At 24.6% G+C, this 61,886-nt stretch overlaps 3 protein-coding genes across 3 annotated transcripts in view; all 3 read left to right on the top strand.

The window, feature by feature from the left end:
- Positions 1-4,302: 4,302 nt before the first annotated feature.
- LOC145838440 (NADH dehydrogenase [ubiquinone] 1 alpha subcomplex assembly factor 3-like) lies at positions 4,303-14,384 on the top strand. The gene is made up of 5 exons (XM_082946032.1): positions 4,303-4,402; positions 6,993-7,092; positions 9,375-9,570; positions 13,108-13,174; positions 13,779-14,384. Exons 2-5 carry the CDS (start codon positions 7,013-7,015, stop codon positions 14,021-14,023), a joined length of 588 nt encoding a protein of 195 aa, XP_082802158.1. The 5' UTR covers positions 4,303-4,402; positions 6,993-7,012; the 3' UTR covers positions 14,024-14,384.
- Positions 14,385-26,631: 12,247 nt separating this feature from the next.
- LOC145838242 (sodium/iodide cotransporter-like) lies at positions 26,632-36,646 on the top strand. The gene is made up of 13 exons (XM_082945806.1): positions 26,632-26,756; positions 27,061-27,164; positions 28,471-28,659; positions 30,567-30,632; positions 30,914-31,033; positions 31,297-31,451; positions 31,934-32,074; positions 32,616-32,834; positions 33,719-33,831; positions 34,687-34,844; positions 35,240-35,394; positions 35,759-35,856; positions 36,214-36,646. Exons 1-13 carry the CDS (start codon positions 26,708-26,710, stop codon positions 36,339-36,341), a joined length of 1,695 nt encoding a protein of 564 aa, XP_082801932.1. The 5' UTR covers positions 26,632-26,707; the 3' UTR covers positions 36,342-36,646.
- Positions 36,647-50,583: 13,937 nt separating this feature from the next.
- The window catches only part of LOC145838930 (sodium-coupled monocarboxylate transporter 1-like), a 13,919-nt gene continuing 2,616 nt past the window's right edge, over positions 50,584-61,886 (top strand). Inside the window, exons 1-9 of the mRNA XM_082946549.1 lie at positions 50,584-50,632; positions 51,019-51,122; positions 52,684-52,872; positions 54,524-54,589; positions 54,854-54,973; positions 55,223-55,377; positions 55,720-55,860; positions 56,617-56,835; positions 57,555-57,667. Of these exons, the coding sequence (XP_082802675.1) occupies positions 50,584-50,632; positions 51,019-51,122; positions 52,684-52,872; positions 54,524-54,589; positions 54,854-54,973; positions 55,223-55,377; positions 55,720-55,860; positions 56,617-56,835; positions 57,555-57,667 (1,156 nt within the window). The remainder of the gene's footprint in view (positions 50,633-51,018; positions 51,123-52,683; positions 52,873-54,523; positions 54,590-54,853; positions 54,974-55,222; positions 55,378-55,719; positions 55,861-56,616; positions 56,836-57,554; positions 57,668-61,886) is intronic.

Genomic DNA, 61,886 nt, shown 5'->3' with positions numbered 1-61,886 from the left:
TTTAATAGCAGATCATTCACGTAAAAAGGTAATTTTAAAAAGACCATTACTTTTTAAGTACATAATATATACAAATTTTGTTTAAATGGGTTATTTTGTTAACATTTAAAAAGGATTTTACAAAATTTGACAAGATTTCAAGTAAAAACATAGAAGTTATGAACCCTAGAAAAAAAGTGTTAAGTTCTTAAATATATGCTTTTTGTTACAGCGCTAAGTTTAATAGCAGATCATTCACGTAAAAAAGGTAATTTTAAAAAGACCATAACTTTTTGAGTACAATATATATACAAATTTAGTTTAAATGGGTTGTTTTGTTACCATTTAAAAAGGATTTTACAAAGTTTGACAAGATTTCAAGTAAAAACATAGAAGTTACGAACCCTAGAAACAAATTGTTAAGTTCTGAAATATATGCTTTTTGTTACAGCGCTAAGTTTAATAGCAGATCATTCACGTAAAAAGGTAATTTTAAAAAGACCATTACTTTTTAAGTACATAATATATACAAATTTTGTTTAAATGGGTTGTTTTGTTAACATTTAAAAAGGATTTTACAAAGTTTGACAAGATTTCAAGTAAAAACATAGAAGTTATGAACCCTAGAAAAAAAGTGTTAAGTTCTTAAATATATGCTTTTTGTTACAGCGCTAAGTTTAATAGCAGATCATTCACATAAAAAAGGTAATTTTAAAAAGACCATAACTTTTTAAGTGCATGATATATACAAATTTTGTTTAAATGGGTTATTTTGTTAACATTTAAGAACGATTTTACAAAGTTTGACAAGATTTCAAGTAAAAACATAGAAGTTATGAACCCTAGAAACAAAGTGTTAAGTTCTTAAATATATGCTTTTTGTTACAGCGCTAAGTTTAATAGCAGATCATTCACGTAAAAAGGTAATTTTAAAAAGACCATAACTTTTTAAGTACATGATATTTACAAATTTAGTTTAAATGGGTTGTTTTGTTAACATTTAAAAAGGATTTTACAAAGTTTGACAAGATTTCAAGTAAAAACATAGAAGTTATGAACCCTAGAAACAAATTGTTAAGTTATTAGATATATGCTTATTGTTACAGCGAAGTTTAATAGCAGATCATTCACGTAAAAAAGGTCATTTTAAAAAGACCATATCTTTTTAAGTACATGATATTTACAAATTTTGTTTAAATGGGTTGTTTTGTTAACATTTAAAAACAATTTTACAAAGTTTGACAAGATTTCAAGTAAAAACATAGAAGTGATGAACCCTAGAAACAAAGTGTTAAGTTCTTAAATATATGCTTTTTGTTACAGCGCTAAGTTTAATAGCAGGTCATTCACGTAAAATGGTAATTTTAAAAAGACTATAACTTTTTAAGTACAACATATGAAAACATTTTGTTTCTTTGGTAAAGTTAGGTAACATTTAAGAACGATTTTACATAGTTTAACAAGATTTCAAGTATAACTGTGGAAGTTATGATAATGGCAAGGACAGTGTTTAGTTCTTAAACAAATTCTTTTTAATACAGCACTAAGTTTTAAACGCAGATTATTCATGTAACAAAGGTAATTTTAATAACATATTTTCCAAAATCGCTTTATAAATTATTCAAAATACTTTAAATAAAATATGCCCGTGATTAAATTTTAATTAAATTCGTCGAATTTAAATTTAAGGTTGTCAACGGCTGTACTGATTAGATAATGTAATTTAAGTTTATGTAACAGTTATATATATTTTTTTAAAAGTTTTAATGTTTACTTAAAATAGTTGTTAAGTTATTTAGAAACTAAATTATGTGTTCAGTTATACAAGATATAAAGAGATTTAAAACCTTAACTTATAAAAGTTAGGTAATAAACGTTTATATCAAACAAAGTATACAAATATATGTTGCTTAATTTATAATAAATGGCGTATGGAAACATATTATTTTTATTATTTTTACTTTGATATAACTAACCTATTAAATTTTAGAAAAAAAATAATTTATTATCTTAAAATAGTAATTTGTATAAAGTTCTTACTTTTTAAACTCTACATGCAATAACAGTTTTATGCTCTAAAACATATACTTTTACAGATATCGCGAAGTTTTAATGTTAGATTTTTCATGTATAAGAGGTACTTTGTAAAATACTTTACTTTTTTTAAAACTATTTTTAAATTCATCAATAGTGTATGACTCGATTGCCTCATATGCAAGGTTCTTAAAACAATTACTCGCGAAGTTTTAATAATAGAAATTTAATGTATAAAAGGTACTTTGTAAAATACTTTACTTTTTTTATTACTATTTTTAAAATCGTCAATTTTAGTTTAATAAATAATAACCATCAACAGTATTTTTTTTTAATAAGGATTAAAAGCTTAAGTTTTTTTGTTTAGAATTTTTTAAAAATTGTTATGATTTAATTTTTTAGTTCGAGTTTTAAATTAGTTAAAACTGAGTTTTTTTATTTATGTTTTTTGCTTTTATTTTTTCATCAGTTTGTAAGCCTTTTTATTGTTACTTTAGCTTTTTATTAATTTTTTTGAATCTTAGCCAGAAAAAAATCTTAGCCAAGTTTTACTTTAGCCAACATTAGCCGCGATGAAGTTATTCAAGCAGAACGTTTTCAGACTTTTTTTAAATCTTAGCCAGGAAAAAATCTTAGCCAATTAAGATCTCAATCTTATTTTATAAGATTGAAAGTTTATTAATACTTATGTCTGGCAGCTTATGACAGCTAAAAACTAGTTTTTACTATATTAAAATGATTTTTAGAAATGGTTAAAAATTTGCTAAAAATAAATTCATAAAAAGACCTATGTAAAACAAGACTTTGTTGAAACTAAAATTTTAATTAAGCATCTATTAGAAATCTATTGAACTCAAAAAATTTAACTTTTTTATCTCTAATAATATTTGGAGCTTTAAAAATTTGGGTAAATACTCAAGATGATGTCACACCAATATCAAGCTGAAATTATAACATATTTGATGTTATATTTTGTTACTTCATTCTGCTTAAAACGCAATTACTCAACGGATGGTCTTAAAAAGTTTTAATGGAGAGATTTAGGTCGTCATTAGTAGTTGTACGAATTTTCATCTCCATACTTTGTGTGACTTTGTCACACAAACTTTATGGTCAACTATCCTTTTATAAGAGATCTATCCTTGATTAGAGATCCATTATTCTATGTCTTTTTTAACCGTAATTTTAGGGTAAAAAATTATACTTTATAAATACATAAATAAAATTAAACATATTAATTAAAAACTAATAGAACTAAAATATTTAATTGCTTTTATTTTACAATATAAAGCGATTAAATCAATACAATAGTTTATAATGATTAGGATATTGTAAAATTAAATCAATTGAAAATTTTAGTTTACAAATAATAAATAAATTTAATTCTTACTATGCACTTATATAGCTTGTTTTAAACAAAGTACCCTATTAGAATAAACATATTATGCTCAAAACATTGATTTTTAGCCTAAAATTATGGTTAAAAAAGACATTGAATGTACTATAATTTCAGCTTAATATCAATATATCATCCTAGGTAATTACATTAAATTGTAAAAAGTTTGTGGTACTAAAACTAATATGACGCTATACACAGCAAAACAGTTTAGAAAAAAATACAGAAACTTATGATTTTTTGAACTTGAGGCCTGCTGGCCTAAGGGTCCTAATGATTGCTATAAAAACTCTCTGATTTGAAAGTTGCAAAATCAAAACCCTCTTCAACATATATACAAAAAAAAAAACTTTGACAGAACTTATTTTCTGGCTGTTTTCTAGTATTATTATGTAATTTTTGAAATAAATCTTTTTAAGGAAATAACTGTTTAACTGAAATAACTGTTTTAAACTATAGTATTTAGGTATGAGGACAGTTATGGTAGAAAACCAAAACCTTGTTTTTGACAAAACTACTGCCCACACAGTTAAGAAAACTAGTGCTCTACAATCTATTATTTTACCTTATTGAACATTAAAGTGCTTTCTTGCTTAGCTGGTTACTCGCTTATCCGGCCGGTTTCAATGTCAAGAAGTGTTTTTCAATTCTGCTAAAATCATTGTTTTACTATAAATACATAATTACTTAAATTTTTATAACTAGAAAAGCAGTTTTATAATTCTAATGTTATCAGACGTCATAATTCTTTAATTTTGACTTTAATGTTGTAATTAACAGATATTGCAACCAGTAAATAAAAATGTGTTTTTTTATTTATTTAGAAGCTTTTCTGATTTTGCTTAATAAGTTACAAACTTTTGACACAGTTAACATACATGGTTTGAAAAATGGATATGACAGGAAAATGGCAAAAAATAATGTGCTGAAATCTGTTACAATGAACAAACTCAGCAAGTTGACTTTGAACAAATAAATTTTAAATTTATTAAAGTTTAATTTTGTTAATTTTTTCTATGTTTTTATTGTTTTTTTGGTGTATAGAATAGGAAAATATAAATTAATGAAAAAATTAGTGTGTGTTTTATTGTTTCATAGCATAATATGAAAGAGGTAAATTGATAGAAAAAAGCAATATTTTGCTTTTATTGGGCCAAAGGCTTATCTGGCCATAATTACAAATAAAGCTTGCCCAACATGGCCTGATAAGTGAGGAGGCATTGTTTATCCATTCATTAATTATGATAATTCATAAATGTAAATGGACCGCAGTTTTAGTTTTAGTAAGTTTTTATTTTTAATTGGTAATAGTCACATTTAGCTACTTATAGGGGTCTAGCCTGGCCTATTTAAAATGTATTTTAGTTTAGAGTCTAAAATTTTTAACTAATAAAATCTTTATGTCCTAATATCATTTCTATCATTGTTTTTAAATTTATTTAAATAAAATATCAATTTAGTTCTTTTCATTACCACCTAACTCTTTAACAATGAAATAAGCAATCTATCAGACAATTTATGTTTGAAAAAAAATTACACAATGCACAACAATAAAAGATCAACTACAAACACAATGATGCAATAAAACAATTAATAATATTTGATATCCAATTCTTCTTCTAGTTTGGTTTCATAAAGTGTTGTTTTTTTTCTCTATCTTCCAATCTTTTTAATTTTGTAGATAGCCATTTCACGTTGTTATTTAAAAGCAACTCTCACTGACATCATTAAAAAACAAAGGTCAAAAAACAGATGTGGATCCACTTTGTACACTTTTTATATAATAAACTTCTACTTATTTAGTTAATATTTTCTTTTAAGTTGTTAAAAATAATCTTTATATATTCAATACATTGCACAGCACATATTTAAAGTTTCAGTTATTTGTTAAGTTAACTAAAATACTAACAAAACATATATTATTGTCTTCATTTTTAACAGCGCAAGTTTTTCTTTTAAAATCCTTAAATACTTTGATAAGCTATCTAAAGTTTTCTTGGTTGCAACTTTTTGAAACAAAAAAGTTACAATCAGTTACAACCAGTAAGTGTTTTAAAAGTTAAAAAATAAGAAAAAGCCAAGATTGAAAAGCTTTGCCATTTAAACAAAATAATCTACAAATTAAAAAAAATGTTTTAGTAAATAGTTTTTGATTTCTTTTAAAAGTTTCTTTGCAAATTTCAATATAGGGATAAAACAATTATAAGAGAAACATTTTTATAATCACATGTCAAACCAAAGACCTAAATTATAAAGAATTGACATGTTAGTAAAACACTCTAATGTTTGTACACATAAAAATATTTATACTTAAAAAAACTACTTATTGAATTGTCAATTTACTAAATCTAAGAAACACTCCAGTCTTAGTACATAAGCTAATGTATACACTCCATGATGTTTTTGTTTGAAAGAAAAACAAAACCTAAACTTTAAAGAAAAACTGCTAGAACTACTATCTGTTTTGTTTCACATTTTTAAACTTAAGCAGTGAAGATAATAAATGGTTTTAAAGCGATATCCAGGAACTTAAAAACAATACTAAAAATTTTTTTTTTTTGAAAAAGTCAGTTTAAAATATAGTTTTCTTTCGCAAGCCAAATTCCATTTAAATAAAAAACATGCTTGCGGGTCGCAGATTTACACTTTGAGGCCCTGATTGCCGACCCCTGATTTAGAATGACAGTGCAGTTTCAAAATGTACTAGAATGGTTCAGTTGTTGACATTTTAATTTTGTTTATAATTAAAAAATATTTGAAATATATTTGAATCAGTTTTTCTTTTTTACTCCTAAAATAATGTTATATAAGACCATTCAAAATATTCAAAAAAACACTTATTTGTGACATTTATTTGCTTTACAATAAAAAAAAAGCTTTTTCCCAAAATCATATATTCTATTGAACTTATGTTGTCATTAAAGTATATAGACTAAGTCTCTTTAATACTGATATGTTAAAAAAAGCAGAAATAATAATATACCATAAAAACTTAATCTGAACAATGTAGGAATAACATTGTCATTAATTTTGAAGAGATAAGTGTTAAAATTACATTAAGTAATAACTGCTATGCTCTTACTGGGCATCTAATGCTAATGTTTTGAAAATAAATCTGAAACAGCACATAAAATTAAGGATAATACCAAGTCTTCATGTAAAATTTAAAAACTAACTTTCATAAAAATATTGGTGCATAGAAAGATAAGAATAGTTAAACTTTGTTTTTATCAGTAACAAATTATAGTAAAACTCATTTGTTTGTAAATCAAGACAATACCAATACACTGATCTATGTCAAGTGTTAGACATACCTATAGTTTGAAATGAGTTATTAATTGAAATTATGACATTTTAAAGTTATTTGTAATTACTAATGTTAAGTTTTTTGATTCTATAGTTTGTAACAACTAGAAAAAAAAATGCTATGTTAAAATTCTATATTTATGATAAATAAGTAAGTTCTAAGATATTTAAATGTTTTTTGATACTATTTTTGAATAGTACTAATACATGATTTTAAAAATTTTTAACATTATTTAAGATTCAAATGCTTATCTTTTTATGAATAAAATTTCAACAGGTTTATAAAACAGCGTAAATATGGTTATTTCATGTAAATTAGGTGGAAAGCTTCAAAATATTAGTATTATGAATTTTACAATGAGAACTTTTTACAATAGGTAATGTTGGCATATTTTTTATTGTGCTTTAAAATTTAACATGGTCACACTAAGGTCCACTAATATGAATTTATTGACTAGTTTGTAATTTTTAAGTTCATTATTTACAATAATAATGTTTGTTTTATTTAATTTTATGTTTTGTTTTAATGTATTAGAATTTGTTTTAAAAATCATGCTTTTTTTTAACTTTAAGGTTTATTAAATTTTAATTTAATTTTTTATTAAACACAATTAACGAAATTAAACAGTTTTGATTTATTAAAAGTAATAATAACAAAAATTTGTATGAAAATTAAAACATAAACAAGTATTTTAGTAAAAAAACATTTCTGAATCAAAACAAAATAGACAATTTTAATTATGTATACAAGAAGACTTATAAACAAATGTTAAAGAGCATTGGAGAAATGGTTATTATTATTTTATAGAATCATTTTTTACAGAAATAGTTAAGGTATCAGTTACTTTCACTGTTTTTAAAATTCAAAACAGTTTTTGAGATATAAGAAATCAAAATTCAAGAGTTTCATAGGTCCCTTTTAAAAGGCACATACTAAAAAGGCAAAAAAGGCTATTTATATATCTCCTACTATTTTTCTGAAATCTATTTAAATTTATATAAATTATATAAAATTATATTCAGTCTAATTTTTATAAAACTTGAAAAATTTGAGGAAGAAATTTTCAAATTTCAACAAAGTAAAACAGTTTTTTGTTTTGTATTCATCAAGTTTAAATTCTTTAACTATAAAAAGCTTTCTGAAAGTTGTTTCTAAATATTGCTACAAACATCTAATATAAAATTGAGTTGTTTATGTTAAAAATGTAGGAGGAAATATATGTCTAGAAATTTTTATTTTCTCTATTTTAAATTCATTCTTATCAAGAATCTATTGTACTCTTTGACTCTAATCGGCTAAAAAGATAGTTTTAATATTTTAAGGCTGTAAAAAGCAACTTGTAGCAGCTCAGTTAAAACTCTAGAAAAAAATTAAATAAAGTTTTACTCTTCTCATGCCTTTAAACTTGTTTGTAACTTAACGAAAACCTTTTCATGATTTTAAGTATTTGTAACAAATAATGTAATAGTATAACGCACATGAAAAACTTCTAAAGTTTAATTTATTATTTTTATTTGCGTTTCAACTTTACATACTTTATAACTTGTTTTTGTTGTTTGTATAGTATTATTAAATTTTACACTAATACTACTTTATTGTATACTAAACTTTATTCATGAGTCTTGTATTGTATATAGTTTTATTTTAAATAGTTGAAAATAAAGTTTTTGAGTAATTAAATAGAAATAAAAAAATGAAAAATACATACTAAAAGTAATGCTCTAAATTATTTTTATTAACATCTTATTATACAAAAAACAACTTTTATGAATAATGATTAATTTTACACCTTAATAATAATGTTTTGTATGTAGTTCGAACTTTTTATTTTATTTGCACAATTTTTAATTAAAAATTAATTGATATTATTGAACATTAAGTAATCTTAAGTTGGAAACCTTTATCAATTACATTTTTTCTAAGGAAAAATGACAAAAGATAGTTATTTTTTATTTTAATAACACTTGTTCTTATAAACATTATATAGCTAAATAAATTTATTATAAATAAGCATGAAATAGTTTAAACCAATTTTAACTTACCTGTGTGTGACTGTGTTCTTGATAAAAATTCAACTGATCATGTAATCATATAAATGATTACAAAACTATAAAAAGTAACACAGATTAATATCAAATATGTATTTAAGGTATAATTTAATAAATAGCTCTTTTTTATTTAAAACAATTATTTATTAGCAATGAACAATCTGAAACAAAAACGAGTATAAAAACAAATACACTAAATAAGCTACATGTTTTAAATCGTACAATGTACATATAAGGTCGTTTAGGTTACCAAGTAAATCTTTAAATTAATTTTTAATAGGTTAATATATTTAAAAATTTGAAAATTATTAGAAACTATTATGCAAAAGAACTTATTATTACTACTAGTGCGAGCTCATTTAAAACAGTTTTTTTACAAATTATGGTTTAATTTGACTTAAAAATAATTAAAGCCTTTATTGTTATTAGTAAATATAAAGTAAAATAAGTTTTGATAGTGTTGTTGTTCAGTTTATATTAGATAAAAACTAGTTTTAAATTAATATCATTTAATGTATATTTTTTTAGTATTTGATAACAGCATTAATCTCAATCTTTAAATTTAAGTTAAAAAAAAAGTACAGTTTTAAAGTAAGTTTATTTTTTTTAGGAGTCAACATCTTTCAAAGCTAGATTTTAATGATCTTCAAGAATCTGCGTCTTCTGTTAATATAGACATTGCCTCTAGATCTGAAGAGAAACATCCACTCATGCTGATGGGATGTGTGAACAATGGATTCAGGTTTTCTAACATGACTGTAAAAGGACCAGTTGCAATAGTTGACAAGTTAGCTCTTCGTTGGAATGCAAGTAGCTTTTACAACTTTTAATTTTCCTTTTTTAGTTTTTTATAAGTATTCATATGTACCAACTATCATAGAACTTAAGTTTTATGATATAAAAGGATAAGAAATAGTTTAAAATATAGTTATTGGAACATAAGTGACCAGTAAATATACAATAAGTTACACAAGACACACAATTTCAAAAACACTAAGTATATTTCGATCAATTCTCTGCAGTAGAGTACAATGCTAACAAATAATAAGATTTTATACACTTATATAGTAACCTAGTAATCAAAAATCATAAAGGAATTAAGAGATTAATAAAAGACAAAAGCAATTAGTAACAGTTAAAATCAAATAAGTCCATTTAAGTTATAATTGATCTACAGTAAAACTAAACATAAATAAAATGAAAACAATCCTTATATAATGTTAAGAAAATAAAGAAACAGTATAGTCAAAATCTTTTTGCTTACATAAAACAGGTTTCCTAAACATAATAAAAAAGGCTTCTAATTTAATCAAATCGAAAACATTACTACAAATTTTAATAATTTTAATCCTATCTATATTATAATTGTTTGCACAAGTTGGATTATTAACTAAATATTCTGAAATAGATGAACTTTTAGATGGGTTTAAAACCTTTACCGGTATATCATCTTTCTATTCTGCAGGCAAAAACTCTCTACACATTTTGGTATGTGTTCTTTTATTCTCTTCCTTAGATGTCTGGTTGTTAATCCAATATAACTTGCTGTACAACAGCAACTGTACTGGTAGATTACCATACTTTTATTTAATTTCGATACTGGATCCTTACCACCTGGTGTTATTAGTTGTTTAAAGGTAAAAACAACTCTAGGGTTCGCTGCATAATAAGTATTTCTTACTAATAAGATAATCTTTAAAATATAGTATTAATCTTTAACTTTTTTAATCAATAAAGATCAAGTAATGATAAAAATAGGTTTCAACATAAATAGTAATGCTCTACTATGACCGTTGACTAATAACTGTATTATATAAAAAAAAAGAAGTTTCTAGTGTTTTCAATTCAAATGTAGTTGATAAAATTTAAGAAAATTATTTAAAAATCAATTTAACAAACTGTTCAAAACTGCTTACTAAAATTTTTTCAATTGTTGAAAGGAATTTTATTGAGTTTGAAAACCATTTGCAACATAAGATTTCGCATCATATTTTCAAAAATATATTTTCAATTTTTCTTAAGCCTCTTTAAGAAATTTGATTTTAAGTAAAACTATATTTAAACTAAGTTATAAATGTTTGAATTTCAATTGGTTATTGCATAGTTATATAAGGTAATGATTTCAAAGCTATTTAAACGAAAATGAAAAAGAAAATAAGCTAGTAAATTGTCAGTAGTGCTGTTTTCCCATTTGATGCTATGTTTATGTTTAACTTTTGCCTTTTTTGTTCTACTAGTACAAATTCTAAGCTATAGTGCTCACCTCTTTATAAATTTAAAGTTATTCTTAATGTTTGAGTTCTTGCTTGGTTAATATTCACATAAGTCTTCGAAAATAGCTTTGTTCTTGTATTTTCTTTTATGATCATCAATTCTTCAAAATATTTTACAAGGTATACTTACAGATGACCTTAGCAGCAAAAGTTGTAAACATTTATTTTTGACGTTAAAGTTACTCAGTATATGTTGTGATGATTGGTATGTTTAATTTGTTTTCAATCATTTGTATGTTGTTTTTGTTTGGAAGTTAAATTGTTGATTTTATCGTGAATTTGTATAACTTGTTCTAATATTATTTTCTAAAAGTTTTTTTAGTAATTTTTTTTTTGAAATCTGCATAGTTTGTACAAGATTTAATGTCTGTCCAAAATTCAACAAATAAAACTTTATGCTTTTTGAAAAATACTAATGTTGGCTTTCTATTTAAAAATTTGTGTAGAGTCTGTTTGAAATCAACTTTACTTCTGTATTTGAATATGGTAAATTAGTTTTGTCAGATACTTGTAAAGAAAAAATGTTAAGTTTGAATGCAGTGTATTCATCTAGTGATCGAAACTGTGTAAATTGGAGTTTCTCAAATACATTTTCATTTACTGACCTTGGTAGAAATATAAAAAATGCACTTTCTTCTTTATTGGATGCCTCTTAAATCATTATTTACCCAATTGCTTTTTCGTGCTCTGCTAGTTATTGTCCCTTGATAACCAAAATTACCCCAAGGAACGACATTGCTAACTTTGGAAAACCTTGGTTTAAATTAGGGCTGGGCAACGTTTTTCAATCAACGGGCCGGATCCAGAAAATTTTAGTCTTTTGCGGGCCGGAGCAGTTCAAACAAGTGATTTACTGGATCCAGATTCCTGATCTAACCGAATAATGGCTTTCCGACATATGACATATGAATAACGACATAATAATGACAGGTCCGAATCCGACTGGATACTAATTTTAAGTCGAGATCTTTATTCGGTCGGATTCTAATTTAAATAAAAGTTTTGGTTCCGGCCGGAATCTAATATTATAGATGCAGCTGATCGCTTTTTTGAATCCTTCAAATTCACAAAATTTCTCAACTCTGAAAACTTTAGATGTAGATTGAGACATGTTAGATGTTTAAATAATGTCTACAAAATAGAATTGACATTGTAATTGACGAAGGTACGTATGTAAAATATCGTACTTAAAAAAACATTTTGCTTGGGGTAATTTAACAAAATATATTCCATATAAATTAGAACAACACAAAGTATTAGGACAAAATGATGTAATTATTAGTACACATTAATTTATTTAGTATTTTTTTTAAATGTTTTCAAAGTTAGACTATTACAGTTTTGTTTTGTAAAAGTATAATACAAAGTTTAATAAAAATTTTGTAATACTGATCCTTTGCGGGCCTGTCACTTTAATCGCGGGCCGGTCATTTTCACTCTGCGGGCCGGATCCGGCCCGTGGGCCGTACGTTGCCCACCCCTAGTATAAATCATAACTATTTACTATGAGCACCAACATGTCTTCAAAATATCTAAAGTAAAAAATAGTTTTTAGTTTTTTTTAAATCTTAGTAGTAGTAAAACCTTCATTTGATGATGAAGTTATTTTGCTAAAAAAGTGGCAAATAGACTACTCATTCCAACGCCATCAATTTGTTAATAGACTTTTCGTTATACAGAAAGACACGAAATTATACTGAAAAACTCTATACTTTTTTCATTATACAAACTTAAATGTTATTTAATTTTTAGTTTGCTATTTTGGAGCTTTTGCAATTTTAGGTATTATTTTTATCCTAAACTATTTTTGAAATATATTCAGGCTTTATTTAAAAGAATTTATGAGTTTTTATTTTATTTGAACTCGCAAAAGTGTTGGTATGCTTTATGTCTAGAATAGATATTTTGTTAACAAACTTTTGAAGCTTTAAATATTGCAAAACATTGGTTTTATGTTGCAAACAATTTGAAAAAATCTTTTCATTTAGTGATTAATTTTCTTTATAGAATCTTCCAGTTTTTATTAAATTGAATCGACAAAGCACGTAATAAAATATGATTTAATTTTAGGTCGAAAAAGCTGAAGATATAACAGAAGAAAGTTTTGCTTTATTTAAAATGGTATATCCAAAAGTAGGTTAGTTTGCTTAAACTACTTATTAATGGTCTATTTTAATAAATTTAGTTATTTTTCTTACATCTCAGTTTTATTGACTTAGAGATTGTTTTTATCTTAAAACTTAGATTTTCAATTTAAATATTAATACCTTTTGTATAGTTATTATATTTTATGTGTTCAATTTTAGTTAACAGTATTTGAAAGTTTTTGTTTTCTTTTAATCACAAAATTATGCTATCCACTCTTTTTACTTCAAAAAGTAGCAACCCTGTTACATGTACTCTTGACAATAAAATTTACAATAATTTTATTATGCAAACTGTTATTTCATTCCTTCAGTCTAACAAAAACATATACAATTATTATCAAACTTTATAGTAATTTAGTTATAATTTCATAACTTTATGAAATATTATGACAACTTTTAACAAAAGTCTTAGATTTAAACAAATATTTTTACTATTGTAGTAAAATTTGAGACTTAGTTCTTAATGATTTTTTAAGAATACCTTAGTTTTTATTTTGAAAATTCATATATACAATTTTGTTTTTTGTTGGTCTGATTTAAAAAGTCAGCAAGCTTTATAGTAAACTCAAATACATCAAACTACATTCATCTCAGACCTGATAGTTGTCGGCACCGGAGAAAAGGCCAAATTCGTCTCTCCGCACGTGAGAGAGTCACTGAAGCGTGACGGGATCAGCTTGGAGGTTCAGTCGACGAAGAACGCGTGCGGAACTTTCAACGTTCTCCTGCAGCAGAAAGCCAGCAGCGTGGCAGCGGCCCTCATACCGTTCACCATGGCCGACCAGTACGCTCCAAAACTGAAGCAAATAAAAAACACCCGTCCCGAGCGCTTGACTTAGTTGAATTCATGTGTAGGTTAAATTGATGTTTTCAGAGTCATACAGTTTTCAAAGTGTTTCAAAATGTATGAATATGTTGCTTTTCAAGTTTATATATTTTTTAGGATTGTAAGAAACTTAACTTTTTATAAAAGTATAAAAATTTATTTAGAAATAAGTAAAGGATATTATTTGTGTATGTTATTATGATGCCATGAACTAATAATAAGTTATTAAAACTCACAATAAAATCTTAAAATAACTGGTCTATTTATATAGTTAGTTTTTTAAACTTAAATAAAAAAAAAAAAAAAGATTCTCTTAAAATTTAACGTTTGCACTTTTTCAAAACTTTAGATAATTATATTTATACTATTATATTCTAGGCTAGTTAAAAAAAAGTTTAAAAAGTTGCTATCTTTTCTACTAAAATAAATTACGCTGTATTCTAATGAGTTAAATTATAAAAAACTAAATTTTTATAACGTTTCAAATGCTTTAGAAGTTTTTTTTATGCTATATGCTGTTTATTTATAAAAAAAAATAATAATAAATTACATTTTGAAATTATTAACTGTTTAATGTAAACTATTACTAAGTTTTATGGATTTTGAAAATTACTGAGACGTTGAACCAAAATAATAAAGTATCAATTAAATTTATTCAATTTTTATTTTAAAAAATTAAAAAAAAAATTAGATGTATGACTTTTTATTTTATTTTTAATCTAATCATTTTTCTAAAGTTTGTGCTTGTTAATAGCTATTTCTAAATATTTATTAAGTATTTGATATTACTTTAGTATTATTTTTTTATTTCATTTAAACGTTTTTACAGAATCAAAATAAAATGATATCTACTATTTCTATTTTGCTATAAAAAACTACACTTTATAAAAATAAATGTACGTAAAAAAATTTATAATACCATATACATTATAAACTTTAAGAGCATATAAAGCTGTTGATATAGAATATTAATGAGAAGCAACTCATACAAAATGTCTAGGCATGTTATAATACATTGATTTTGTTTTGGTAACGTAGTCAATTAACTTGAGTTATTAAACAGTAATGTTTTGATTTTAGTGTGACATGTATAAAAAAGTATGAATAAAATATAATAATACTTACGTGCAAAAATATTAAATAGTATATTTTTCAGGGCTGTGTAAACAAGTAAACTGTTTTAAATTGTTCTAAAAATTCCTTAAGATAAAGTACATCAGGCACTAAGCTCTTTATAAGTAGCTGAAAATTTACAATCCAATCATGGTTACATGAATACAACACTCACTGTGCTAGGTTTTACTCTAAATTTTATTGAAATAGTTTGAATTTGTCAAAATAAAGACCTATTCTGTAAAATGCATAACATTTCAAAAAAGTACCAGTCTCTTTAAAGCTTTACAAATATCCTTTTTTTTTTTTTTTCTAGATGATCTTCATCTAGAACTAGTAGAACTCTAGCTTATCTAGTATTTTGAATGTCAGTGCTAATGATTTTTGGGTACTGAAGTTATTAAATAAATGAATTAAAACATACAACTTTATATGTTGATGTATATTCTAGTTTAAAACCACGGAAACTTCTTTTTTATCTTAAATTTACTTAAAAACTGAAAGCGGAATAATAAGTTATGTTTAAAAACATATAGAATAAAACCGAAATTGTAGATAAAAACACCCTTATTTAATTAATTCATAGCTCTAACACAGATAAGGTAAATAAAACTGTCAAAGTATTCATGTATGTTTGTTTCCAAAACTTAAACACAGGTACAAAAAAAAAAGAAAAAAAATAGTCAATCAATTTGATAGTCATTTATTAAACCCTATTTATAAGGAGTCAAACCGTTTTTAACTGGAAATGGAGAATGAAGTTTCGAAGAATATATATACTTCTAAACTTTTCTAAATATTAATTTTTATAAGAATTATTATTAAACTATATTTATAATTAATTAATAATTCAAGAACAATAGTTCTCAGAATAAAAGTATTAGTTCTCGAAAATATTATGCTATATGCTTTTTTGAATTAAAAAACAGTTTAATTCTAAAATAAAGCAAGTGAAATTTATATCTTAAATAGTTTAATTTTGCAAAAGCTTGTAAAAGTTTTTTTGCACACCAGATTTTTTGAACGATTTTCTGTTGTCGTTAAATAAACAATACTACATATGAAGTTGATGTCAAATATAAAGTTTTGATTATAAAACGAGCAATTTATATTGAAATTATAAAGATAGTTTCTATAGAGTGTTTTCAAAAAACTTTATTTCTGCGTTAACTTTTTTTTTTATAAATTTACACTGTTTTGAGGATTAAATAACATATACTTGTACTTGGAGCTGAACTACTGGTACTTGAAGCGAGCAAAAAGTACCTTAAGTTTTGGAAGTGTAAACAAAAAAAGACATAAAAAAGTACATATACTTTTAATTTGTCAATAAAAAAGAACACATTATGATATGATTGCTAATTTTTTTTTGAAAATATTTAAAATGCTTTTCCTAAACTATGAAAAACCAATAAAATACTTTTATCTTAAAGCAGTGTTTTGTTTTAACCGTAGATATAGCTGCACACTAGTGTATAGGATCAAATAGCTGAGAAAACAACTAACAATGAAAGCTAAAAGAGAAAAAAATGCGGGAAAAGTTTAACAGGCTTGAAAGTAAATATAGGTAAAAAATGCAGTTTAATTTTGATTATGGTAATTAGAAACAACACTTATTAGTTGATTTAGAACAGGGGTCGGCAAACTGCGGCCCGCGAAGGGTAAATCTGCGGCCCGCGAGCAAGTTATTTTTTTGAATGGAATGCGGCCCGCGAAAGAAAATTTTGTGGCCCGCTGAGCAAAAATATATTTCAAGTAAATTTTTTTTCGGTAATTCGATTTAATTTGTTTAGTTTGGTTTTAAGTCTCTGTAAAACATTTAAAAATAATTAGAAGAAGTTACTACTTTAATTTAAAAATGTGAAAAAGACAGATTAGCATTCTAACAGGATATTTTTCTGAGTTTCATAATAACTTCTATTTTACAACAGCAAGTAATTATCTGAAAAAAGAGTGCTTGAGTTTAATAAGTTAGTTATATTATACCTATTTATCAAATAAACTAAATGCAAATGTTTTCCATTTTGTACAAAAGCAATGCACAGTAATTAAATAAAGTGTCATTTCTTAATAGCTTAGATATTCTTTCCAATACTTTTTTTACCTAAGTTTCTTTTATATATTTTTTATTTGTAAATTTTATGTTTTAGTGTAAAAACATTTAAAATAACATAGTAATAAGAAAAAAAAAGGTTTATTTAAGTTTTGTTTTGACACATTTTAATTTTTTAGAAGTTTTCTTTGCACTTAAACTAACTTATATGCACACCAACTTAAAAAAATGCTCATATTTTAAACCACTTTTTATAAAATACTTTAGTTAGTTTAAGTTTAGTTTATGCATAATTTTCTAAGTTTGTTTTTTCTACATGTAATATCTAAATTTGTACAGACACAATTAAAACAATATATATGACATAAACTAATATAGTTTTTGTTAGGTATAAATTTTCATTTTTCAAACATTGATTTTGTCAAACTAAGTTAACATTTATGCTTTGCATATCAATACACACATTTGCCGTTTTTTGGAGCTACCTATTTAATATAAACTAGACTTAGGGATAGTTTATAATCATTGACACACTCTCAGACTATCACTATTTGAAGACTTCAAATCTCAGGCCAACTAAATCATTTTATAAGTTTTTGGCTAGAATTGTTTTTTGTATACAAAATATCAGGAATGTTTTTGTTAATTCAGGCTGGCTTTTTTGCTTAAAAGAGTTGCAAATTAAACTAATGATGTAAGTTTTGCTCAACCCAAAGTGTTAGTTTCAGTTATAATATATGTTATAATATATCAAGTTCAAGCTTTGAACTTGAAAATTTATGCTAAAAAATTTTGGAAAAAAACTTGAATTTGAGAATTTTTGAAAAAGTCTGGAGTTTCAAACAATTTTTACATGTAAAGTAGTGAAATTTCGATTTGACACAAAAAATTTAGCAAATAAACATTTCTTTATTAAAAAATATACTAAAGTAGCTTAACAGTGTTTTTTTAATATTGATATACTTTATAAGACACTTTTTAAACTTTAATTAAACTTTATACTAAAAATAAAAGAAGGAATTGTACTTCTAAAAACTTTTGGTGCATTGCACCTTTACTTGTAAAATTTCACCGATTGTTGTGCTTCGTGTTTGCACTAAATGAAGAAATTATACTAAAGTGTCAAAGTTAAAAAAACATCTCTAATAAAAATTCTCAGATGAGCAATAGTTTTTCTATCAGTGCTCTCATCTTAACATATTGATTAAAGTCATAATTTGATTTATGCGACTTTATAACCTCAATGCATTTCCTAAATAGGACTTTTTGTTGTCATTGAAGAAATTAACAAAAGTTTTTCATTACTGCCAACAAAAATTCTTTAAAAAAGTTTTCAATTATAAACGGTATCTTATTATTAATAATAAATTTTGCTACTTTATAACTTGCCTTAACAACTTTTTTTTGATAATTCTTAAGTTACTGAAGATAATCATGTGCTTTGTTGGAACTGACTTTGGTGATTTCTTTTTTTATCGTTTCTCGCAATAACTCCTAACTAACGTTTTTTTTTGTTGCTCGTCTTTTATTTTACAACTAATATTTTTAATTTTTCATTGCAGATAAAGAATTGCTGTAATGCTTAATAAAAAAGAGGTTTTTCCCTTCGCTAATGACTCAATTAAGTTTTATACTTTTGTTAAAAATGTTTAAGAAAGTTAATTGTCCATTCCAGCTGACTTATATTTTTTTGGCATGTAATTTGTTTACTGTTAATAAGTTTCGTTATTTCTTTATGTTGTGAACTTTATTTTAACTGGGTTGCTACACAAACAGGCTATTTTAAAAGCTTGAAAACTCAGATGTGTGTGAAACTTTTATTTCAAACACTTTAAATAAATCTTAGAATTCCCAGAATAGTTTTTATGACTAAAGTGTAGTTTACTAATTGTAGTTTTTTCTTGTTTTTTACACTTTGTGTACTTTTTAATGATGATGATATTTTTACTAGGTCCTAAAGCTTGATTTACAACGATTTACTAGCTTTTTAAACTTTTAATGAACTTAGGCTGGTTTGATACAACTCAGAAATTTTTGCTTTTTAAGTGACAACCATGTAAAAGACTAGTTACTAATAAGATATTTTATTTAAGTATTCTGAATTAATTATGTTAAAGAATTTGTTCTAGCTTTCTATAATACAAACAGGTATTAATTTTATGAAATAACTAATTACTAAATTTTTAATGAATGTAAACTATTTAACACGCAAAAACTTTTTTTGAAGTTAATATTTTTAGAAATATGAAAAAAGGGGTTGGTAATATAACAAATATATAAAAGTAACTAATAAATTGTCTTTCAAGTTTGGTTTTTATAGAGAGTTAAATTGTATGTAAAATTATAAAAGTATTAAATTTAACTTAGTAAGTGCTTATGAAAGTACATAGTTTATTAACACTTAAGTATATTAGTCAATGTAAATTTTATTCTAATTTAATTTAAATAGTCAAATTATGTATAGCTAAAACTTTTCTCTGGTGTGACTAAAACTAAAACCAAAATATTATTCAAACGTCACTAAAACTAAAACTGCGGCCCGCGAAGACTTTGTAAACTTGAAATTTGGCCCGCGACCACCAACTGCCTGCCGACCCCTGATTTAGAATCTCGTTTAGTCAAACATTAATGTATGTAAATTACATTTATTAAATTTTCAATATTAAATAATATTTTTTTTAGTTTTAACATTTTTAAGTAAATTTTTGTTATGTATCTCAATGACCGAGAAGTCTTATGCATCAGGCCCTTGTACTAAATTCTTAGTTTTAATGATTTACTATGTAAAATAAAATTGCTGTTGTAAGTTCAATGTTACAATAAATGAAAATTTAACAAACAAAGTTATCTATTTAGACTTAAGAAAGAAAAATTTAAGTGTTTAAATTAGTCAAGTTTTAATTTTTCTAAGTTTAAAATAGTTTCTGAGATACAGCTAAAAAATTTCAAATAATTTTTTGAACAACACCAGTTTTAGTATGTACTTTTTTGGAGTATTTTCTATCATAATAATATTGTAATTTAGAGTTTAGACCTACAGGCATACTAATTTTTTTTAGATAAGGTCAATTAATTTATTTAAGTAGAATTTGGATTTTTAGAATTTGAAGTTTTTAGAAAAGAGTTAAATTTTTACTCCACCTATATTTTGTACTAAGTAAAATATTTAGAAACGAAAAAGGTCTAGTTAGCAAAAACTAGTTTTAATAATAGTCTTGGTTTAATAGAGCCGACATTTATTATTTATTGCTTTGGAATATAAAGTTATACCTATTTTTTAAAAGACTCTTTATAAGTATCAGTAGCAGGGTTTAACCATTTTGTTTTTGGTTTTTTGAACGATAAAAATGTTGCTCAAAATACTTGGTCATAGAACCTAATGTACGAAAAAACTTTTCGGTTATCAAGTCGTACACCACTTGTATACAGTTTAACAACTTATCCATGACTAAACACTATCAATACTTAATACAGTAAAAAATCAAACTTTAATAATTAATCTAATAACTAACGTAATATGTATATTTATATTATAATAAATTTGTCCTCTAGAAAATTTCATAAAAAAGCAACAGTGTTTTTGGTTAGCAAAGTTTAACTCATTTCGAACTACAGTTTAGGAATGGAAACAATCATATTGTTTTTATGAAATATCTGTACTGTTCTTTTTAAATTCGAATTTTCGCAATAAACTGTATATATATAGAGGTTTATTTAAAGATGTAAAACTAGAGTCCTTTGAGTTTTACATCTTTAAATAAACCTTTTTATTAATAAAGCCCTTAAGGTGGGCTCAGTGTGAAAGATTTAATTTATCAAGTTAAATAACTTAATTCTCTATATATATATATATATATTATATTGTGATTATATAAACTTAATCTATTTCCACAGAGACCACTTGAAAAGCTTTTAAAAAATTGTTAAGAAAATTCGATATAAAACAAACCAGAACATACGTTTCTTAGAAATAATAAAATTGTTTTTAATCTTCAGCTAGTACGGTTTGAAATAGAAAATAATGTGATTGTATAAACATTATAATTTTCTACAGAGCCCACTTAAAGGCTTTTAATTTATTTACTTTGAAAAATTTATTTACAAAAAATCATAACATACATTTCATAGAAAAAAATGTTTTTATGAAGCGTATGTTCTGTTTTTCTTTCAAATCGAATTTTATTAATAAAATATGTATATACATATATACAAAACGGTTAAGGCAAAATACATAAAATAAACTACTCAGCAAGATGTAAATAAGTTTTGCAAAATAAATATTGCGCTGTAACAAAATTTATCTTAAAAATGGAATTTGGTTAAAACTTAAATTATATAGTAATTAAGTTAGACGTTTTTAAAACTTAAATTTTTGTTTTGTGTACTAAATTTTTTTACAGGAACACTTTGAGTATAAGTAAAATTAAAAAAAAAATGTTAAGTTCAAGATAAAAGTTTATTTAAATATCTAGATTTTATTAGTGTTGAGAATTGTTAAATAATTTAGTTTTAATAAAGACCACATCAAGTTCTTAAAACAAATTCATAGTTATCAAATTATTTAAAAACTGTTATCTACCTAAGCTTTAGCATATATTAGTTTAGTATATGGTAACGTCGTGATTTTTAGAAACAAGATCTAATAGGATAAAACATAATGTTTGTAACAACAAAAAAATAATTGGCCCAAAACAAACAGATCCTTCATCACGCTTGTTCAATTTTTTTAGTAAATTGTAAAAAATCATAAGATAAATCAAATTACTAAAACTATAAATCTTTTTGCGAATTAAAAAAAAAATAGTTATGAGTACTCAAAACAAACAAAAAGCATACTGTTGAGGTTGAAAAAAAGGTACAAATGAGATACAATTGAGTGACTAACTTATAATCTTTTAGTACAAGAGAGTACGACTTCTAAGTAATTTAAATGTTGACAGTTATAAGCAGTCAATAGTAACCAGCATCAAATCGAGTAACTTGTGTATGAGGTAATAGTATAGATTTTCGACAACTTAGGCTAAAACATTATACTAGTTTTATAATTAATTGCAACTAGTTATGAACGTATTGTTATATTTTTCTACAACAATACATCTTACTACCAACTTATAAAATATATTGTACGGTTCACATAATAAATATTTTTTTTTGCAAACATAATTAATTTTGGCAACAATAAGTAAAGTAGTAGTTTAGTTACTAAAATTCTTTTTGGACTATTTTGTTATAATAACTTACTTTCAAAGAGTTTCTCTAGTTATTGTGATAAAAACTGTGCCGAAATTATTTTGTTTAGTATAGTTGTCTTGTTTATTTACACTGTAATACAGTTGTAATCTTATACTTCAAAAAAAAATCAATAGATAAAAAAATTACACAAAATTTTCAAAGTTTAAAACAACAGAGTATTACAAAAAAAAATCAATTAACATTGCTTCGTTTTTATGAAAAAATTAATTGAAGTATGAAAAAAAAGTTATGAAATTTCTAAATGTACATAAGGTATTATTAAAAAGACTGTGTAAGTTTTTGTCATTTGCTGTAGTATTTTATATTTTAAATTTAGAATAGTATTATTTTAATAAACCATCACATGTTTTTTAGCCACACTGTGATATAGTTTTTTTGTTTTTGTTGTGCATAGTTCTTTGGTTCCCTTGATAAAATATAAATTAATTTAAACTTAGTTTTTGGATAAAAAATAAATAAATAAAAATAAAGTCACGTGTTTTAGAGGTAGTTTAAATCGTTAGCTATGTAATAAAGATAATGTCTACAAAAAAGTTGCGGTTTTTTAAGTTTTACAACAAATGTGAAGGATAATATAATTATTATATATCACATGTTTCTATATTTACTTAATAGCTTTTCCTTATGCAACTTTGTTTTACTTTTAAGTGTATTTCGTATGTTTATAATTATAACTATACTTTTTTGTTAAACGGAGTATCATATAACTTATGTACTGTTTAAATAAAGATACACTGATTTATATACATAATATACAGTATTTTGTTGTAAATTTTTTTTTTTATGTGTTTCTGACTGTGTGATACAAATTGAAAATATCTAAATAAAGCACAGGAACTATTAGAAAATGAATTGATAATAAGTATCAAAATTAAACAAGTTAAATAAATTAAAAAACGGACTTTTGTTTTAATGTATATATCTAACTAAATTTATTAAGTTTGATTTATTGTATTAAAAAATTAACCAAAGAAAGTTAAATATATTAAAAATTATATTTGTACTGCTAATGTTTTTAAATAATTGCAAACATACTTTTTTAATGTCTCAGTATACTTAACTAACTTTTAATATTCTATAACTATGTTAATAAGCTTATTACTTTCTTCTAATTAAGTATTATTTGTTTCTATTTATTAATAAAAACATATTTAATATTTTAGCACTATCAAACGTATTTGTAAACTTAGTTGACAATTTCTTAGGACTGTCAACAAGTATGTTTGATGTTGCTTTGCTTTGTGTAACCATTAAGTTTAAAATAATGCGATATTTTTTATCGGCTAAATTAAAATATAGTTGACAAGAGTCTCAGTCATTCTGATTTAACTTAAACTAAAAAAAAAAACTACAAAAGGTAATAAACTAGTATACTTTACTTTAAACTGTTACAAATTTTAAAATAGTAATATTTAAACTATATTTGAGTTTAGTATAAAAAATTAAATAGAAACAAACTTCAAAATAGTATTCTTATACTTTATATTGGAAAAGACGTTTAAAGAAACCCGTGGTGTACGCATATAACCGAAAGGTTTTTTCGTGCACCAGGACCTAGGACCAAATACTTTGAGCGTATTTTCGCAAAAAATATACTAACAGAGTCAGTTTAATTCAAGTTGATTTAAAAAATTTACAGTAATTAATATATAAAATATTTGATTTAGTAGATTTAAGTTTCCAAATTACTTAAAGTTTATTAAAAACGAAACTATTAAAAAAATTCAAATATTCTTTACTGCAAATTTTATACAAAAAACATATTTAAGGTTATTCTTAATGACAGTTTCATAACAAGTAAAATGTTCAACAACTTTTTTAATTTATAACAAACTACTTTTTAAAAGATGTGACTAGGTTCGGTTTTCTTATGAAATTACAAACAGCTTTAAGTGATATTTTTGATTGAAAAACAAATTAATAACTAAAAAATAAGTTATTAGTCCAACAAACCTAGTCACGTCTTTTAAAGAGTAGTTTGTTATCAAGTAAAAAATTTTTTGAAAATTTAACTTGTTATGAAACTGTTATTAAGAATAGCTTTAAATATGTTTTTTTTTGTTAAATCTGAGAACCCTTTATATACTGTTTATATAGTTTATACTGATATAAATATTCAAAACATACAATATTTTTTTAAAACAATATTTATATTACGTTTTTGACTGTACGTAAAAGATAAATACTTACATGTACCTCATGGATATATCTGAAAAGATTTTTGCAATGAGGCAATCTAACATTATCATATTTTAGTTGCACTACAAAAAACAAGTTCTACAAATAAAGATTAAAATATTATGTATATGTATATAATCTTAAGAAAACTCGATTAAAAAAAAACTAGAACATATATTTCATAAAAAACAAAAAAATTGTTTTAAATCTTTAGCTAGATTTTCAAACTGTACTAGTAAAAGTTTAAAAACAATTTTATTGATTCTATAAAACGTATGTTCTGTTTTTTTTAATCGAATTTTCTTAAAAAATCATTTAAAAGCCCTTCTAGTGGGCTCTGTGGAAAGTGATTAAGTTTATTTAATCACACTATTTTCTATATATATTCTTAGATGTAAATATAAACCAAAATCATTTAGATTAATTTTGTTGTTGTAATACGCATATAAATTTATTAACATCAGCTGTGAAAGATTAACATTTTTTAAAATTTGTTTCTCCATTGGTATTTTATAATACCAAATTTTAAAAATTGTATAACTGAACTACCGTACGACCAACAACAATGATCCATGGGACGTAGAATGTCACATGGGCTGTTATTGATGGTTGTGCGGTTCAGATTAGCGTACATTTTGATGGCGAATAAACATCTAGAGTTTGCTGACAACAACAGTGCTAAAAATATTATTACGTTTGTTCTACATTTTATGGTTTTCTTATGTAATACAAACTTTTTTGAACCACGTTTGGTTTCAAAAATGTTAATTAAAAAAAAAAAATATCGCAATTTTATTATTTAAATGATTAGTGTGCACTATATTTTGGTCATAATTTTTTTTTGAGCCGTTTAATTTTTTTTAACCTGTAGATAATTGAAAAATGTGTTAAAAAATTTATAATTAAGTTGTTTTGATTATTATTTAATATAAAATAAAGTACGGAGTGTTTTAGTTGATAAAATTAAGACAAATCGTATACTGCTAAAAAGGCTTAGTTGATCTACTTTTAAATAATTATATGAATTCTATATTAAAAAAGTTTTGAACTCTTAGTTTGTTAAACAAAAATTTATTTATAAATATACGAATTTTAGGAATAAAAGCTTTTTAAGTTTTTAGTTTCTACTACCTTTCAAAAACAATTACAAAATAAAGTAAAACTTAACTATTACAATAAAATACATTTTACTAGTATCTTTTTGTTGAAAAAAATAATTTATATCTACAAAACTGTATTCAAATAGTGTTAAATATTCGTTCAAAAACACTTTAGCATAATTTAAGAACTTAGAAACTAGTAAATAGACTTTAAAAAGTTTGTACTTAAGTTTATCCAGTCGAAAAAACTTAAAAAAACACACACAAACATAAGTAGAATGTCTAACGTTAAAAAAATTGCCTTTTAAATTACTGTCATAATTAAAAATTTAAAAGTTTATTTCTTTCTTTAGATTACAAAACATCATTTAATATTTTATTTTTCATACTGTTCTGCAAAAAGTTTCATAGATAAAAAGCCTTATCTTGTTACAACTAGATAAAATAAATTTAAATGATAAGTTTTTGAATTCTAAAGAAATTTTACAATAGAATATATTTTTGCTTATACTATCGATTAAAATGTTTAGCATTTCATACTTGTTTAACATAATACTATAAAACGAACAAAGATGTTAAAAAACGCATTTTTTAGTTATAATGATGAATACATGTGGTTAGTCATCGTATCTGATAAGACATATACTTTTGCAAAATTGTTTATGTAAAACGACTTGTTTTGTATTTTCCTTTTTTTTCCACCTAGATGTTAATTACAAAGATTAAAAGTTGTAATTAAGATTTTAAACTAAATTCTAAGCTTTCAAGTTTAAATTTAAGTTTTGTTTTAAATATCATTAAGATGTAAAGTTAAAAGACCATGTTTTAGTATGTCTAAAAAGTTTATCTTGTTTTTTTTATTTAATTTTTTGGTCACCTTCAGATTTTAAAACAATCGTTTGTAATTAATTATAAAACTTTTTCAGACATTGGTAGTCGAAATAAACACAACAGTTCTAAAAAAATCACTGCAACAAGATATAAATTGTATTAGTTGAAAATGTCAGAAAAGTTTTATTTTAGCACAGCGGACATCCTTGTCTTCTCAGGTGTTTCATTACTCTTTTAGTTTTATAATAATTCTATATAAACTAATTTTAATTACTACTTTTGTATAAGGTTTTTCAAGTTTGTCAATTTAAGTTTTAGTTTTATATAATATTTTTTTAAAAGTAGCTTTTAAATATCAAAAACTAATACAAACTAATGCTTTAAAAACTAAATACTAATAATGTAAAAATAACTTAGTAACACACATTTATCAAAAACCTTGGTTTAAGTTAATATAAAAACTTCAATTTAAATTTTAAAACATCGATCAAAAAAAAAACTAAATAGTAAATAAATATAAAGCTTCCTTATTGATTTCTGCGGGAATAGGAATATTTTCCGCTTTCAAAGATAGAAATAACAAATCAGTGGATAACTATTACTACGGAAGTAGAAAAATGTCTCCGGTTTGTTTGTTTTTAATTTTACAAAGTATCGTAAATTTTGATATAATAAAATAACGCTTACATATATTTTTATAGTTTTTTGAAAAAAATCTAAAGTGGCGTTTTGTAACTTATAATAGCTCTAAAAAGTCTTAAAGTTTGTAGAAAGTTATAAAAAAAAACCTTTACAGATAAATTTATTCTAAAATCAAAATTTAAATGTTCAAAATTTTAAGCCAAGTGTTTTAACTTATATTTAAATCTTTAAAAACTGATAAACCCTATACAATTTCTACTGTTTTTATATTTTCAAATAACCAAAAAAAAGTATAGTGAATAGAACTTTTTAAATTTCTGAAATTCAATTTTTGTGAACATTATAAAAAATTTAAATATTATTCATGAGTTAGTTTTAGAATATTTTCAAAACTTTTTTAGATAAGATGTGACAATATTATAACAATATAAAAACAAAAATTGTTTATTTTTTCAACAAAAAACATCGGCGAAAGTCAGCAGAGCAGAAGCCTGGACTTTCGTTTGCCGTGAGACAAGCTCAAGTTTAACAATAGGGTTGATCACGCCAATCTTTACCGAAACTTGTGGTCTGATGATCGAATTGGCGTGATCAACCCTATTGTTTATTTTTTGTTATTTTTTGTTATTTTGGTCACAGAATTTTTAAGTTCCAATGCTCATTTTAAAATTTACAAAATTTATAATTACAATTTTATGCGATTTATAAACCTAATCGCTTACCTTCATGATTTAAAAATTTTTTAGTGTTTGACAATGTATGAAACTGTACTAATTTTTAAAGTAGCTTATCTAAGTTCGTAAAACTACACATAAAAAATTTGGTTCCATAAAAGACACCAATATTTTTTTAACAATGTCTATAACTAATCTAATTTCTTATATACTAGAACATTGCTAACAAAATTTTTTTTGATACAAACAAAGAAAACGGTACATTTTGACTAAGGATGATATTAGTAGACCTGTTTTAAATCAAATTTTATTTGCTAAGAGCACAAAAAACTTTTTAAAGTGATGTTTAAATAAAAGTTATATCGCTATGATTCCACTATCCACGAATATTTTTATGTATAAACTACTCAACATTTTCTGAAAATAGTCCAACGATTTTAATCTTTATCCAAATTAGATTACTATTTCTACTTAAGAATATATGTTCACTAACTTTAGTTTTTGAAATAAGTATTAGTCTAGCTTATCGATTAATACAGTAAAGCGATAAATTGGAATACAGGTATATTAGTCTGCTGTATAAATTCACTTGAAATAACCATAACTGTTTTTTTAGATTTCAGTCGGTATCTCAATTTCTGTATCATTCACATCTGCAATGACAGTTCTTGGTTATGCGGCAGAGACATACTTGTATGGTACTGTAGCATTATGGCTTTGTTTTCAAAATGTAATCCCAAACATTATTGCATATTTTTACTACATCCCAATGGTGCACACTCTTAAACTGAAAACTATTTATGAGGTCAGTGGTAGTTTTTTTTAAGAAATAAATTTTTAATAAGATTATTTAACAATTTTTTACTGCACCAATAGAATATTTAACTTTATTACTGATTCAAATTGATTGTAAATTGCTATATTAGAAGAATAGTTTTAGTATATAGGAAAACATTGTGACTTTAGTTTAGCTTTTTTTATAATTCTGAAAAAAACTTTTTTAGATAATATACTATAAATATGTTTTAACAATTTTTTCTAATAAGTTTATAATAGTTTTTTAGTTATCAAAATTAAATTAGTTTAAAGTTTGTATTAATTATATTATTTTTTTAACAGTTACACTTTTTATGTACTCGAACTAATAGCAAGTAAATGCTTTAAAAATATAGATTATTAAATCGTTTGAAATTTAATATTGCAAAATAATTTTCTACCGAAAATGTAAAACTTACTTTATAATTTGACAAAAAATTTTACATGCGATGAAAAAAGTACAAGTTTTAAATTCTAAACTTTATCTTAGTAAAAACGTAATAAGTTGTATTTTGTATAAATAATCTAACTTTTGACGTTTTAGTCTGTTTAATAAATTATAAACATCTACTCACATACACTTTATACAAATATTTTTGATAAAAAAGTATAAACAAAACTAATTGTTTTACTACAAATTAATATAAACTAATAATTTAATGTAAACATTATTAACACTTTAAAAGTCCAAGACTTCTTAAAAAAATTAAAACATCAAACGTGAAAATAGACATGAAAACATTTTACTTATTTACAAAATAAGAAACTTCCTAGTTTAAAATAAGTTTACATACAGGTTTGATCATACCATTTCGATCATTAGACGACAGGCCTTTAGTAGACTGAGGTCCGAGTTTCATTGTTATTGAAAATCATCAGTTAGCCGTATGATAAACTTTTTGTAGATCGACGACTGCAATTTTTTTTTGATTGCGGCTGGCTGATGAGTTTCAATAAGAACAAAACTTGGTTTTCAGTTGCAGAGAGCTTGTGGTCTAATGATCGAAGTGGTATTATTAAACTTGTATATTGATTTAAGCTTGTCTCATGGCACAAGTAAGTCCAGGCTTTTACCTGACAGACTTTCGCCGATATTTTCTTTAGTATTTGAAACATATTTAGTAATATATATGTTAAAACTTATTTTAAATTTTTATGAGGTTAATTAAAATTTTATTTATACTTTCTAAATTTAGATTTAATGAAATTTATACTTTAAAACATTCTTTGTAATAAATTTAACTATAAAAACACTAACAAGTTTATTGTAAACACCGCATTATAAATCTGTTTAGATAAACAGTAAAATTAGTTTTTTCATGTACATGTTCATAATCAAAGTTTTCTTTTAATTTTTTTAACTGAAGATTTTCTGAAAATTACCTTCCTACTACTTTATAACTATTCATGCAGTTTAGTTCTGTTTTGTTCAATATTTAATTTTGAACAAAATTTTTTCATTAAAAATTTTAGTTTTTCATAAATTTTCAGACTTAAGCCTCCTGCTACACCAGTTAGAGTTACTGAGTTAAATGTTTGATTTTAAAACTAGATAAAATATAAAAAGTATTAAAAAAGTATGATATATTATCTTTCAAAATTAAATCGTAAAGTTATTTACACTAGAATTACTAATAATAGTAGTTAATAAACATTTATTTTATGTTTTTAATAAAATAAATTTTTAATTACTTATTTTATGAAAGCTTTACCAATCTTTAATTTAATAAAATTTTAAAGTTAAATTTAAAACTGACATGATTTACGTTAAACGCATTAATTTTTTTTTGCTTTTTTTATCAAACTTAATTAGTTTTGTTGTAACTTTAAAAAAAAAAAACTTAGTTTTTGTTAAATAAAATAGTTTTCTTATTTCAATTCTTTACAATTTTGCAGTACCTTGAACTTCGATTCAGCGTTTCCACAAGAAAATTGGCTGCTGCCATCGAAATAATGAACACTGTTAGCACTGTTGTTTATTATTTTTTGAAAGAAGATTAACAAACGTTTTTATTTTCAGTAACTTGAATCAAAAATTGTCTTATAATCTACAAAAAAGTTTGTAGCTGGCACTTAAAAAACTTTTAAATGTAATGCATTTTTTTTAACAATATTTTATCTTAAGCTTTTTATCTAACTCTTTTAAACTATCTAACTTAAAAATTTGTAATACTGATAATCTGTAGTTTATTAAAGCAACCAAATTGTACTTATATTTATTTATTTTATCTATTTTAAAACAGCTTTTGTATATGGGAAGTATTATATATTTACCAGCACTTGCGCTTAATGCAGTAACTCCAATCAATCTAAACACATCAATCATACTTACCAGCTTTATTTGCACCTTGTACACTGCATTTGTTAGTTTTTTGGTATTTTCTAAAGGTTAAGTTTGTACAGACAATAAAATATTTTTAGCTTTATTGTTTTTTTTGTTAATCTATAAAAACTGTTTTGTGTGTATAAATCTATAGCAAACTTTAATTTATTCTAAAACATACGTAAGTTTTTTATGAGACATTTTATCTAAAATATAATATTTGCTTAAAGTTTTTATCTAATTTTATGACTTATCGAAAAAAATAAAACTTATTTACGTTTAAAAACTAAGTATATTTGATAGGGAGGTATAAAGGCGGTAGTCTGGACAGACGTAATTCAAGCTTTTATCATGGTCATTGGTTCAACTGCTGCCTTGATTGTTCCAACTGTTTATGTTGGTGGTCCGTCTCAAGTGTACGAGGCATTGAAAAGAGGAGAAAGATTAAACCTTTTTGAGTTTGTTTCAGCTTACTCATAGTTATTCTAATACTAACAACAAGTTTCCATCATATCAAATGTGTTCTGATCGATCGAATGTTTCGATCTTATTTATTCGATCGATCAGACCAAATTTGATATGATGGAAACTTGTTGTTAAAAAATTGTAAGCTTGTTTCACAGCACATAAAAGTCCAAGCTCTGATGACTTTTGTCGGTCTTTTCTTTTCGATTAGGTTTTACTGCTTTTCAATCTATTTCTTAACTTTATCATAAGTATTGTATTTGTACATTGAAATCTTGATACTGATAAAATAAATTTTAATATTGAAGTTGTTTTTTTTTAAGTTTTACTATTACTTATAGCTAATTGTTTTGAAAATTAACGTACCTAAAATTTACACAACAAAACAGCATATTAAAAGATATAAACATTGTGTTTTTTTACGTATTCTTTGTATTACCTTTAATAAGTTTGTAATTGATCTAACTAATAATAGGTTTGACCCTGATCCTAGGATAAGGTCCACATTTTGGACATACATGTTTGGAATAAGCATAATTAACACAATGTTAGCCTGCTGCAGTCAATCTAGTGTGCAAAGATATTCATCATGCAAAAATGTTTCAGATGCAAGAAAGTTTGTTTTTATTCTATAACTAGCACTTTTACTAAAAATTTTGCTAGTTGGTTGAAAAGTTCAAAGTTTTTCAATTTAGTGTAACTATAGAATGAAATTTCGATTGAAATAGTTTTAAATTATTTTTGTTTGTAGCTTTTTCATTTTTTAAATATAAAAGCTCTCTTTATAACTTTACTATTAAAATATTTTAAGAAAGTATAACTATAACACTCATACTTTTTTATAATGTGTTGAATGTAATGACTATAAATTTGTGCTTTATTCGAATAAAATATCTTAATTTTTTTATAATTTTTTTTTTATTCAGCAACACCATCACAATCAAATAAATTAAATCAATTTAATCAAATAAATTAAATAAATAAATTAAATATTGTCGTTTTATTTCAATTTTTTTTTTTACTTTTTATAAAATCATATAAAAGTATTTAATAATATCTAATACTACAAAGATTTTAGACTGCAAGAAGTTAAAAACATGTAAAGCTAAAGTAAATTAAAGAAATTAGTATAAATCAAACAAGTTAATTTTTAATAGAGCTGCAATTATATCTACTTTTCCGAAAATCCTACTTTCCCTCATGTGCCTGTGCACTGGATGTGCCGCTTTCGCTTTTTACGAGAATTGCGATCCTCTCAAGTCTAAGAAAATCACAAAAGCTGATCAGATCGTGCCTTTCATGGTCACTGAACTTTTCAAAGGAGTTCCTGGTTGTGCGGGCATTTTAGTTGCAGCAGCGTATAGCGCCACAATGAGGTGAAAACAATAACTATTTTTTTATTGTTTTGTTATCATTTTAATTTTTAAAAAATTTTTGATCTCGAACAGAATTGTTAGTACTTGCAATCTTTTGTAGTTTCACATAAACGTTTTTAGTACAGTAACCTGCCGCTTAGGTACGCATTTATAAGGTACGCACTGTCAGTTGGGTACCAACGTTTTAGCCGAAAAACGCAGTGTGTAAATACATAAGTAAATACTCTACATTTCTAGTACCTTGAACATATATGTTTTGTTACTATGATGAAAGGTTTAGTTTTTACGTTTAAAGTTTTTTTTTGTTTTAGGACTTCTTGATGCAATAGTCATCTGTAAAAGTTAGTGGCTTTTAACATGTTTGTATTAAGTTTAATGTAGGTAAATAAACACCAATTTTTTAAGGTACGCACTGCCAGTTGGGTACGCAATTTTACGCTGTGTTTAAAAGCGAGCCTAAGCGCAAAATTATTGTACTATAACGACACTTTTTAAATTGATTAAACAATCTATTTAAAACTATTATTTATTGATTATTTGAGAAAGTTCACTTACTCATCTAGGTAAGAAACATTCATATTTTTATTAAAAAAAAAGTTTCAATTACATTTTGGTTTTTTATTTTAGGCATTTTCAATACTTTTTATCTAATTTTCTAATATTCAAAAGACCTATAAAAAGTAAAAACTAATTAAGCTTTATGTTGAACAAACTAAAAATCTAAACTATAAGTATTGTAAAAACTTATAAAGTATACAACATGAATTAACCATATTTTAAAATATGTTATTGTATACTATTATTAATTTTATTATCGTAATACAAATAAAACCGTAAAAAGTTTAAATATAATTTCAATACATAACTAAAATTAAATTTAACAGTTCGGTATCAACGGGAATTAATTCTGCTTCATCTTTAGTACTTCAGGATTTTATTCTAGCCGCTAAACCAGACTTTAGTGAAAAAACGAAGATGAGAATCAGCTTCTGGATAGGTGAGTGATTTACATTCATTAGATGAAAACAACCACTTAAAGCTGGCAGTTGAAAATCATACTACAATTTAAATATCTAGCACTACTACTAATTAAAAAAAGTTTATTTAAGATTTAGTTTATATGTCTTAATATTAGAGTTGATATTGGTTTTAACCAATTAGTATTTGCTAAGAATAAATGTATCGGCAAAAATAGCCTCACTGTTTCTGTCCTACAAAATCTTTTAAACTTTTATTTGTAAGAAAACTGATAAACAAAGCTAAAAATATAATGTCAAAGTAATTTAACAATAATAGAAATCAATTGTAAGTTAAGTGAAACTTTTTCAAGCATTAATTTTAAAAAGATTTGTAAATATGATAATGACTTGCAGATTGTTATTTTCAACTACTTGTATTAACTTTATGATGAGCTATGATTCCACAATAACTACTACTTCAAATATTAATTACCGAGCATAATCCAAGCTTAATCTAATCTCAAGCTTTAATACAAAGTCGAAACTTATTACAAGCTTCTAAACTAGAATACCCGCATAAAGATTTATACTTGCTATTTTGCATCCTACTTTTTTCTCTCTATCCATTTGCTTAGGTTCTCTTTTACTGAAAAACAAAACAGGGTAGTACATCGCTTGTTACATCAATATTGCCCCGAACTATTTTTTGTGCATTGAACATTGATATGCTAACAAATATGATATGTATAAATGTAAAAACTATTGTTTGGACACATTTTGAGATGCCAATTTAAGTCTTTTTATATATGTAAAAAAAGTTTTAATTTTTATTTTGTTTGTTTTTAAGGACAGGATTATAAATAAGTAAAGGCTTTAAAAATTATTTTTTTTAGCTATCTTGATTGGAGCCATTTCGACTGGTCTCGCATTTTTAGCTTCAGTTTCTGTAGACACAATTGTTTCATTGGTAATGAAAATTAGAGGAACTTTTGGAGGACCTATGGTTGGTGTTTTTACTTTAGGATTATTTGTTCCTTGGAGCAACACAAAAGTAAGTAATCAGTTTTGCTGGTGAAGCTTTTTATTCAAAACTAGCTAAATTTTGATATAAAAAAGGATAAAAACCTAATTACTATACTACTAATTAAAATAGGTTGAAAATTTTTAGCGTAATTATAATATTCTTTTTCAAGTATTATAGTTTGTTGGTAGACAGATTGTAACATTTCCTACTTTATTGAAAACTATGTATAATTTTTAAACTTACCTGAGTTATCACAAAAACTTAGCTGATAAAAGGTAAATGTACACAGAAAAATATCTTAAACCTAAAATTATACAGTACAAAACTATACAATTAAACTAAAAATATCGTATTTTAAAAACTTTTATGCAACATCATTTAAAGGAATAATAGTTTGAAAGTAAATTGTTTTAAAAATAAAGGGAGCAGTTTGTGGGTTGGTGAGTGGTGTTGGGCTCACCGCCTGGTTAGCAATCGGGGGTCTCATAAATTGGAAAGACCCTAATTTTGTAAGAAAAAAGCCACTTTCAATTGAAGGATGTAGTTTAAACGTTACAACTGTAGAATTTGTTGATAAGTAAGTTTTGTTGTCAGACCATTAAATTTAAATTCAAGGATTTAAACTTTAATACCAGTAATTAATAAACTTTTCTGTTCAATATTAAGAGACAAAATGAATTTTAAGTGAAAAAAAAAACTTAATAATCTAATACTTTCGTTTTCAGAATCATAAACTATTTAACAGCTTATTTATTTTATTCATTGTTACTAGTTTCATGTCATGTTAAAATCTTAAACAAAAGTAAGTAAAAAATTAATTTTTTTATAAGTAACACAACATTAATAAATTCACTTTTTTTTTGGGAAAAATTAAAAAACAAAAAAAAATTTAACTATTTTTCAAATTTTAAGTTGTTTAATACTTTACTTAAAATTTTTAGGGATTACAACCCTATGTATGCTGTATCATACATGTACTACAGTGCAATAGGCCTCTCAACAACAATTATAATTGGAATGATTGTTTCATTACTAACAAGTAAATTTAATTTGTTACTTTTTTTTGGAAATACGTGTTTTTTAAATTTAGTTATGGTTAAAACATTTTCAGAAAGTTAACTAAAATAAACTTACTGGTTAAAATATTTATAGTTTAAATAATAACTAATAACTGTTTTTCGTCGATAAACTAATTTATTTAACTAAATAATATAACTTGTTTATATTCTAATGTTTAATACTATTTTTCTAGCTTTTTAAGGCTTAAGTTGATGTTTTAAAAGCTAATTAAATTTATAGTTTATCTACATTTATAAGGTATATATACGTTTTTAAACTCTATGTTTTTTAGTTTTGTTGATGTGTATTGAAATCATAAATTTTCTTAATTTTACAGAGTCAAAAAACAATAAAATAGCAAGCACGAATCTAACAAGATCATTGTTTTGTAATAACCCTAAATCAAGTAAGAAAATGAACACATGTTTAGAGGAAAGGCAAAAATTTAATTTAGATAATGACTAAACAGCTCAAATGTTACTTTTATTTGAAAGATTTCGATACTTTTACTGATTTTTTATATTGCACTTTACTTAATGTTTTGTTAGCTATTGCAACTAAATGTTGTAAAAAGTTTCAATTAAAAGTAAAATACATAAATCAAGCACTTTTGATAGTTTATTTTTAATTGTTTTGAAATTTTTTAATTAACTACAAATATGCTGGAAGACAATACTCAAGTTTATTTATTTTGTTTTATTTTTGTAAATGTACTTATAAATATACACACAGGCATTAAACAAAAAGTTATAAAATTCCATCGGTAAGTTTTCGACTTGTATTTTATTTGCACTAATTTTCGTTTAATTCGTTAAAAAAGCAGGTTGATTGGTTCAAATTTTTTTCACTAGGTATTTTTAATAAAACTACGAAGAAAAAATCTAAATTATTTTAGTAAAACTAGTTTTATTTCTTAGTCAGTTGAAGTTTTTATTATTTATTTAGTGCTCTATTAATGAAATTATATAATTTATAAAGAACGTATCTTAATTCATTTAATTTTTAGCTAGAACATAACAATAAGTATTAAACAAACAAAAAATGTAAACTCAAACTACAATTTATCACTAATTGTCACAAAATTCTGCGAGAAAAAACAAAGCAATTTAAGCTATTAGTATATTAAACCAATCAATAACAACTAGTTCTACTATTAATTCAAAACTCTGCTTAAAGTTAAATATGCACTGAAATAAAATAATAGTATCACATTTAAGTTAAAAAGGTGAGTTACTCAATTGATAACATTGCGTCATTAACCAACGAAGTTTTTAGAAACGTGAACTCAGTATTTTAAGTAAAAAAAAAGTATAAAGCATCTTTGTTTTCTATTGTCTTCTCTTTCTTTCAAAAAGCAAAATATTCTTAACTCTAAATTTTAATGATAACGAAAGACTTGTTTATTTAACACGAAATAGCTACATATTTAATCAACGGCGTATTTTTGCAAGCTTTAATTAAACTGAACATCATTTTGGTTATGTGAAACTAAATTTATTTATCATCATTTAAAAAAATTTAAACTACCTTGTTTATTCAACTGATAAAAATAACAAATAAACATAAAATTAAAATTATAAAACTATTTTATACACAGATTAGCTCCATTTTTATTGAAAACCTGTGCAAATTTAAGTTTTAGTTTTGAACATGAAGTACATAAATATGATACAATGAATCAGGGACGTAGCTTGGTAGGTTTCTGCAAATCTACAGAAACGTATACTTATGTGCGAAAAAACTTGCTTTTATTTCAGCTTGAAAAGATTAGCTGCTGCCTCAGCGATTAGTATTCATTTATGCTTAATTTTGCAATCCTGAGAGATAATTTTGACATATATGTACTCTTTAGCATTTTTAGTGTAGTAAAAAAATTGAACGAATTAAATACATACAAATTGTAACATTTAGGGCGTTAAAGCTTTATTTTATCAAAAAGCTGCAATTTGCATAACTTGTTGCTACTATTGACTACTTTAAATGTTTTTGAAAACAGTATAAGTTTTTTTGAGTTTAATGGTGATAATAACTTATTTTTAATGAAGGGTAGGACTTTTTAACTTTTTATAGGTAGTTTTAAGTATTGGGTACTTTTAATTGCCTCAATTTTGCAAAAAAAAAGTACTCAATATTTTTATGATGTCATTAACTCTACTTTGGGTAGTTATTAAGGTTAAACTTTGTAAAAAAAATAATTTGCTGTCTAGGCCTATGATAAGTTCACTTTGTTTATTTTTCTAAATATAAAAATAATTGTATCTGAAATAAAATAATACTAAACATTTCAATATGTTAACAAAACTAAGAAAATATAATTTTCAACCTTGATATTTTTTGTGTAAGTTAAAATTTTAAATTCAACCACAAATTAAGCTATTGACTTTGAAAATTTTTCTATTATAGATTATTGATGACTTTAAGTTATCATATTTTATAAAAATTTCATTATTTTACATGTAAAAGTAGTTTAATAATTACAGATTTTTTGATGATTTTTTTTAAACACTAGATTTTTTCAAATTTTTAATTTCAAAAGTTCAAGTTTTTTCCAGTTTGTGTTTAAACTGTCAAGTTCCTGGATTCCAGGTGTTTTGACAACCCTGCTCAAATTTTAAGGAAGTATTACTTTCAATATTTAAAAAATAGTAAAAGATGACAATTAAAACCTACTGTACTCTTCTATTTTAATGTTTTATATCAAAAATTTGCTTATGTATAAAAAATATGTATAAAGATACTTGTAGTTTAGATTAAATTTCATAAAGTGACATCAACTTGTAATAAAAGTAATCTACACCCTCCCTGTACCCAAGGTGGCTCTTAAAGTTTTTTTGAATCTTCTTTCAATTTTTTAAAATTTTATATAATTTTTTAAATTCAAGTCTTATTTACTTTTCTAGACACATAAGTGATCAGAATTTCAAGTCATTCTAGAATTTTATATAACATTCCAAGATTCCCATAAGCATTTAGGTTTAATGGCCATCCTGTTAACTTTATTTCAAACTATAAAAAGGTAGCTTTGGTTGAAGTACATAACTAATGTATAATTAGTTCAAAATTTTTCATGAATTAAATTCATCAATAAACTATAAAAGAAAAATTTTAAAAATAATTTTTTTTAATTTGTGTTTGAATTTAAAATTGTAACTTTATGTTAACAAAAAATATTTGTATAATTTTGTTAACATAGGGAAATGTTTAGTATTATTCTATTGTTTTATTTCAGATATGATTATTTTCATATTTTAGAAAATTAAAAAAGTGAATTTGTCATAGGCTTAGACAGCAATTTTTCTTTTTTTACAAGTTTAAGCTTCAAAACTACCCAAAGTAAAGTTAATGACGTCATCAAAATATTTGGTACTTTTTTTTTGCAAATTTGCTGCAATTGAAAGTATTCAATATTTAAAACTACCTATAAAAATTCCTACCGTTTAATGAATGTTATCTTGGTTTACACAAGTGGCAAGACATAAAGAGTCATAGGGGGTGTGGAGCAAATTAAATTGCCTTGTATACAGTTATCGCTCGTACCTTAACATTTCATTTTTGATGTATTAACATAACTGCATTTTTTCAGATTAAATTCAATAACATTATAGGTAGTTTAAATTGCTGTGTTCCCGCTAGGACGTTATCACGAGTTATTTCAGATGTTTAAATTTTTGCAGATTCGTAACTTTTTTGAACTAGCTACGTCCCTGCAATGAATTTAACTTGCTGTTTATAGGCTTGTTTATTAAACAAGGTTAAAGTATGATGTAACATTTGTTTTTATGTTTGACAGCTGTAAAAAATGATAGTGTTTATTTATCATAAACTAAAAAAAAGTTAGAAGACAAACTTGGTATTGAAAGTATGTTAGCTAGTTCAGAAAAGCGCAAAAAAAAAGATTAAGTATCAATAATAGTATATCAAAAACTTAATTACAATTTCTATAAAACTATAAATGCAGAATAAAAGGTTGCATTTCGAACAAAATGTGTATTATATATTTAAAACTTAAGCCTTTTGTCCCATCTTTCTAAATTTAGTGATAAAAAAATGTGTTTATAAATTTATAATATAGTTCAAATTCTCGTTCAAAAATTGATAAAAGTTAAAAAATTGTTTTTTTAAGCAATCAAACTTGTTTAAGTTTTTTGTAAACAATGTTAAAAGTCACAGTAAATAAATTAAAGTTCATTTGGTGTATATTAAGGGGTGGTTTGACTGGTTTCCTGTGCACACCTAAAAAAAAAGACCTGATTCTGTAAACTATTAGTTTTATAATAACTATCTATCAACTTTAGGTTTTAAGACGATCTCGAACCTTATTTTAATTAGATAGATCACTACGAGAAAGAAAAATACAAAAGTGTTTATTTTCGAAAAGTGAGCCTTTTATTCTAGATTATTACGCCATCATCTAATGACGTAATTTCAATAAATCTTCGGACAGTTTTTAGAAACGTGAACTCTAGATATTTAAAGTAGACAAAATGTAAATATTGTAGTCTAGTATTGTCTTTTTTTAAAACTTGACGTTTAAAACGTTTTTGGCCTTCAATTTTTATAGATATTAAGGCAGTTTAGCTCCAATTTATTTTTATCTGATAGATGCAAAAATTTTAAATTAAACTTTAAGAACAGGATGTAAGTTTTTGTTTTTTAATTTAATAGTTGTTGAGAAACAGTAGTACGTAACTTTGATTAATTTCTAGTAGGTTCGAAGACAAATTTATTACTGAAAATTTATTTTCTAGTATACAAAATTAAACAATTATTATAAAAGTGATTTAATATACTGTTTTAGGCAATTTGATTCATTTATGAATGTTGAATGCAGTATTTTTTTAAGCTTATTGTTCTAAACTAGGGATCAGCAGACTTTTATAAGTAACGGGTAATTTTTTTATAAAAGTTAGTCGTGGCCGCGGTTATTAAAAAGAAATACAATAAAGTATATAAAATACTACTTTTAAACAAAAACGAGATGGATATGGAATATAAAAATATCATTAAATACTAGTTGCTAAACTAAAAGCTTAGTTGTAAGTTTTTACTACAGAAAAACTTTATTTTTCTAAATTATATGTTTTTAGCTTTGGTTTAAATAGTTTTTATGATTATTTTAGGCTTTACAATGTCATTAAAAAATTTAATATCATCTAAAACTTAATTATTTTAAAAGTTTAGTAAATGCTTTGTATAGCAATGAATATTTTTCATACACAATTTTTATGATTTAGGGTTTTGCACAGATAAAATTTTGGATAGAAATTTGATATATAGGTTTTACATGTCAGGAGACTTTTTAAACTTTTTACATTAAAAACCACTTAAAATTTTATTCGACGTGAAACTTAATTTAGTACAAAATTTTAAAATCTTCATATAAAAGTTCAATATTAAGTTTGGACATTTTCAAATTACATAATTTATGTTCATTTTGCAAAAATAAAAAATTTCAATACATTTTAATAAAAATAGTTTTACACCTAAAACTGTTTTTTTGATCCAATACTAAGCAAACAAAAAGAATTTAAGCATAAATATAGTTTTGTATACTTTTACAAAAAACATTACTAAAAAGTTAGGTTAATAGTTTTAATATAATGAATCACTAAACTTTTTTTTTGATTAAAACCATTGTTTTAGATAAAAGTATAAACAACTGTAAATGATTAATTTTTTTTTTCATTAAGGATAAATAACAAAATATAAAAAATAATAATAAACATTAAAATATTGTTAGTTTTGAAACTTACTTTTTTAAGTTTTTGTTTTATTTCGTAATTACAAACTAGTATTTTACTTTATACTCGTCTTTATTGCTTGATGGAATTTTTTGTAATAAGAAATATGATTTTTTTTAAATACGTTACTTTATTTTTAAGAGAATTACTTTAATAATTAACAATTAACATTAAAAAATAGGCAACGAACTTTTGAAATATTCTTAAATATACTACTTTTTCTATATTTGTAAAACTTTCTCAGAAAAATATCTATTTTATGGTATATAAATCTAAGCAAACACCTTTAATATACACTGGCTTGTAAAAACACGGTATAAAATGTTAAACACTTTTTTTGTAAAGTTTTATTTATTATGCTTTAGAAGAAAATAAATTTGATTAGAATTTAATTGTTTAGCCACCCTCTTCAAAAGTTTTTACCGAATTTGATAAGGCAATTTATAAAATATATGCCTTTATCCTGAAAAACTTGATATATTACAATTTGAAAACATTTTTTATGTGTATAGTTTTTTTATTTTAAATATAAATCTTTTACTGTTCAAAAAATTGATTTTTTTAATCTAAAAATTTAAAGTACTTGTAAAATTTGTAGAAATAAACTTTGTGATAATTAGACCATTTAGGGGGAATCTTTAAATTTTATGTATAGACTGCTCACTATGTAGTTTTTAACTTAAAACTAACCTATAAATTTATCGAAACCTATGCTTCAAATTGGGATGTAAAAGAAAGAATTATAAATATAACTACCCTAAACTGTTTGCAATCTTAAGATTTTTTTTACAAAACTTTGGCAACAATTTTCAGAGCAAAGCGCTTTGGTTTGATAACCGAAGGTTATAATCAAAATTTGTCAAATATTCATTTTTACGTTTTAAACAGTTAAAAATAGAAAACTTATTTAGGAATGTTCCAAAATTTTTATGAATAAAACAGCATAATTAAGTATATTTTAAACATCATTAAATGACTTAAAAAAGTATGAATGTTTGTATGGAAATAAAGTAAAGCAAAATAATTTTAAACGAATTTTGCTGTTAATCTATATTAATTTGGTTTAATTTGTGAATTAAGATATTAAATAAAATAGTTTATGATATAAAAGTTAAACGTTTGATTTGACAAAATACAAGATAACTAAGTTAATTCGTAGGCTGGCACATTTTGTTTTAAATTAATAAAGAAAACACCAGGAGATATATTGAAATAAATATATATATGAACGTGTTCATTCTAAGATTAGAGGATAATTTAAGCTTGAATAAGTTTGTTACAAGTTATAACAAAAGCATCTAAAACTTTTACGGTGTATAAAAGATTAAAAAAGTAGTGTGAGAGCTTATCCTATATAAAAACCATAGACAGAAAAAAAAACCGTTTTATAATTACACTAAAATTTTTTTTTGAGCTTCGGCTGCAAATTTTTGGGTTAACAGCAGGCTTAAAGCACATAAAAGGATGATCCCAGTAGAAGCAATGGTTGTTTTTTCCGACGCCTATCATGTCAACGATCGAGTGGGAGTAGAAACTAGCTTCCCAGCAGCTGCCCGGTTTTGTAGAAATATCATTGATTGGAGAATACATCGGCCCGTGAACACTCTCATCAAGAACTTCCCCATTGGTAAAGTACTTGATTTTGTCCTCGATAATGTCCAAGCCAACACAGTATGACGAGTTTCCGCCCAGGTTTGTGCAGCCGTCTGTGTAGTTGCAGTGCCTGTAAAAGTCGTCCCAGTTGGTTATTGGCGCCAGTATCCTCCTTTTTTCTTGCAAAATTCTCTGGCGCCGTCGAGCGACAGATAATTTTTTCTGTGAAAAGTAAACGTTCCGCTCTTTGTTGTGAGGGTGCTGTTTTCACAAAACTTGTGTTCTCCGCTGAGAAAAAAACAAACTCTTCGGTCACTCTTTGGATGTCCATTTTGGTTAAAGTATATCTTTGATACCAAAAATAAGTTGTAAATAATGATCAGTTTAATAAAACAAAAATATTTTGAAGTTAAAAATAAAAGTCAAATAGCAAATGTACAAAAACTTATGAAACCATAAAGTACATTTAGACTAAAACTTATTTTAAATATGCTTTTTTTAACTACGTGTCTTGAGATAAATTAAAAACTTTTGCTATATTCTTTTTTAAGTTTCTAATTATAGATGATAATATTAACTCTAGTGAAAACCATTGAACGAACATTGTTTGTTTTGTAGTTTAATTAATGTATACACTGTGCACAGCTTATCCGAATAACTAATAATAAATTGTGTTTTATACACAAACAAAGCTAGTAGACTTAAAATATCTGTTCGTTAACAATGTACACAATGCTTTCTATAAAAAATAAAGTAAATGTTGATAACTTTACAAACTGAAATTGAATAACAAAAAAGAAGTATACTAATTAGTTTCTAAATAACACAGCTTTAAAGAGATTATTTTTCTAAAAATTTTAAACAACTTAAGTATAATGTTGTTGCTTGTTTTATAAAAATACTTATTGATTTTAAAACACGATTGTGATAGTGAATATCAATCTTAAATTTTAAACTCATATAAAATATTTTCAAGAATGTGTATCAAGCAACAGATTGTTGATTGTATTCATTTTTGTGAGAGGTCATTTTTACTTTTGAAGTTTTTTTACTTGTACCATAAATCAAACTTTCCACGCCGATCGCAACTTGCTAAAAAAAATGCTGTATTAGAGTTCAAGTCACTAAGTTGTTATTTTACTTTATAGTTATAGCATTAGTACAACTAGCAACCCGTTCATCGATTGTAGATTTTGATTCGACTGCGTTGTACATGTAATCCCAAGACTGTACTTGGCATTTAAAATCAGTTAACATGTCACTTATGTATTTTGTAAACCTATGAAAAGGTTTTTAAGGAAAAAAGGATTTAGGAAGTTTAACTTTCAAAAATTTGTTTTAAAGCGTATCGAGAAGTTCTCAATCTTAAACAATACATAAGAGGGGCGGTGCGTAGTTTGTTTATCATACCCTAACAACTAAAATACTTATTAAAGTATTAAACTGTTTAAATATTATTTTCAATAAGCTTATGTTTACAAATGATGTTATCTGGGGTTTTATCTTACTTAATAAGGTTTTTAATTTATCATTATAGTTACCTAATAAATTTAGATAGTTATAGTTTTTATTATTTTACGCTTTATAGGGGTGCACGATTATTCAAATTCTGACAGTTCAAATTCTTGAAAAAAATATTTTAAGGGCCAAAGCTCAAAAAGTACTCCATATTTTGCAAAATAAAAAAGTAATTTTTAATCAAGTTGATACGTATAAAATTTTTTTTAACTTTTGCAAAAACTAAACTTTTTCTGAGGTAAGCCTAAAATAGGTTTATAAGTATAATAGTTTTTAGTAATTTTTAAAATTCTGTTTTAATATTTTTTTTACTGTCAAATATTTCTAATTTAGTGTGAGTTTGTGGCCCTTTAAACATTTTCAAAAATGCTGAGTTATATGAATTTATTTTGTTTGAAATCGAGTTATCATCTAACCAAAAAATGTAGTTTGTTAAAAAAAAAATACAAAAAAAGAACTGAGATAAAAATTTCATCAAAAGAAATTACCATCAGCAAAAATAAACACTTAAAGTTTACGATAGCATCTGTTAACTATTTCAAAGTATTGTTTTTAAAATTTACTTATGTAGCTGTATAGCAATTAATTTATATAATAAAGTTAATAAAAAAATTACACAGTACTCAATTTTAAGGTTTTATAACCTAACACATGATTCTGTGTATTTACAAGTTAACACACTTCAACGGAGCTATAAAAGTTGAAGAAATACAGTAATGCAGAAATATGTGCTAATTTAAAAAAGAAAAAGTATTGTGTAAATTTGTTACTATATATTTCAATGAACTTGTTTCGCTAAGATCTCTATAAAGCAAACGATTAAATTTAATTTTTTAATAGCTATAATTAAGCTGTATAGTTTAAAACTAAACCATTTTTTTTTTTTAAATTTTAATTAAATAAACAGTTGAAAAATTTCACCTAAGCTTTTAAAATATTTAAGCTTTGATTGCTTGTATAAATGCTTTGTTAATGAATTTTGTTTTAGTGCACTGTATCAAAAAAACTAAGAAATTTTTTTATATTGATACATTCATTAAACTATTGAATAAAAATATCGTAATAATTACTGATTGAAATGTATTTAATTTATTTGTAGATCTTTTTTTTTAGTGTTTTTTTTTGTTAATTTTTTATTCAATTTTACTAACTATCTTTAAAATCGTATTTTAAAACTTAAACTGTGAGAAAAGTTACCTTTTTTAAGTGTTAAACTTTGAATTAATAAACTTATTCAGCCTATCTTGATAAAAAGTCACATCACTCTGTAACTTGATAAAACTGTACAGATAGCAACATTTTTTTAGTAGATTGTTTATAACGCTTAAGTAAAACTTAAACTGTGAAACTAATAGTAATTAAAAGGTTTTTATGCAAGGTTGTCAAAGTTTCAGATATGAAGAGTTGTGTGTACTGAATAAAAGTTTGTTCGTTTAAACTTAAAATTTCATGATGTAATAGTTGTGTGGTGGTTTTCTTACATAAGAGTGGCAACTCTACTTTAATTTAAAGCATAAAGTCAATGTATTTTTTGCTTAAAATAAAAATAAAACTTATTAAAAGTAATGATCTTGATATAAAACATTAGGCTTATGTAAACTATATAGGTAAAACTTCAATGTATAAATTTTTCTTTAAATTTAATAAGTTACTTTTTGTTCGAACATGTAATTCAAAGTATGTGTTAATTTTATTGTAATAGTTTATCAAACTGATCTTTAGAAAAAAACAAGTTGACAAAAGCCTTGACTAAAAATTTTAAGTATTAGAATAGACTAGTTTAAAAACTAAACGAAAAGTAAATTTGTAGTTTAGATTGTTTAGATTGTTAGTAAAAAAAAATTTGATATAAAGCTTTGAAGTATATAAAAAAATTTAAATAGTAAAAAAAAATACAAATTTGATAAAAATCAAACCAAAGTCACTATTTAATACTTGCATCTAGCATATGTTGGTCTTGATTTCACAAAGACCGTACTTGTACCAATTTCTGTCATCACAAGGCGTGTCCTTGATGTAATTAACTCCGTTCGCAACAGCGCAATTCTGAGATCTGATGTTGTGCATCAGAGGACCCTTTGTCCACTTCCAAGCAGTCGCTGTCGAGTCGTCAAACATTTTACCTGAACTGATGAACCTCCATTCACCTTCTTTGTATTCGTCCGTAACTCCTACGTAGAGCTCACCGATTCCAGAGTCCAGCGCCATTTGAGCAATTTTTTTTATCTGGCTGTTAATATACATTCATTAAACTGATTATATTAAGTTTTACTTACTTTCAGTACATTGGTTACTTCTTTCTATTACTCATTAATGTTTATTTTAATAATAATTGTTTTATTTATTTTAATTCATAGGACTTTAGAAATGCATGCACTTTAGACTATCGGTTAATAGAATTACTAATAGAAAAATAAAAAAATTGTCTACCAAATAACTTTAAAGATTTTATTTAATAAAAAAATGTTGTAAATGTTTTGTTCTAAAACAATCAAAACTGCTAACTTGATTTTTAATAAAAAAGTAAATTACAAATTTAATTATTTAAAAATTAATTACAATGCAACGTTTCTCCCTGTTATAAGAATTATATTATTATAAATAAGTTATAATTTTTTAAGTCTTTTATTTATAGCCTATATTTTTACAAAACTGTTAGTAATTATAACACCTGTGGCAGTTAGCCCCAGTTGACCCGATTGTTTCTTGAATGATGTCACCACCCATAGATAGGCACATGCCGCGAACTCTAGAAAATGAAGATTTGAAAGGCGAAATAACAAACATCCTTCCAATACATTCCGCTATTTTTTTTTTAGTTTTCAAATGCTTTTAAAATCTAAATAAGAACTAAAACTTTAATACTTGCTGCTTCTGAAATGTCGTTTTAAATTAATATTTGATTACAATTTGATTAAATACATTTTAGTTTGCAAATTGTTAATTTAAGGACAGAAGTTCATTTTAAACGTTTGGTCTACTAAAGCCTGGTGTACAAAGAAACCTTTCGGTTTTCGGTTTCTTGTAGCTAGACTAACTAATTAAAAAAAATAAATTAAATTAAACATTTAGCAAAAATAATTACTGTTTATAGAAACATAAATAAGTTGTTCAAAAACTAATCCTCGAACTAATAAAACAATATTTTTGTTATTAGCTAAAACTAGAATAAATTTAAATATTTTTAAAACTAACTGGGTGTACAATTTCCATTACATTCAGAAACGTAGCCCTGTGCTAAAATGACTTCCATAATGATAAGGAATACTCGAAAAGTCATCAAATTCGACATAATTGCTTCAGTAAAAGCTAAAACAAAATATTTGAATAAGTGTTGTAATTTCATATAAACAAGTACTAAAAGTTAATACAACACCTTAATTCTGACAAAGTTATAAAATTAGTGCTAAAACTAAATAAAACATATGATTTTTTTTTTGAAACTAAGTTTCTGAAATTCTCGGAATATTTTTAACTATTTATACTAGTTAAGGTCTTACGCTTTTAAAGTAAATTACAATTGATTTGTTTCTATGTAAATTTAGTACAAAAAAGTTTGTTCAATGTTTGCTTTGTTTGGAGCAAAGGGTTTGTTTCAATAACTTTTATTTTTATTCTTTTCACTGAAAAAGATTTAACAAAAGTTTATAGAGCCAATTTAGGTAGTTTGAAGTTAAAATAAATAAAACATATTGTAAATAACTGTAAGTCCGCAACTATTGTTTGTGTTCGATAAATATTATAAAAGAAAAAAAAATATTTACATTTCATTTAACTTTTATTTGCTTTAGTTCAAGCTAACACTCTTTGTTTTCTATATTAAAAAAAAAAGTTTTGAAAACAAGTACTGAAATGTTTTCAGAAATCTAAGTGTGGTTAACAGAAAAAAATAAAAAAATACTAACTGTACAACTACTGTTAATGTTCGAGTATGTTATTATGATGCAAAATACAAAATAATGATAACACACAAAAAAGAGCTAATCTACGTAAAATTTACAATTCCAAACCGTATTCTTAATAGAGCAACAAAAAATTAAAATTATAGTTGTATATAAAACTAAAATTTTTCATACCACTTAATTTTCATTAAACAATTTTAACCGAAAATATTTTTTAAATGTTTACGCATTAAAACACTGATAAATCTAAAGTTATAACTGCTTATTTAACAATATTAATATAACTCACTACTGATAAAAAGTGATAAACTGATCTATCAACTATTTTTAGAAGTTAATTTGTTTTATAATTTTGACTAGCTTAACAACAAGTTAAATCCTTTTTTTAGCCAAACTAGTATAATAACTAATGAACATGTTTATTTTTGTTTTAAATGCTTTACCTCTAACCTAACCAGTTTAACTTTAAAATATAATCTTCAATCCAAGCAAAGACGTTAAATTTAGACTGATGTAGGTCAAGGATAAAGGAAAAAAATTAATATATAAGCAAATTTATTTAAATAAAATTTAAGGTTAAAGGTATGAAATATTATTTAAATATTTAAGTTAATTTGTTGGTGCCTTCTGCAAAGGATATTAGTTTAAAACTAATTGTAAATAAACAATAAATAGTTTTTACGTCTCGGTAAATTTAATGTTGTCGAAAACGGTTCCTTTAAAATAGATCAAAAATATTTGTTGGAACAACTACAATTTTAGTATTTATATAATATTATTGAAAAGATATACATTTCTACTACTAACTTGGGAAAATGTTAGCTTTGAATATGCTAATACAAGGTTTCCCAAACCTTTTTTTATAACCCTCTTTTTTGAAGAAATAAAAAAAACAATGGCTTCCCTACAATATGCCTCAGACTTTTTTTTTTGCTCTTGATCAAAACTACTGCATATTTAGTATAAGTTTCAAACTACCTCATACCTCACTTCTTTTCAGCTTATTGCCCCTCAGCTTTCTAAAATGGCCTACTTTCATTGGGAAGACTTGGTCTAGTTTAAGTTGAAAGTTTTTCCGTAATGTCTATTGTAAGCTTAACAACTACCCTTAAATACGCCTAATACCTTATTTTTGATCTTTATCATCAACTCCAAAATATCAAACTGTGCCCTTATACTACCCTATGGACCATTTACCAGTCACGACCCCTTTTTGGCCATTTAACAGCTTATGGCCCACTTTGAAACCCTGTTTTAGATTTAAATTCTAGGAAAGGGGTTTACATGATGTTTATATCATCAGTTTTCTGTACAGTTACTTTACCTTATTTGCATGATGTTATGAATAAAAAAAAAATTCAAAACCATACGACTGCAGCCGAACCAATTTAAGCTAATACAAAATAGCTTTAACAAAATAGTACAATGTTTGTTCAAGCAGATTGTTTAAAGATTTTTGAAATAATAAACTTTTGTTTCATTAAATATTTAAATATTTTCTCACTTAAAGTTTATAAAAGTTTTGTTTAATTATAAAAAGTTATTTATTAAAGATTTTAATCAACAAATTTGAACAGCCGACGTTTTGATAAGTTTTATGATCCAGAATGTTACAAAAAATTTTGAAAAACAAACAAAAACATCTTAGTCATAAATTAAACACTTTAGTTTTTAGTTTGCAATTCGACAACCAGAAACATAATAAACTACAAATTAAGTTTTAAATTTTAATTAAACTTTCATACAAAGGTAACATTTTCTGTGTTTAAAGAATGATTAAAAAGTCTCGCTTTGTTAGCTGCGACCTTTAATATAAATGAAAAATAACAGTGACATATATCTACATAAATTAGTCAATTAGTAATGAATTTTCTTAAAAAAAACTAATCGGTTGTTATAAATATAATAGTTATACTTCATTGCAATCACAAATATACTAGTTAATTAAAAAAGATGACAGAACAGTTTTATTTTAGCACAGCGGACATTCTTGTTTTTTCAGGTTTGAGATTACTTTTATGTTTTTATAGTGTTTTCAAATAATTTATACTTTACTAATTTATTTTGAGTAGCAAAGTTGCCATAATTTTTGAGTTTGTATATGTTTATAAATATATGTTAAATACATGTGACTTTTAGCTGATTAAAATCTGGTAACTAAGTTGTTTGGTTATATTTGTTCAAAATTATAAGTAACACTTTAATTTCTAATATTAAGCATATTTTTTAAGAATTAAAAAAGGGTAAAAAAATAAGATAATCCACATCTAGCTTTAAAGAGGTTAATAAAAAACATTTATAGTTTTTTTTTAAAGTTTCTGTCTAAACCAAAAGTTAAAATGTTAATTTAATTGCACAAAAACTAATCCATCTTAAATAAATATAAAGCTTCATTATTGATTTCTGCGGGAATCGGATTGTTTTACGCTTACAAAGATAGAAATAACAAATCAGTGGATAAATATTACTATGGAAGTAGAAAAATGTCCCCGGTTAGTTTTTTTTTACTGTATAACGTAACGTATTTTTTATATAAAATTGCTTGTAGACCATGTTTTAAAACTTATTAATAAAAATAATGCAAGGATAGTTCAAGTAAAAATAAGCTACTTAAACTGTTCTAGAAATCTAAAGAAGTTTGTAGAAAATTGTAAGAAAAAAAAATTTATGGAATTTTATTAAAAAACAATTTTAAATTTCTCATGTTTTTTAATTGTGTAAAATTAATTAACTTCAATCTTTTAACACCGAATACAAGCTACCGCAATCTAAAACGTTACTATAATCTCTCTTTTTCCTATTTACTAAAAACGATATAGTAAATAGAGTTTACTAATTTTTTTAAATTTGAACTAATTGTACATACTACAAACTTTAAATTGACACGAGCGTTAGTTTTAGATTTTTTGTACACAAATTTTAAAATAGTATTTTTTGTGCATAAATTTTTGAATGTGTTTGTTTACAAAACCTATGAGTTCTTTTTTTTTTTTTTTCATAATCAAGTTTTTTGATAACAAAGTCAACAACCTATCATAACAAATATAAAACAGTAAGTAAACCCTTATAAACATGTATAAATGACCTCGTGTATAAAAATTACTTCTGAAGCTTATCAAAATTAATATTTTCTGAAACATATAAAAAAGTTACCCTGATGCAACTCAATCATACTTCGTTTATAATGTTTTCATTTTGTAGAGTATCCTTCACTTTAACCAAGAACGATTCCATGATGTCCCTGGCTTTTTAAGTCAACGTTTATTTCATTTCAATGCTTACTACTATGATAAACGAGTCGAGTTATTTACTATTTATCACCACTTTTGTTATTAAACGTTCGTATTGATTTTTTTTTTCTCTCGGAAACCTTTATAGATAGTTATGTACTTATCAATATTTTATATTAGCACTTAATCTTATTAGTAAGCTTTTTCTCGGTTAAATCAGAAACACCTGACTCATATTATTATATTTTTTTATTATTAAGGTACTTAAACTTTTGTAATTTTTATAATAAATACATCAAATAAATACTTAAATGTTTGCTATTGACTCTAAATATTTTAGTTTAATTTTTTCTACTGAAACGCAATTAATTTATGCAATATAATTCATTAAGAATAAATATACTAAACACAAATAATTAGCATTTTTTACAATGAAACGTCAATCATTTTGAATAATTTGCTTTTTACAGTTTTTAGATGTTCTAACCAGTTCAGACTACTATGAATTATTATTTTTTAAACTTATAACTGTCTACCTTTTTAACAGTGGTCTTAATTATCTTCACACCAAAACTTAAGTCTTCACAAAATTTGCTTTTATTATATAAAATAAGTTGCATCAAGTCTTGTTAATACTTAATAAAAGTAAGTTTACAATAACTCAAGATGAAGATTTTTTAATTTTGAAAAATATTTTTTAAGTCTTTTGAAAATCTAATTGGGTTATGAGTAATACAACATCTATTAAAAGCGATACGCAGTAACACATGTAGCTTAATTGTCTGTAATAAACTGCTTGAAATAACTAAAACTATTTTAAAAGGTTTCGGTTGGGATATCAATTTCTGTATCCTTCATATCAGCAGTAACAGTTCTCGGTTATCCTGCGGAGACATACTTGTACGGTACCGTATCGTTGTGGCTTTGTTTTCAACTTGTGATCCCAAACATTATTGCTTATTTTTACTACATCCCAATGGTGCACAGTCTTAAACTGAAAACTATTTATGAGGTGAGTGATATTTTTATCTAAAAAAATGGAAAGTGATATTTAAATGAAAAAACATCACTTTAAGCAAGTTCTTTTTTTGTGCTCTAAAAAAATTATTTGACTCCTTAGTTGTTTCACCTATATACGTTAATTGATCTGTTGTGTAAGGATAGTTTTTTTGAAATTTAACATTAATGTACTTAAGTTTAGGTACTCATGACTCAAAATCGGTATTGTATCATACTAAAATAGTGTTAACAACTTTTTTTTAATAAGTTGATAGTTTGTTTGTTACTTCCCATACTTTAATATTGTATATTTTTTTATTATCTATACTTAACATTTTAAGATAAGTACAGATCTTGTTAAGATGAACTAGTATTAAATAATTATGTCTAAATGAACTAAATATCTGTTTCACCTTAGAAGAATAAATATTGCAAGTAATTTTTTAAGCATATATAAATGTTGTTTTTTCTAGCTTAACGAGACCAATTTTTACATAAAAGTTTAATTATAGATTTTGTAATTTTAATATCTGTTAATATTTGAAAATAAAAAAGCTCTGTTATGTAAAAAAAAATAACTAACTATTTTACATATATAATTTATTCTTTTTTAGGTCTTAGATGACAAAAAGGGTAATAATTTAATGCTCAATTAGCTTAATACTGTAAAATAAAACTTGAAACTTTAATTATGTTTACTTAATAAATTTTAAACCATTTAGGAATTAAAACTATTGTTCACAAACACTTGTTGGTGCTAAAAAATTTAAGAATTTCGCTTAGTTACACAATGAGAAAACTTCCTTATTGTAAGAACTTAGTAATTTATACTGATAATTAAAGTTTAATTAATTTACCGTTTTATTTTATTTGTGTTTAGCAAAAAATAATTAATTATCATCTTTATTTTTTTTTTATTTAACTTTTCTACTAATTGTGTTTTGTAATATTTTACTGAAACAAAATAATTCTTATTAATAGTTACTTACCACTCGTAAGCACAGCATTATAGTTACGCAATTTTTATTCAATTAATAATGTCTATTCTTAGTTTTCTTGTGTACAACCAAACATTTTCAGAGTTTTACCTTTTAGCTAGTACTTCAAGCAGTTTAACATTTAGTTTTGATATTTTCTAACTAATATCAAAACATTTGAGTTTAAGACCATACACTATCATCTTATTTATACTTTAAACTTGATTAATCTGTAAAGTTTTTTTTTTCATTTATAGTTCGTTATTATTTCGATTAAATTGAGTGTGCAACTCGATGACCGAGAGGTCTTTTTGCGTAGCCAGGTCCTTGAACCAAAGAAAATTTGAGCAATTTTTTGCTTTTGTTAAATAAACCATTAATAATCTATTCCAAGTAGTTGGAGCTAATAAATATTTTGTATGATTTAAAAATTAGTACGATTAACAAAATTATTAATTTTAAGTTGTATTTTTTACTTTGAGTCATAAAAATTTCGACTTATTCAGACACATATGTAATCATTTAAGCCTGTAACTTCAACGTATTAATACTTTAGCACTGCCTTAAGTTTTATTTTTATATTTATATGTGCTAATTGCATCAAAGCAAAAACTATTATTGTAAATTTAAAAAACACTTAGTTTATATAGAAAAATTAATAGTTTTCTTATCTAAATTTTGTTGCAGTATCTTGAGCTTCGATTCAGCGTTTCAACAAGAAAATTGGCTGCTGCTATCGAAATAATGAACACAGTTTGCACTTTTAAGAAACGTTTATACAAAAAATACAATTAATTTTTTTTAACTTTTGGGAAAAACCTTTCTATAACCTATAAATATTTTCATTATAACTTTAACAACTTTTATAACTTTAATGTTATTTTCATTTTGAAGCTAACATTCAAAATCTTTCAACCTAAGTTTTCACATAAAGTTTAAATAAAACAATAAGATACACAACAAAACATTAAAACGAATTGATACTCAGACTTATTTTCTTTATCTATTTTGGAACAGCTTCTGTACATGGGAAGTACAATGTATTTACCTGCATTGGCGCTTAATGCAGTAACTCCAATCAATCTAAACACATCAATCATACTTACCAGCTTTATTTGCACCTTGTACACTGCGTTTGTTAGTTTGTTGCTTTTCTGTTAAAGTTGAAGCTTCTAAAAACTAAATGTTATTTTTTGTACATTCTTTGTGCTAATCATATTTAAAAATTTTAAAATACTTCCATGATTCAAAAACATACTTACCTTTTTTGTCATAAATACTTTCAAAATATAAAAAAAATATAGCTAAATCTGTTTTTATTTTACTTTTTGTAACTAGTTTAATAAATTAAACTCATTCACCTTCCAAAGCTAATTAACTCTTTAGGGAGGCATTAAAGCGGTAGTCTGGACAGACGTAGTTCAAGCTTTGATCATGTTCATTGGTTCAACTGCTGCCTTGATTGTTCCAACTGTTTATGTTGGTGGTCCGTCTCAAGTGTACGAGGCATTGAAAAGAGGAGAAAGATTAAACTTTTTTGAGTTTGTTGTAGAGTGCTTTAATTTGTTCTATTGTTTTCAATTTGTTTCTAGCATTGTTATAGATATTGTTTTATATATACTTTAGTACTAGTTGTCTAAAATCTTAAAACTTTTAGCAAACTTACTTTCAGTTTAATTTTAACTGTTATCTATTTGATAGTAGTTTTTGGTACTACAAATACTAAAAAAAAAAATTCACAGCTAAAAGTGTACTTTCAAAACGTTGCATTTGTTTTCTATTTGTTTTAAAAATTGTTTAAAAATTTATAAACTGCAGTTTTAATCTTGTTAAGTCTGATTCATATACTTATAAACGTTTTAAAAAGTTTTTACAAATCATAGATTCGACCCTGATCCTAGGATAAGGTCCACATTTTGGACAATCATGGTTGGAACCAGCATTGCCCAGACAACCTTATCCTGCTGCAACCAGTCTATTGTTCAAAGATACTCATCATGCAAAAACGTTTCAGATGCTAGAAAGTTTGCTTGCTTTTTTATTTTTTCTTCTGTTTTCTTGTGCTACATTCAACAGTATAAAGATTTTCAGTATATCATGAACTATATATTTGTGGTTTATGATTTAATGAATGAGAAGTCTTTTTCAAAATTCTACATCCTTTTTTTTGATTAATTTTTATAGCAATTTTTGGTTTTTCGTGTTTTGAAAAATTACTCTTCTTTTAAATATTTTCTTTATATTTTTTTTTTCTTAAATATTTTTTGCTATTTTTAATATGTTTTGTTAATACAGTACCTATACTATCAGTTATTCGAAGAAGAAAAAATCAAAGTAATATAATGTGTAAAATAGGATTTATTATACTGCTCAGTTCTATATTATACTGGGTCGTATGTAAACAAACTTGTTTTTTTTTTGTTTGTACAGAGTTATGTAAACTACATTATAAAATTTTTATTTGTATAGCGACATCATTAAAACTTATAGACAAATGGTGTCCTTTTATTTCTGTTTTAAAAGTTTTACAGCCCATTTAATAATAAGTGTTTAAACTTTTTTAAATTTTAAATAATACAAACGTTCTAGACCGTATAACCATTAAAAAAAAAAAAAGTTATTAAAAAAAAAAACTCATAAATCCATGATATTTGCTTTTTAAGTTAATAAAAAGAAAATATATATATAAGTCAATATTATAAATAAATAATAGAAAATGGGTAATTTAATAGATCTTTTATACAAAATTCAAAATAAATAGCTAAAATAAATACTTTTAGGGCTGCAATAATTTCTCTGTTTCCGAAAATCCTACTCTCCCTCATGTGCCTGTGCACTGGATGTGCCGCTTTCGCTTTTTACGAGAAATGCGATCCTCTCAAGTCTAAGAAGATCACAAAAGCTGATCAGATCGTACCTTTCATGGTCACTGAACTTTTCCAAGGAGTTCCTGGATGTGCGGGCATTTTTGTTGCAGCAGCCTACAGCGGTACAATGAGGTTATTCTTGCTAAAAGTTTTAATAACGTACAACGAACATAGTTGTCGGATAGAACTTAAAAGCATTGAGACAAACATTACTTAATACAAAAAAAAACGGTTATTCATTGCAACCATGAGTGTGAGTATAAATAGAAACATAAAATTGTGACTATTTAAAAAAAAAAGTACATTTTAAATAAGTACTAAACACACTTTTATACTACACTTAATTAACTCCGTTTAAATAAAGTTTTATTAATCAACTAAAGATCTCCTTAAAATAATTTAAACGAGTGAAACATCTTTTTTCTATCAAAATTAGAAAATTTGAAGAGAACTTAATTAAGCGACCTCTGAAAGTTTATTTTTGATATCTTTTTATATAATTGAAATAATTTGTTCTCTTATTTCTAAAAACTAAAATTATTTATCTTTTATAAACTTTAAATTTGAAATTATTTTAACTATTAAAAAGCTACCAAATAATTTTAATCGATGAACTTTAAAGTTCTTTTTATTCAAGATTCAAACATTAAAAAACGATAATACTTTTTAAATATATTTAAGTTTTATGTTCAACAAACTTTAAAACTCATCAAAAAGTATAGAAAAAAATTAAACAAAAATTTAATAATTTAAAGTTTTTGCAAGTTTGTTCATTTTTTAACTATTTTAAATCATATACTTTGCTAAATCCTTATAAAAACTTTTTTATTTAACAAAATTAATTTTATCAGTTCAGTATCGTCGGGAATTAATTCTGCAACTTCCCTAGTTCTTCAGGATTTTATTTTAGCCGTTAAACCAGATACAAAAGAAAATACTAAGATGAGAATCAGTTTTTGGGTTGGTTAGTGATTTATTTTTTTAGAAAAAATACTAAACTGAATGCAAAAAACAACTTTTCTAAATAAACATAATTTATAACCAACTTATTGTTTAATTATTCAATAAAAAACTAGTATTTAATATTGTGTATTCATACAAAGCATTGCTTTTGATCTATATAGACTGATAAAAGTTTGATTGAAGACAAATAGAGTATACTAGGTAAAAATATGTGCAACGAAATACATAACACTAATCAAACTTTTAATTACATATTTGCAGCCGAAGTTTGAAGGGTATTATTTTCTATTTTGTTTTTGTTTTATGTCTTATTTTACTTATGTTAAATGTCGAGGTTTTAGGATAGTTTAAGAAAAAAGTTGTTTACTTTATAAAATTGCTGTCGTAAATTATGAAAGTTATTTTTCTAAAAACTATATAGTATTAGGGTATGATATAATACTGAATAATCAGGGTTGTTAAATTTTGTGTAAAAGTATATATCTTTTAATAAGATGAATGTATGTATAATCTAAATATCGTTCATAATTGTAACTAATTATTACAATAATTTTGAAAATAATAAAAATATATATCGCCCTTATAAGTTTTTAGTTTACTAACATTAAGTGAACAATCTTATTAGGATTGTACAATTTTTGTGTAATGCAACTTAAAGTTTTTTCCTTAATTAACTTCTAAAATTTAAAACTGTTTAAGTAAAGAATATTTTTAAACAGGTTTAAATAAGTAAAAATTTGAATATAAATTAAACCCCACTTTCAAGAAGCTTCCTAGTATGAACTGGCTGTAAAGCTAAATAAATAATATTTATTAATTGTTTTATCAAAATTAAGTCATTATATTGTGCTTAAAACTGCATAGTTTTGTAAATAATTATGAAACAATTTTGCTATAGCGTTTTTATGAATAAACCAGTTTCAAGTTTACAAATATATAGTTTTTTTATGATTCTGAATTTTAAGTAATGACTCATCCAATGTTTTAGCGTTTAAAACATTAATAGCGATTTGTAATACTATTTATTAAATATTAAGACAAATACAAGCATACAAAACTCCCTTAAAGCATTCTTTGGGTATTCATTTTATTTTTCACTTACAAAACTCATAAAATACCATCTATACAGTTTTATTTTAAGATTAGTAGAGTTATAAATATATCGTTTCTATAAAAATAATGTACACACATTTTTAATTGTTTACAAATAAAAAAGTAGTAGCTAGAATACTTTTGAGTTTTTAAAATCAAAATAATAATTTACTAAGAAAGAGGTAAAAAATACAAAAAAAAAATACTTCAAACATTATCAGCTAATTCATATTTAATGCAAAAACAAATAAATAAAACACTCTCTCAAGTTTTTGTGATAGTTTATACGTATTACACTACTTTTCGTCAGAACTTAACAGTAGAACAATTCTAAAACTATGAATAAGTTTTTAAACAAAAACACAAAAAGTTAAAACTAACAAAGTAATAAGCACAATAAATAATCAGTGTAAAGTAATAAATAATTAAACTCAAATACTACTAACGGATAAAAAATAGATAATTTAACTAAATAAAGACACTTTATAATCAAATTCCTTCTGTTTACACAGTTCTGGTTTCTCCAAAAATATAGAGATAGCCTCCAACTTCACGAGATCAAACACACTATTGCAATGATGGATTATTCTAAATCTGGATATGTTATTTCCTAGCACAATCTCTATTATTTATTAGATGTTCTGCAACTGAAGATCTTTTTGCTGCGTTTTTTGTTGCTATTGTCTTTATTTCAGGTTCTTGTTCGATGAATTTCAATACACAAGCAGGTAGATGTTCTTTTATCCTGGTTTTTAAGTGCCTAGAGGTCTGCCCGATATAGCTCTTTTCGCAAGAGCAATTAAACTTGTATACTACACAACTTTTGTCCTTGTCTGGTATCGGGTCCTTCAACTGCACTTTTAATAAAGATTTTGAAAGAAATATAACTCTTGGAAGCACTTGATTGTAAGATGTTTTTGTTAAGTCTTTTAGTTTGCTCTCAAATACTCGTGTTTTTTCTCCAATATAAGGTAGTTTTAATATTGCTGGGAACTTCTCCGGTCCAAATAGTCTAGGTTGATTTATGTTATTGTGGTGTGATTTTATCACCTTCTTAATCAGATCTGGTGGGTAACCATTTTTTATTAAAATTTCTTTTATTCTCTCAACCTCTGAATGAAGTAATTCTTTCGAACAGATTCTGTATGCTCTATGGTACAGCGTTTTGATTAGGTTTACTTTTCGTTTCTTGCTACAAAACGATTGGTAGTGTAAGTATTGCCCAGTGAAAGTTGTTTTTCTATAAACATTCGTTAAGAAGCTTGTTTTATCTTTTATTATTAATATATCCAGAAATGGCAGCTGGTTGTTTTCTTCTACTTCTTTAGTAAAAGAAATCTTTTTATGTAAAGAGTTTAATTTTTGAAAAATATCTTCATTTTCACTTTCTGTTTTGGATATGACCAAACAATCGTCGACGTATCTTATGTAGACAACTTGTGGAGACAAGTCGTCAGCAATTTTGGATTCTAAATATCCGATGAAAATATTCGCTAGAGTAGGACCCAAAGGTGACCCCATGGCTACGCCGTCTATCTGACTGTAAATTGTATTGTTGAAATTAAACTGCACATCACTCGTTGCTATTTTCATCAGCTTTATAAAATTATTCTTCTCTAAATTAGGTTTACTTATTTCATATAATTTGTCAGCACTTATCTTAATTGATTCTTCTAGTGGTACATTTGTGAACAATTGCTTTACGTCAAAAGATGTTAAAACTGTATTAGTTGATTTAGCATGTTTGATCTTTTCGATAACTTCAAAAGAGTCTTTTACAACGAATTTTGAGTAATAAGCTAAAACTGGTTCTAATAAAAAATTAAGAAATCTGGCTAATTTGTGTTGTGGAGACTTGATCATCGACAGAATAGGTCTAAAAGGAATATTTGGTTTGTGTAGTTTTGGAAGGCCATACATCCTTGGCCTAATTGAACCAATAGGTTTAATGGCATTAAAAACAGATTGTTCTATTTCTTTATTATAAACCAACTTTTTTAGGAAATCAATAATTGATTTCTCTATTTTATTTAAGTTGTCAAATTTACTGGTCGGTCCCAACTTTACAAACTTTGTTGAATCATCTAGAATTTTGTTCATTTTATCTAAGTATTCAGTTTTATCTAATAAAACAACACCTGAGCCTTTATCAGGTTTTGCTATGACGATTTTATCGTTCTTTTTGATAGTATTAACTGTGTTTACTATTTCTTTTATATTGATAAACTGACTTTTTTCCGGTATTGTTTTAGTATAATTGTGGGCTATAGCTACTAAGTTAGCCTTAAATGTATTAAAATCATTGCCATTCTTAGTTTTAAGGCCACTCACCTGGTTAAGAAAGCTTTCAAACCCTAAATAAGTTAGTTCTTTATTTACTTTCTTTGTAGGAATTGCGAAGTTCAGTCCGTAGGATAATGCATTTAAATCCTTCTCTTCTAACGTATAAGAAGACAGATTTATCACACTATGTTTAGGGTAAGATCCATATCTACAAGAAACTAATCTTTTCAAGTTTTTCTCATTTTTTTTCCTTAATTCTTTCCATTTGTTTTGTTTCAATACTTCTTATATACATATTAAACTTTCTTGAATGGTCTTCCTTTAGTTCATTTTTAAGCTTGATACTACACATATCTATTACCAATCTCAAATTGCTCAAATAATGATTGTTTTTACTTATTTCAGATTTAATGAAGATTACTTCAGCCTTTTGACTATGTTTTATTTTAGATTTGTATATTCTAGAAACTAACCATTTGGGGCAGACAAATTTGTTCAGACACTGCATCAGGAATTCATTTAACAAATTAATTTTAATCACTTTACAATGAGAGTTCATCAGTTTATTACAAGACTGTAGAGTTGGTTTAGCATAGAATTTCTTTAATACTTCAAACATTATCAGCTAATTCATATTTAATGCAAAAACAAATAAATAAAACACTCTCTCAAGTTTTTGTGATAGTTTATACGTATTACACTACTTTTACTAAAAAAAAATAGTAAATCATAATTACAAAGTTTGTTGGTTTATTGTTATTCAAAATTTGTTGTATTTATGATTTAACTTGTAAGCTATGGAAAAATTATTTAGCTATTAAGGTGATAAAAAACATTGTAACAAT

Source organism: Thalia democratica, chromosome 6 (genome assembly GCF_965202585.1).
Source record: "Thalia democratica chromosome 6, ktThaDemo2.hap1.1, whole genome shotgun sequence".
Lineage (NCBI taxonomy): Eukaryota > Metazoa > Chordata > Thaliacea > Salpida > Salpidae > Thalia > Thalia democratica.
The sequence above is the reverse complement of the archived record's forward strand: the minus strand, read 5'-3'. Positions and strand labels throughout refer to the sequence as shown.

Bases quoted from the DNA above. Each gene is read 5' to 3' on its own strand.
- LOC145838440 (XM_082946032.1), top strand. From the start codon at position 7,013: ATGGTTATTTCATGTAAATTAGGTGGAAAGCTTCAAAATATTAGTATT. The intron at 7,093-9,374 runs GTAATGTTGGCA...TATTTTTTTTAG, and splicing joins ATGAGAACTTTTTACAATAG to GAGTCAACATCTTTCAAAGC. The intron at 9,571-13,107 runs GCAAGTAGCTTT...ATTTAATTTTAG, and splicing joins AGTTAGCTCTTCGTTGGAAT to GTCGAAAAAGCTGAAGATAT.
- LOC145838242 (XM_082945806.1), top strand. From the start codon at position 26,708: ATGTCAGAAAAGTTTTATTTTAGCACAGCGGACATCCTTGTCTTCTCA. The intron at 31,034-31,296 runs GTTAGTTTTTTG...TATATTTGATAG, and splicing joins GCACCTTGTACACTGCATTT to GGAGGTATAAAGGCGGTAGT. The intron at 31,452-31,933 runs GTTTGTTTCAGC...AACTAATAATAG, and splicing joins GAAAGATTAAACCTTTTTGA to GTTTGACCCTGATCCTAGGA.